The sequence below is a fragment of the Buteo buteo genome, chromosome 12 (genome assembly GCF_964188355.1).
Source record: "Buteo buteo chromosome 12, bButBut1.hap1.1, whole genome shotgun sequence".
Classification (NCBI taxonomy): Eukaryota; Metazoa; Chordata; class Aves; order Accipitriformes; family Accipitridae; genus Buteo; species Buteo buteo.
In genome coordinates this window covers 20119595-20180542 of record NC_134182.1, presented here as the reverse complement: position 1 = coordinate 20180542, position 60948 = coordinate 20119595, and the positions used below count along the sequence as shown (strand labels likewise).

The window sequence follows — 60948 nt, the reverse complement described above, 5'->3', positions numbered from 1 at the left end:
TGTGTAAATCAGTTAACTTAGCAGGTTACACATGTGCTTACTTTTCCTGACAATTTGTTTCCATGCTGAGCTAGGGAAACTTTTGCACTATGGACACAGCAGCTCCACAGATGAACATGGTCTCTTGTATTTGCAGGGTCGGGGGGCATTGTTGGTGCTCAGTATGACAGTGCTAGGTACACTCTTGGGAAGGAGCAGGAGTGCCCTTACTATTAACTTAAAGACAGATCAGTAATATCAAGGGAATAAGGACTAGAACACTGAATGTAGGGGTACAAATGTTTATGGAGTTTGGGCACCAAGCTTTCTAGAGTCCTTCCTCCTTTCAGTTTGTCCTGGGTTCAGCTGGGACAGCTGACTTGAACTAGCCAAGGAGCTATTCCATACCATGTGACATCATGCTCAGTATATAAATGGGGAGCAGGCTGGAGGGGGTCTCTCATCTTTTGGTGGGGGAAGTGGCAGAGCATCAGGTACCAGGTGGTGAGCAGTTGCACTGTGCATCACTCGTTTTGTACATTCTTTTATTAGTACTGTTGTTGTTGTTGTAGTAACTTCTCTTTTTGTGTTGTCCTGGTAAATTGTCCTTATCTCAACCCTCGAGGTTCTGTTTTGTTTTTTTTTTTTTCTTTTCTCTTTTCTGATTCTCCTCCCCATCCCACCAGAGGGGGGTGGGAGGAGTGAGTGAGCAGCTGTGTGGTCCCTTGTTACCGGCTGGGCTGAAACCATGACACAGCTGTAGCTGCTAGGTGTGTCATTGCATGTGCTTTTATCTCACAGTGCCAATGAATAAAGAAACAAATTCACCTGCAATGGAAAAAGTGCCTTCTGTGGTAGCTAGTGTATGAGATTCGTAGTAAAATCTATTACCTCCTCATCTTAGGCCTGTGGCTACTTTAAGTGAGCAGGATGTGCATGACAGTGTGGTGTGTACTTTACTGATGCTCACAATAATTTAACCTTATTTCATGAGAAGCAGCTACTTGCAAAGCTTAAGATGCTTTTTGAGTAGCCTCTGACATTATTAGAGCTGTCTTCAACTCTCTGTGCGGATGGAGAGGTAGCACCCCGAATCATATGTAACTTCACATTAGCCATAAGCAGTAGAAAACAAGTAAACCAAAGTTGAAAACACCCTGTTTAGAGCATTTAAATTAACATTTGAAAAGCATCCATCAATATTAACAACGTTGAGTAATTTCTTATCTAGGATAGTCAATTATCAAAGCTATTTAATGCTATGTGACAGTGGCCACTGGAACACTTAAGTGCTCTGAGGCCAGAAGACTTCATGAAAGCAAATTAGAGAAACATGCAGGAAAACACTCTGGCTGATGCAACACAAACTACCTTACTCTTCCAAGTGGCTACTAGTCTAAAAGTTTATTTTATCTGTCAGGACTACGCAGGTTGCTGGTTACTAGGAGCTGCACTGTAGGACTAAAAAATTGGGAGTCTTCTGGGGCTTGGTGTGACATTTCTAAAGTCAGGGAGAGCTGACGCCTATTTCTGTGCATGGCATAATTAAGCCCTTAAGCATGCAGACACAGGGCCTCAGTGTATTTGAGTGCTAAGATCAAGATGCTGGAACATGCTTGTAACATTGTAAAAGGTATCTTTCAGATCAGCAAAATAATTCTTCCAAACCCAGAAACCTTCTGTTTCTACATCATGTTTTACATGACAACTGGTCAGCTGCCATCTTTTTTTTTTTTTTCTTCTGAAACCGAGATGTGTATATTTCCCACTTGCAGGCAAGGGAAGCGGTAGCAATGCAAAGGGATGGGAGCTGCCCCTGTGACCCTGACTGTTTGACAGTTATAATCTCTGCTGTATGGTAAGGTTCCCAAGCTGTATTCTTCTCACTGTCACCTTCTAAATTCAACTAAGGAGGTTGGGAGACAGATGGACAAACACAGTTCTGAAATCTTAATTCTTGGCTTAAAAATAATTGCCAAATAATAGCACTTTGAGCATTTGCTTCATTTCCAGAGCTCACGGTTGCATGGTGTGATGGATGACAGCTGCTGCGAATATTTCACAGCAAGAAGGAAAACAACCCCAAACCCAACACCTCTATGGTATACCTAGGAATCTTTGCTCAAGCTCATGGTGAGGACATTGAAAGGAAGGTACTGGCAGAGTGGAGAAGTCTGTCTTCTAAAAAAACACACATGGTTATCAACAGGGATAAGTGGCTCCACTGTTCACCCAGCAGTAAACTGACACGGTAAGGCAAAACTGGAGTTGTAGGGTTGTTAGATGGTATACCTGCTGAGGTTTCCAAGCCTACCAGCTGAGCAAAAATAGTTCTGTAAGAGGCTGCACATGAACAGTGGTCAGCTGGAGGGCTAGAGGTGTCTGGATATGATCTAGACCCTTGAGAAGTCTCCCCTCTGCCCACCTGTCTTACTAAGCAACTTCACCTCTTCGATCACAATTTCATGAGTAACTGCTTTGCACATGTCATACACAGTCAGGGCAGCCAGGCTGGCAGCTGTTAGAGCTTCCATCTCCACACCTGTCCTCCCCCAGGTCTGACAGGAGCTTCGAATCACCACTGCATATCTGGACTCATCCAGACTCAAGGACACCTCAACATGGTTTAGGGGGATGTTGTGACACAATGGGATCAACTGGCTGGTCAGTTTGGCTCCCTGAATTCCTGCAATCTGGGCTACTGCCAGCACATCCCCTTTCTTCACCTGGTTCTGCCTCACCATCCCAAATGCCTTCTGCCCCAGGCAGACCACAGCACCAGCAACAGCACTTCTTCTTGAATCTGGCTTCCCTCCAACATCAACCATTGTGGCCCGTCCTTCCTCATCAGTGTGAGTCAAGCTGTGAGAGGCACGAGGTACCTTGGTGCAAGATCCCAAATCCCTGGTACAGAATTCAGATCCTGGACTTGCCTCTTTGGACTGATAGTCCACAGAAACTTGGCCAACAGAAGAAGCCTCAAGGCACTTTGTGTCAAACGTGGAGCTTGGGTCCGTCTGGAAGACACAGCAGCCTCTGAGCTGGGTTTGTAGAATTCCTGTCATTATATGCCACTGTTGCTCTGGGTGAGATCCTAGTAGGAAAGGTTGTCCTGTAAGCTTATTTTTCATAAACGCTTTTCCCATTTGTTTGGGTAAACTTGTTCTCAAAGTCAGCCAATGGCTAAATGTGTGGCCCCACTGTTTTGAATTTGCCGGAAACTGTAGGGCATCTTGGCATAGTGGGAATGACATCAATGCAGGCTCTAGGGAAAAAAAATGAAAAAGTAATATGAGAATACATATTACTAACTGGAAAGCTAAGCTAAGTCTGCAGTAGCTCAGAACCCTGTCACAGCACTGCTTGGGACTTTCTGTATTGCAAAAACCTCAATAAGCCTGCAAACATCCACTTTTCTCCTCAAGCTCTTTCTCTTCTCTCTCATCAGTTCCCTGCATTTGCTGGTTTGTTATTACAAACCCCAAGACTCAAAACACTTATTTCAAGGTCCCTGACAAGAAGAAACAACTTGCTTTCAAAAAGTATCCACGCTTACTGAGAAACAGCAGCCAAGAAAGCTTATAGGAACATCAGTTCTGAAGAAAAGCAAGTCACAGCATCTCAGCATCCATTTGAGACTGTCCCAGCACTAGTTTTCTTTTGAAAGCCTGGCCACGATTAATAGGAAATTCTTGCACTCAGATTCTCAACTCTGCCTTTCCAAGCACCTTCCTCCCAGCACATTTCATCTCCTTCTTCAGGGAAGCCAGCACTTGAGGACAGTGGAGACCAGAAGCACTGCAACTGCACTGTCTACAAGCTCAGAGGGTGGCTCTGTGATGGGAACCTCACTTATTACTACCAGCTCTTACCATGTTAATGACAGCTGAAGTTTAAGCACTGGAAAAACCACGCTCCCCTCATTCATTGACAGATTTTAAATCTACTCAGAAGTATGTTCCAAGTCGAGCTGGCAGGGGTCCCGGCTGGCAGAGAGGTAGTAAGCCCTCCTTGCCCCTTTTCACCATTTAATCCCTTGGTTTTGGCATTTGCTCTGGACTAAATGCCAAGTGTCAAGACAGAAGGAGTCTTTTTCACATAAAAGAAGTGATTTCTTTTGTAAGTAAAGAGAAAGCAGTATAGTGGTAAGTGGCTAAGCCCTAATTTAATAGCCTCATTGATAAGCATGTTTCTCTTTTTCTGGAGCTCCTGCTCCTTTGCTCTGAGAAACTTGGAATTGGGTTTTGCTCAATAACCTCCTTTGGCAGCTCCCTTACTCCTGAGTTTTCAGACTGCTCGCAGGTGAATCAAAGCAGCTTCCTGGCCCCTCTGCACCTTGCTGAGCTACCTCTGCTGGCCTGACCTACAGGTATCACCTTGGACTGTCCACATGACAATAACAGACACAGTGTGGACAACCCATTGGTTGTGGCCCCCACCCTATTTTTTTTAGAAACAAACCAACCAATCTCTTCCTTGTTAGTCCCAGCCTCTGCTACAACAAAACCAATGCACCTAACGCCTTTTTTATTTAGCATATCCTCCAAACATTGATCTGAAAGTGCCTGTTACTGAAGCTTAAATGAACCATAGATTTAATTATTTTTTTAATCACTGCAATAATCTAAATTCAGGCAAAGGCCCTTTTTGATCTACAGCTGATGGCCTATCTGCTAAAATTAAGATTCCTGCAAGTTAGTGGTAATGTGTTTACTGTCAGAGGAATGGCATTACATGGACATAAATGTTTTGAGTGCAACAGTGCTCTGCTTTAGAAGAGCAGAGAAAATTGTGCTTATTCTTCCTTTCTTTCCCTCTTTCTTTATACATCAGGGCCTAACCTAAATATTCTTTTTAAAATCAAAGAACTCAAAAGTACTCTGTTCTTCTGGATTCCTTGTTTAGTTTTAAAGCTGAACCTAAACCCCTGGCAAGGTGTCTTGTCTTCAGGAGAAGCTGGACTGCAAAGGCAGACAAGTACTTCTGCAGGATAAACCCACATGGTTAGGAGCAGGGAAGAGAAGTAGTGTTTGCTCAAGTGGAGTGGTAAGTAAAAAGACAACAATAGATAGTAATGCATGCAAAGCATCTTTGCTTTTCCTAACAACCTACATTTTCTTCAAGTTGTACCTAGTCATCTCTACCTTCACCCAAATTGCTCACATACCTAAAAAAAAAATAGATAATGGTTTTCTACAGCACTATATATAGCACAACTGAAACCATCTGACAAACTGCATCTCCTTATATTCTATTACTGCACCTGAAGTTTAACTGTGTTGGCTTTCAACTAGCACAGTCTCAGGGTGGGGTGGGGGGAAATAAGCCAGGAGATAGATACTTAAATTAAGGAGGAAGTTCCCACAACTGCAGTGAACCCATAAGAAGAACAACCTGCCAAAATGAATATTTTGATTAAGGGAAATAGGCTACAAATCATATAGCAAAGGATCAGATAACAGCAGTGCAGGGAAGAAGCCAGGTTTGGCTTACTGGGACTAGCAAAACCAATTAGTGATTTCCACAGGATTCATTAAGTTTCATTAAATTAATTCCATACACACACACACACCCCCCCCTCACTGCTTGCACGCCAGCATTATTTGAAGTTTGTGAGTAATTCAAAACACAATTAGGAAATCTCCTAATGATTGCCCATGTCTCACAGTGGAATACTCTCCAGTCTCTCCACTGATGCAGTGACTGCCAGCAGTTAGTCTCAAAGGGACATGGAACAGCTGGGGGAGGACCTGGACAGGCTACCTCTTTTACTGTATGTATGTCAGACAATGTTAAAGCACTTTACAAAAGGAAATTGGATGGATCTGATCTGTAGACATCCAAACATTTCTATGAATGCTAACTTTGGAGTGTGGGGTTCTTTCAAAAGGCATCTTGAAAAATTATGTCATGAGTTTAATATAGTATTTTTCATGTTAAAAAAAAAACCCAACAAAAAAAACCCCAAATTTTTCCTCACACAGCAAGTCAATACACACTTTAAACAAAGGGTCCTCTTTCCCCTTTTCCTGGAACACAATGCAGCAGTGGTCAAATACAAAACAGCAAAAGCAATCTGAGAGAGACAATCTTGTGCCACTGAATCCATTCACTTTAAAACTCAACATGGAAAATTATGGCCCTTTAAAGAGGGGCATAAAGTGAAAAATATTCCCCATGAAAACCTATGTTAAAAGAACTCTGTAGATCCTATTTCCTAATAAAGGCAACAGAAGTACAAGCACTAGGGTCTTGGTTTAAAAAAAAAGAGCAGTTATTATATCACCTGTAGCAAAGACCAGCAAATTAATGCATGTTACCCTCCTCTCTCCAAGAGTACCTGTTTTAAGAGCTGTGTTTTAAACTGCACAGCAGCTAACCTCCAATGGGAGGATGAGAGTTTGGGTATGAAAAGTAATGTTCATCTCTTCCACCCTTGCTGCACTTTTTTCCTCCCCTTGTTGATAAGAAACAACAGAACAACTTCCACTTAATCTCACAATGCTAACACTTGTAAACATTTTTTAAGTAGATGATAGCTAATCTTACAAAACAGGCATGGAGGAGGTAAAAAACCACACTGAAGGAGATGATGTAAAAAATCAGTAAGAGAATCCTAGTAATGCCATATCACTCATGAACAGCTTCAAGCAGAAGGGAGAGTTAGTAAACATATTCAATAGACACAAGGAGAAGAAAGGCTCTTGGTCCATAGGGCTGGTCAGATACCACCAGTTTTCATTGTTATGTTCTGAGGCTTTGCAGCAATAAGAGGACATTTCAAAAGAATAAAGCCCCAAGGTTCAGATTCTGAAGTAAAGAAGTAGTGAGGTAGGAAAACTTGCATTTCTGTCAGGTTACTGGCTTTATATATTAGAAGTGAAGTTGAATTTCTTAATCCAGGGATAAAAGTCCATTCTGCATCCTTTATGTTTATATGGCAATCTGGTCAATTTCATAAAACTCACCCCAAACTGCCTTATAAGTTACTATACTATTCTTGTTAAGTACAAAGGGAGCAGATAGATAGGAAATAAGATGATAAAGCTTGTGATCCATTTGGAAAATGTAATGAACTTTCAAAATTAGAAAAAACAAACAGTGCTCTCAATCAGAAGACTGGATAAGGCTTGGTGGGGCATTAAACCTTTCCTTCCTCTTCCACTTCAGCATGTTAACCACAACTGCCTTTTAAGAAACCCATTTCTTTGCCTAAACCTAAGCCAGAACCAAACACAATTTAGATTTAAAAGCCCAATCCATTCTGCTCCCCCAAAGACAAAAAACCAAACAAAATCATTGTATGTTTAATTACGTACTGATTTGTCACCCACCAATCAGGATCATTGGCCGGTTTTTCATCTGGGAAATGTTAAACATGCCTAGAAATAAAATAAGGAACACATAAAAATCCTAGCTTTTTAGGTTTTAAGTCATGCATCTGGTTTATATATTTGGTTTTCTGCTCTTCACAGTGCAACCTGCATACTAGGAAAACCAAAGCTCAATAAAGACCAAGGGAGCTGAAGGAAGGGGATTCTAACATGGTATTATTTAAAACCATAGCTGCCACAGTCTCCAAGCATCCAGCTGCTACTGATCTATCACACTGTAGAACCCTTTCTCAGAAAGCTTTCCATAATCTGAATTATGGTCTACCTACTACAGAACTCAAACAACTGGGGACTATCTTGTTTCTTAACAATAGCATATAACTGTATTAGTTCTATGGATAAGCTGTTAACAGTGTTCCAGTTCAAAGAAGTCCAGTCACAGAAGGCCCCAAGGACAACACTGGGATTAACACAAATTGGAACAAGACAGACAATGTCAGGTAAATGCTGCTGATGCAAAATGCCTTTACTAGGGGGAAAAACACTATTCTCCCCACCCCCCCCAGCCCCTTACCCCCCCTGCTGCTTTCCCAAATCAGAAATTCAGAAGTGAATGGTTTAAAAAAAAGAAAAAAAAAAAAAAAGGAATCAGTCCCTCTACAATCCCACCACCCCTTCTCTTATGTTTACAAGGCACTATTTTATCTGGGTCAGACCAATGTACTTTTGCATCTGTACACTCAGATTTAAAAGCTTCCTTTAAATTTGTTAGTAATCTGGAAGAATCTGCAAGAGAACAAAAGGGCCAAAGTATATTTTTAGCGTAAAGGGACTATTCCATGATCATAAAGCTAGTTCCTATACAAGAGGTCAGCATTCCCAGCTGAAGCCAGATTACAAAAATATGTTTAGGTTCAGATGTGACAAATACAGTTTATATCAATATAAATTCAGAAAAGACTAATACAGCCCAAGGATGTGACTGCATCATCATGGACCTTGTGTCATGACCTTATGCAGAGCACTAGATGAGTGGCTACAAATTTCTTCATACTCAAAAAGAGATTTGTCACTTCTAGAAATGTGTTAATGCAGTAGTTGGAATGACAGCTCAATTTAGCTTTTGTACTTATTTTACAGCAAACTAATTTTAGGAAAAAAAAGGGATCCAGTACAACTCCACCAGTTTTTGCTTAGCTTTAAACTTTGCTGTTGTTATCGTGAGCAGTGGTATTTGCATCTCTTTGAAGACAAAAGTCAGTCTGAAGGACTTTTAGACAGTCTGGATTCTAGCTCACATGGAAGGTTAGAAGACTCAAATGTGACATCCAGATTTTGGAGTAACTGCAGGACTGGTATCTTACCAGCTTTCTATCAGACAATACTCTTATCAGATAAGAAAACTCCTTCCTTAGTGCAGCTTCATTCAAGAAGCTTTTCCTTCTTTCTTTCTCCTTGCAAGTCAATGCATCCCACAGCAGTACCAGGACATTGTTTTCCCTAGTCACTGCTGTTATTTCTCAGGTACCATAAACATACCAGCATGCTGTTTCTTTTTTCTGCCCACTGCTGCTCCAATGATTTGAACCAACTCTTCCTCTGAGGCACCTGACCGTAGGTGATCTCTCAAGGACACTTCTGAATTCCCAAAAAGGCACACCTGCAGCCAACCCAAGGAAACAAAAGAAGAGAAAAGAGAAAGAATAAAATAAATAGCTTTTACAAATATTTCGTACTAACCTCAGAGTAAAAAGTTTTGAAGAGGCTTATCCTATTGAAGAGAGAGAATGTTTATGGAGATTGTTTTCTCTATCTCTCTTCATGTACACACACAGACAGCCTGGGATGTTTATGTAACCTGAGCCCATTGGGCCTTCAGGCTGCCTCGGTCATTCTACATTAGACAGCAGCACAGCTGTTGTCAATATCAGGTGACAATGCATAAGTGCCAATTTTTAATTGAAAACTTTAATTTTCCCCCAGAAACTGCCAGTTTCAAAATGGGAGGAAATGGCTATCCCTCCCCTTTCTACAGCCATTAAGCAAAAATACAGACTGCTCTTGAAGGAGAAGAGTTGCAAGACGTTTGGTGAAACAACACAGGATCCTTGTGAAACCCAAAAGCCAAGCCCTCACAGCTGTTTGGATGCTTTTTAAATGGGAAGCCATCTGCTTGACACATGTTTAAGATGATTTTGAATCAAAGATTAAAATAAATGTTTATATTTACTGGCCTTGCAACCATGTTTTACAACTGAAGTTAACTATGTTAGCAAATAGAGAAACGAAAAAAAGGTGATGTAACATCTCCCCAACAAGCTTGACTAAGAATACATGAAGGAGAGATAAACAGGAGTTAGCTGGTAATAATTATGTCTTTCCATCCTACTTTATATCCCAGCTACTTTTAAGGGAAGAATTTCAACACTACTTTTGCTGCATGAAAGCAAAGAGAATCCTGTTTCACTACCAACCTTTAGGTTCCCATCTGCTGTTATCCTCAGACGATTGCAGGATCCACAGAAGTGCTCTGACATGGAGGTGATAAAGCTAATTTGTCCCTGGAAATGTGGCACCTTATAACTCTAAAGAAATGCAGAGGAGGGAAAAAAAGAAGAGTCAAATATAGACTCCTCATTTTTAAAGCTCCACTTGTCCAAAGACCAGAAGACATTTTAACAGAGATTTTCTTCAGTTCTAAGGTCACACAAGAGGAAAAAAAGCAAAATCAGGTTTGTCAGGGGTTCCAGTCTATTCTGCTCTGTCCCTTGAAATTCACAAACTTATTAAATGTTTGCTCTTGTAGTTTATCAACTGACAGGTGATGCCAGTAGGCATGTTCTTAGGCAGCCATAAGCCATAGATTCATCTAAGCTAGAAATCCCCCATGTGACACTGCACACTCTAAAGCAATACTGTTATTTCACTGAACAACTGTTTCATCAGGCTTGTTAATGTTCAGTGACAGACAGATATAGACTGACAAAAGTTTAAAAACCTGTAAATACAGGATATAAGCCTGGCATTATTTATAACTAAGGCATCTAGTAAACACACTGTATTTAGAATCATTTAGGTTGGAAAAGACCTTCAAGATCATCGAGTCCAACCATCATCCATGCCCACTAAACCATTTTATGGAGTACCTTGTCTACCTGCTTTTTGAATACCTCCAGGGATGGTGACTCAACCACTTCCCTGGGCAGCCTGTTCCAATGACTGACAACCCTCTCAGTAAAGAAATTTTTCCTAATATCTAACCTAAATCTCCTTTGCCGCAACTTGAGGCCATTTCCTCTCATCCTATCTCCAGCCACCTGACAGAAGAGACCAGCACCCACCCCACTACTACCCCCCTTTTCAGGTAGTTGTAGAGAGTGATAAGGTCTCCCCTCAGCCTCCTCTTCTCCAGACTAAACAGCCCCAACTCCCTCAGCCGCTCCTCATAAGACTTGTGCTCCAGGCCCCTCACCAGCTTTGTTGCCCTTCTCTGGACACGCTCCAGCACCTCAATGTCTTTCCTGTAGTGAGGGGCCCAAAACTGAACACAGTACTTGAGGTGCGGCCTCCCCAGTGCCAAGTACAGGGGGACAACCACTTCCCTGCTCCAAATTCTAAAGATTCCAATTCTAAAGATAAAGACTATGACCAGTGTTTAATATGAGTCAAACCACATGCAGGCAGCTTCACCAAAATCCCAGAGTTACTACACTGAGTAATATTTACCTTGCTTGTCAATTATAAACACTGAACTTGGGAGAATTTGGGGATTTAGGACAGAGAAAGAATGGGGGCACATTTCACATGTTCTTTGTCTAACCCCACCTTGGCTGTGCTGGAAGTTTCACAGGTCAATTTCTCCAGTTCAGGCCATTGCTGTTTAATTGTATCAAGCATTTCTTTGTAGCTCACCATCTTCTTGAAGTTCCATTTATTGCCTAGAATTAACAAAACCGGCATAACTTTAGACTGTGGATTTTATTTTTTTAATTAGCAGAGAACCACCTTTACATTCTCCACAAATCTCAGTTTTCCCTGTACATGTCCGAGCCCCAACTAATCCTGCTACTAATCCTACTCCAGCTTATCCAGGGAAGACAGATAAGCTGCAAAAGATACAACACAAAACTTAAGGCAGTCCTTAATTCCCAAAAAAAGCTCACCAAAACTTCCAAAGACAAGCCCACAGGGTGAATAACCACCAATCAATCAGATTCACCTCTATCCAAGGCACACTCCATGCCATGAAGAATCTCAAAGCAAGAGTGCTTACCATCAAAGGGCATGTATTCTATGAACCGCACATCAAGGGGCAGATCCTTTGTGAAATCCACAAAGCCCAGCAGTTCATCCTCATTGAAGCCTCGCATCACCACACAGTTTACCTGCAGGAAAAGCAGACACCTGAAATTAGTGAGCAGAGTATGACTTTCTTCCCACTTACACAAGGTTTCATAGGACTTGCAGAAGGCAATGTAGATAGAACACTTTTTTTGAAAAAAAAGATGATGAGACAAGTTGGCAGAATTGCAATGGTATAGATGATACTCCACTCCCCAGTCCTATGTTGTATGGCTTCTGTAACAGTACCGGCAGGGCACCTTCTACAGCACTCTTTATGGCAGATCACAGACAAATTCCCCAGACCAGGAAGTGTTCACAGTGCACTCCATAACCATAGGCTGCAGGATGACTAGCTGTGCCTTCTTCCAAAAAGAGGTTAAAACTGAGTTTTCTGCACATTCCTCACAAACAATACTTACGTTGGAGCCTCAGGTCCTCTGTGCTTTATCTGAAGAACAACAGATAGCTGTGCAGTTGCTAAAACATTCCCTGTTAGCAAGGCAGACTTGTATGTCCAAGCATCATGCATCACAATTCTTAAGATCTTTCAGGAAAGCCTAAAACCTAGTTTAATTTCAAGTGTTTTTCATAGCTCCATAGCCTAAACCACTTATATATAATAGATCTTCCAAAACACCGGGGAAACTGAAGGGAACCACAGCTGTAGGACTGCAAATGGCTGAGTTACGGTGAAGTTTCAGGTTACAGCTAAGTTAGTCTACCTGCACCCCCAAAATGAGGACTCCCTTTCCCTCTCTCTCACACTAGCACTCATCAGAGTCTGCTGTAAGCAGCTGAAGGCGATAAACCAGGAGAAAATTAACCTCTTTCTGCAGGGTAGTTTTCTGCCTGCTAACTCCCTTGGCCAAGTTCACAGATAGGTCACAGTGCCAAATCAATAGAGTGGGGTATAAAGAGGCAAGTACAGAGCAGGACCACACTGTAGCCTGCAGCTAGGCAATTGATAGGCTATATGGCCATATGAATCTGCACCCTCAGCTGCGCAAGAATATTATATGAATTTCCCCCATTATCACTTGATGTGCTCTTCAGTCTACTAAAATTTTTTCTTCAGTTTTGCCAAAAATTATTCATGGGGTGGAGGGGAGATAATAAATTCCTCATCAGGTAAGCTATATTTTTTATCACAGTTTATGGTAAAACACAACAGTTTCAGACTAAATGAACACTGGCTTTACCTTAACAGGACGGTAGCCAAGTTCAGTGGCTTTGTGGATTCCTTCCATTACCTTGTGAAAGCCTAAGATATAAAAAAATATTAAAATTTCCTTTTCTTTTTTAAAAACAGAATGCAAAACAAGGTTATTAAGTACAAGACAAAAAGATGACAAATAAAAACCAATCTGATTCAGAAGACAGGGCTGCAAGTAAGAAGAGCTGCAAGTAAAGAGACTTCAGTTCTACACACACACACCCCAAACCCCCCAAAGGCTGCCAGCGTTACCGTGGTCAAGTCACTGAGATTAATTTTTTAACTGGTATTTGGGTAGTCAAAAATATTGGTGTGCTTTTCTGCATCTTTGCCTTGTGTTACTTTCTTCTTAAAGGGAGCGGAAAGCATTTGTGAACTGCCTCCAGAAGCAACAAAGAAAGAATAATAAATTAATGTTTTTTTTATAATAATGGCACAGGTGTCTTTGCTAAAATGGCAGAATCTCACTGTTCTGAGTCAGACAACAATATTGCTAGATTAATTTTAAAAGGCTCTTTCTAAAGTGTGTTTGGAGGGGAGTGGGGTTAGGAACAAATAAAAGCCCCTCGATTCCCTGTTCATCCCTGGCTACAAGATGTAATTGGCTTCCTAAAGCTACTGAGTATCCATTAGTTTGAAGATCACAGGCAGCATTTACAGGATCGTAATTTTTATGACTAAACTTGTGAAACTGGTGAGCACAATGTGGGCGGGATTAGAGCATTTATGAAAGCAATTTAGTTGGCCTTTGATCCTTGAAAACAAATCAAAGATGTCAAAAACTGCAGTGACTTCAACGAATGAAGTGTCCAGCTTCACCCTACCATTTAGTGTGTCCTATACTTGTCAGCTGCTCCCAGACACAGAGATACAGTTAATTTAGGGCAAGCATCTTCACTCCTACAGGCACCTCTTAAATTTGGAGGAAAAATAAAGCAAAAATGCAATTTTGAAATTCCAAAGGCCTTTAGGAAAGCCTCTTAATCATCTCATTCAAACTATACCTTCTGTCAACTTTAAACAAAGTTAAAACTTTAATCAAGATATCAATTTTAGATTTGACATATTATTTCTTCCCTGCCACACTCACCAGCTGGCAGAGAAACAAGGTGATAGTAGCAAGAATGAGACAGCAAGCTACCAAGCTCTGGGTATGCATTTCTGGTGAGTGGGCGTACTCAGCTGCTAGCACTGTGTTTGTGAATGCCTCTATTACCCTGTCAGGTACTAGATTAAGTTCCCTTCCTGTTCTGCACACTAAACTCAGATATGAGAGACCAAACACTGCATGAGACTGAGCTCCTTCTTCTGAAGCTGTTGTCTTCAACAGCAAATACTTTACATATGCTAGCAAAAGGGCAACATCTTCCAGAATTTTGTGCTGACAATCCCTGTGCCGTTCCCAGTCACACATTTTTCTGTGTAGGTCCGCCACCCTCCTTTCCTTCTCTCTTATCTACTGGAAGCTCAGATTCTCTAGTGAAGAGATCATACCTTCATTAATCTGTAAGTAAGTGCTTTACCAGAAATAAGCAATAACTCAATAGTATTCTGTGCATACTTAATATTGGATGTGTTCAAGATCAGAAAAAAAACAAGACACAGGAAACTTTCACTTAACTGCTTTCTGGCCAGTAAAGCCATTGACCTCGGTACCAGGGAAGATTATGGTATGGTTTGTCTTGAGACCACTCACATGGCAAGTCCAGGACAAGCAGGGTATCAGGCCCCATCAGCATGGGTTTACGGAAGGCAGGTCCTGCTTGACCAACCTGCTCTCCTTCTATGACCAGGTGACCTGCCTAGTGGATGAGGGAAAGGCTGTGAATGTTATCTACCTTGACTTCAGCAAGGCCTTTGACACTGTCTCTCATGGCATACTCCTTGAGAAGCTGGTGTCTCATGGCTTGGACAAGTGTACTCTTCGCTGGGTGAAAAACTGGCTGGCTGGATGAGCCCAGAGGGTTGTGGTGAATGGGGTGAAATCCAGTTGGCAGCAGGTCACAAGTGGTGTTCCCCAGGGCTCCGTGTTGGGCCCCATTCTGTTTAATATCTTTATCAATGATTTGGATGAGGGGATTGAATGCACCCTCAGCAAGTTTGCAGATGACACCAAGTTGGAAGGGCGGGTTGATCTGCTTGAGGGTAGGGAGGCTCTACAGAGAGATCTGGACAGGCTGGATCAATGGGCTGAGGCCAGTTGTATGAAGTTCAACAAGGCCAAGTGCCAGGTCCTGCACTTTGGTCACAGCAACCCCATGCAGCGCTACAGGCTTGGGGAAGAGTGGCTGGAAAGCTGCCTGGCAGAGAAAGACCTGGGGGTGCTGGTTGGCAGCCGGCTGAATATGAGCCAGCAGTGTTCCCAGGTGGCCAAGAAGGCCAATGGCATCCTGGCCTGTATCAGAAATAGTGTGGCCAGCAGGAACAGGGAGGTGATTGTTCCCCTGTACTCAGCACTGGTGAGGCCGCACCTCGAGTACTGTGTTCAGTTTTGGGCCCCTCACTACAGGAAAGACATTGAGGTGCTGGAGCGTGTCCAGAGAAGGGCAACAAAGCTGGTGAGGGGCCTGGAGCACAAGTCTTATGAGGAGCGGCTGAGGGAGTTGGGGCTGTTTAGTCTGGAGAAGAGGAGGCTGAGGGGAGACCTTATCACTCTCTACAACTACCTGAAAAGGGGGGTAGTAGTGGGGTGGGTGCTGGTCTCTTCTGTCAGGTGGCTGGAGATAGGATGAGAGGAAATGGCCTCAAGTTGCGGCAAAGGAGATTTAGGTTAGATATTAGGAAAAATTTCTTTACTGAGAGGGTTGTCAGTCATTGGAACAGGCTGCCCAGGGAAGTGGTTGAGTCACCATCCCTGGAGGTATTCAAAAAGCAGGTAGACAAGGTACTCCATAAAATGGTTTAGTGGGCATGGATGATGGTTGGACTCGATGATCTTGAAGGTCTTTTCCAACCTAAATGATTCTATGATTCTAAAGCATGGACACAGGAAAGCAGAAAATGCCAACCGTTTTATAAGCCAGTCCTAATACTAGTCTTGGCTGCAAAAAGAGAGGTGAAGAACAAGAAGACAACAGTGAAATAACTCTTGCAAGCAACTGTTTGAAGTTATGACTTGTCACCCTTCTCCTTCACCACCTACTTGTTTTGCATGCGCCCAGTAAGTTTGCAGCACCGGTGGTAAATTTCATTCTAATTAAGCAAGTTCTCAGGCTGACTGTGGCAACAGAGATGATGATACACTGCTGTAAGCACATCCCAGAGCCACAAATGCGATAAAAAAGCTCTGCAACAGCTCAGAGAACCTGCTACTTCAGCATTGCAGAAAGGTGAAGCTGAACTTAACTAAAAAGGCCAGGAAGCAATCACTAGCAAGCAGCAGATCAAAAACTCCGCATGTTTGAATACTCGCATGCTTGGGCTCAGCTTGCTGTAGAGGTATGGAACAGGATTACAGCTCACAATACATATAACTCAATGTCCTTCTCAGTTCTGCCTCTTACCTCCTGCCATGCTAGCACAAGGGTGTGGTTTAGAACAGCTATCAAAAATCTCTACAAAGAAAAATAAAGTAAGCTATTCTGGTTAACAACAACTATGAGCTTGTTTCCACTAAAAGATTTTGGGGGCAGGGTGATTATTTAAAAAAAAAAGTTACAGTAAAAAAAATAAAAATCTGTAACTGCATTTCATATTTTGATGTTAACCGTTTTCTGTTTTTTCTTTACGGAAAGCTGTTAAGAGTTCATTTGTATTTCCATACTTACTAAAACATCTCTTCTAGATCAAAGTCCTTGTGTGGTAATGGAACAACAAAAAGAATAAAACCAAAACATTTCAAAATATTAGAGCAGAAATGAATACTAGATATCATTGTGTCAGGAAATACTGTCAAGGCTCAGAAGTTCTCTAAGTTTTTGTTTGACATTTCAAAATGACAACCCTTCTTCTCTTCCAGCCAATGAAAAATTTAAATATTTTCATCACTTTAGATTTCTTCTGAAATCATAACTTTAGCCAACTTTAAAGCACAGAGAACCATAGACACATCCAGAAAAATCCTATGTGGGACAACACCTCCCAACATTTAATCCTTACAAGAAGAAAGGCTTCAAGCCAATGTTTAATGATTCAATTACAGTACAATATTATCTCTTTTTCCTTGTACTGAACAAAAAAGAAGGGACAGGCTGTGAAACAGGTTAGACTGGCTACCTGCAAGAAAGTACTTTTCATTTGTTCATCCCTTACAATGTGGTAGATGGGGAAAAGTAGAAATATTATGGTCCTCTCACGTGCTTTCATACATCAGTGAAATCTCTGATCATCTCACAGTCATTCCCTCTATCCAGCCATTTGGGAATAAAAGCAGGTGTAATGCAGGTCAGCTGCACCAAAGATATAAAATGCCAGCCTTTTCCTAAAACCCTAGAATGAGTTTCCAGAGGAGCAGAAAAATCGATTCCAAGTTTCTCGAGTTCCTGGTTAGCTCCATAATCAGATGCAAACTTTACTTTCCACAGAAGTTATCGGCCTGGAGGAGTCTAAAACCAGGAATCCCTCTCACCTTAATAGAGCTATATCTTGTTGCCTCTGGAACTGCCACGGGACACAGGGTTGCACAGTAGGGCAGGCACCTTATTCTCTGCTCATTCCATACTTGGAAATCTCCTATTAAATAAAAAACCCTCAAAAACAATAAAAAAGTATTTTTACATAATTTCAGCCCTTAAGAAAAGAAAAAAACCAACTCAGCATTACTATTTTTACCTGATCCCCACTTAAAAAAATGTATCTATGATTTGGAGACTTTATTATCCTCCTTGAAAATATTGAGGCATAGAAACTTCCCTGTTCATTCCCTATGCTATTCAGCTGAGCAACTTCTCTCTTTGTGGTTAAAGACCTTTTTTTATTTAAAGGGGGAAGAGGGGAAGAGAACATTTATATAAATAAAAATTACCTTCACCCCCCCAATAACTTTCAGTTTACTTTTTAAGCAGCACATTCCTAACAGCTTCCAATCAGATATGAAGAGCTGTGGCCATATAATTCAGGAAGCTGAAGGATCAGGTTTGCCCCTTCAGTAGCAAAGGAAGGGCTTGTTTCCAGTGAGTGTTATAAACCAGGTAATATTCAAATGCAGAGAGCAGAAGGAAGAGCACAGTCAACACCTTCTTGTGATTAGATATTCCCAGATGCTTCTCTGGGAGCCAACTGTGCCATGACACAACCATATTAATGCAATAGCCTACGCTGGAAGGATAATGCTCCAGTCAGATTTATGACAGGAACAGATTTCTGCACCATGATGTAAGAAACCTGAAGATGTGCTTCCAGAGAGACTGTAGACAAGGACACCTTTCTGCACCTGCTAGCAGAACTTCAATTTGATAGCAGAATGATTCAAACATAGAAATTATTTCCTACAGCATCCCAGATTTCTACAGCCCTTGCCCTACATTTGTCTTACGTTGTTGCACCATCTAGTGGCTACTTGGAGGTTTTGTCCGAATTAGAAGTTCACAGACTGCCGAAGTTACTGAACAGAAATAGAACGATACAAGATCAAATCAGTTTTAGGTTGGAAGGAAGCCCAACTATGAAGCTGAACTTCATAATGAGCTTTAGGATTCATTTAAACAAGAATCTGTAACACTGGGCACATCCAAGCATTTTTGAAACTTTGTTTGGAATTACTACTTCAATCAGAGAGGTTAGAAAGTTGACACCCCTCCTCAAGTGACCTCAGGCATGGTTTATGTTTATTCCTATCAAAAAGTAGTGGAGGTAGGGAACATCACTAATCACAATTGAGACCACTGCTAGCATGCCCCAAATATAAATTCCAGAAACTGATGCTATTTGTGACAAGAAGTTCAGTTCTTATGGCATCTTAGTCCCTGGCTGCTATTAGCGGGAACATCTCTTTTTTGAATGGTATTAAAGAACAGCAGCACACGAGACCAACACAAGATTTGGAGAGTCCTCTTGATATCCATGACTAATCAGTAGTCAGCCAGTTACTGGCAGCTGTAGTCACAGTCCCACTGATTGTGGTGAGCTGAGCATCTTCTATTCCTCCAACTAAAAGGGCTCTACCTGCCTAAGGGTTGTAGAAAGAAGGAAAAAGAGTCACTACTAAATAAGCTAGTATAGACTATTTTTCCTAGCCTCAGAAGGATAGCAATTCACTCCCCTCTCAAAGTAACTGAGTGTGAAAGACACACCAAACAACTCACAACATTACGGTAAGTATTAACACAGTTGCCTTTGAAGACAAGCATGTACCTTTCCTCCGGACAATGAACTCAAATTTAGCTGGGACCAAAGTATCCAGGCTAATGTTAATGGCATTCAGTCCTGCCTCCTTCAGTCGGGGCAGCAGTCTGGTTAAGTTGATCCCATTGGTTGTGACAGCAATGGTTTTAAGCCCTTCTAGCTTGTACAGTTGACCTAGGAAAATAAGAAGTAAAAAGAACACTTAAAAAGAAGTAATTCAACTGTAAGTTACACAGAAAACCCAAAAGAAGATTTGTGAAACAAAGAAAGAAAATATCACTGAGGGTGTGAGGAAAACATGGACACTTCAGTGCTTCAGCCTGCTTCCAGCTGTATCAGTTTGAGACACCCATTATAGCACAAATCCATTTCAAAAGGTATGAGAGAGTAGTTTATTGCAAGCAAAATTGGTTATAAAGAACACTGAAAGTGCACACTAATTTTGTTCTCATTTCTTAGAATAAATAGCTACTTTATTGTTGGAAGAAGGCCTCTGATTTTGTTTACCTTCTTTTCCTCAATCTAGCTTTGCAAACTGAATACTGTGTTCTGCAATAATAATAAGCAGCAAGCCATCCCTTTCACACGTGACACTTGAACTAGCTGCATTTATCTAGCAACATTTATCCTACTATGCTTTACCAAAAACCAGTTCTAACCCAGAGGTAGCTGCCAGCAGTAGCGACTTTAAACTGCTGAAAGAAATACCACACACACTCCTAACTAAACAGGATAAGGTCAACATATTAGACCATTATAGAGAATCCAAGGCAACAACACCCAAGGGACAGAAAGCTTGCACTTGACAACCGAAATATTTCCGTTACCCACAGTGGTAGCCCAGCCAGTTGAAGAGGGCTTACGCAAGACGCTAAAAAATGGCTAACAAAAGAAAACTACATAAGAAACAGTTAATATGAGATTAAGATTCAGAAAATAGCTGCCTTCTCATAAGCCAAATGCAGAAATCCTCAGCATACCAGATCTCCAGCAGGCAGACTTTCAAACTTCCAGTTATCAGTACAATAACAAATAGGAAAAACCCCTCATAAACCACTTGCAGAAGCAGAGCCATGGCGAAGTATTTTCTTATTTTCCCTCCTCCCTTCTCTCATAGTCTCCACCCTAATTTGCTGAGAAATATTTGAAGAACCCTTACTCTTGATGCAGCTTTATTTACAGCACGAATATTTCACAGTCCCTTCTTCCCTCCCCGTTTTACCTCTGTTTGTTCATGTTGGTAAGGGCTTTACTTCTGCTTTATCTCATTTCCCAGCTATTCTCAAAAACTCTGGAATGGGACAAGCTGGGTCACACCAAAGATTCTGAAATTTAGAGCAGCAGCATTTTGCAACATGCTTAAGAGCCCCATAAAGATATTTGGAACCTGAGGTTATAACAAAAGAGCAATCTTTAATAAGAACTAGATTTTTCTAGCATTCACCTCTCAAAATCCTCCCCACTGACCAGGAATAACCTCCTCCTAGAGGATGGGTGCTATTGGTCCAAGTTTGCAAAAGATTGTTTAACACTAGCTACCACTAGCAGCCTAGTCTTTGTGAGAGCATAGGATAGTGTAGGAACACCACTACTTTTACTTACAGCCTCAACGCACAAAATGGTCAACCTCCTAACAAGAGAAAAAAAGACTAGCTGTCATACAGGTTTCATTGCTAGAAATGTAAAATGCATAAAGGCATTGAATGAAACCAAAGCCATGCTGCAGCCTAAAATGGAAAAATTAAAAAAAAGTAGCACCAGCTGATTGGGTCAGTTAATGCAGGCAGCATTAACAGGCAGCTGTTATCAATGCATCTTCTTCCTCATCAGACAGGAGGAGATACAGATGAGGCACTAGAAATACACTAATATTTGGAACCATCTGTAATAACAAATTGGATAGAAGCCCACTGTGAGAACTTAAGAGATGGAGACTTAACACTAATTAAAAAGGACCAGTTAGTACACTCTGCCTTATTAGTGCAAGCTAAGTAGAACATTTGCAGTTGCTTAGTTTCTTGGCTTGTGGACCTCTAAATTCAAAAGGTATTAAAGAGATTTCATAACTTTGTAACTCACCTTGTACCTGTATTAAGTCTGTTTGCTGACCTTTGGTCACTGCTTTAGCAACAATCAGCACAAGCAAAGGCAACTGATAAAACTATTAAGTAGAAAAGGAAACAGAACAAATACTATCATTCAATAGCATGAAGCTAAAAGCTTCTATGTCAGGTTCAAGCCATCAGGTAAACCCTTTTACATTTACTTTTTCCTTTAGGATCAGGAGCATCTTCTTAAATAGACAACTTGCTTATATATTCTCTTCCAATCATTTCCTCAACTGCGCTTCTGATTGAGTCCAGAAAAGGCATGTGTATCTCTTAATCAAAATGTGTATGTTGCTATAAAAAGGCATCTAGCTGTCTGTCCCCCACCCCATGGAAAATGATTTCGTCAGTGCAGATGTGTACTTCTTAGACTATTAATAATAAACAGCTATCACACAGTTTATATCCGGTGCTATTTTAAACTTTGAGTATCTCAAAGGAGATGGATTCTATATTCCACTATGAGCTGCTTCAGAAAAGTCTCAAACATATGTTTTCAGCAGTTGCCAGGACATGATTCAGCTTTCAGCAAGTGTCGGTGTTGCTGAGTCATAGTTTATGTATGTGCATGCATTAAAAGAACATTTGAAATAAGCTAAAGAACTGTAGCAGGTCTCTGAATAACACAGTCTCCTACAGTAGCTTCAAGTCACATTTGCTCACTGAAAGACTAAAAAAGTCTGAACTTGAATATTAGAAAAATACAGTAATAGTAATACAGCATTAATATTTTTGAGCTTTATTGGTATTTCACAGACCATTTATGATTAAGAGAAAGGTTTGCTGAAAACAAACCTAACTTAAATCTCAACCCTATTCAGCACCTGAGACATTGTAGCCAGCTTCTATAAACCATCTAGAAATCCAGATTAACTCTGTCCCAGCCCAAACCAGTACATTGTGCTAAAATGGCTTCAATAAAGGTGCCTAACTCAAATTCTGCAGAAGACATTTTTGGGCTTGTTTTCCCTCCAAGTGAGTTTTCCTCATAGTTGTTACATGTGATCTATTTAGTTTTGAGACTTTTATCTTGATCCCAAACTTGTGCACCATAAAGTAACACCAAAGTCTGAAAAGACAAAAAGTGTTCATAGGTTTAAATTGCCAATTTTCAACATGCCTTAGAAAAAACCTGTGAGGCTAATACAAATCCCTGACAAAATGAACTACTGCAACAGGACAATCATCTTAACATCCATTACCCTTACCCCAAGATCTCTCTTGTCATCCATTAAAATGATCACTAAGAATCTGTCAAAGTTCAGCTGTGACCATGAACACAGGCAGAATAATGAAAGCCCAGTAGTTCAAAAAGATCTGTCTCCCTCTTTCAGCCACAGAAATAAACCTTTGAGAATTCTATCACTGCTGTAAAACAAAGAAAAAAAAAAAAACTACCCAAACTTTCTATCCTTCCAATATCAATACTTCAGGACTGCAGCAATGTGATAATTATTTTGCAGTGACCTGGCTGCTCAACTTACACTCTTAACATCAGAGTAGCTGATGAGTGTATAAAAAGCCACCAGCTACTGCTGATAAATCAAAAAGGTAAATACACTAGGAAAGTTCTGCACTGAACTGATCTTGTTGTTTTCAACTCATTGTCATGCCAATGCTACATGCTGAACTGTAAAGCTTCATTGTATTTTAAAATACAACTTATTTTGTAACTCTGCCCCCCTTTTGGCTGGCACAAGCCATCTAAAAATAATTATATCTTTTATTAACTAGAAATGGGGAATGCCTTCTTGAAAGAAACAGGTCTCTTGAAAGGCACATAGCTCTCTCAATCCTCAATAAAAAAATAACCTATCATGCATGGGCGAAATGCCCTAGAGAATGGTATTCCAGACTTCCAAAAAGATGAAGTTAGTGCAGTTTCAGGACTCCTCACAATCAAGGTTCAAGGAAACTCAAGCCAGCTCACTGCAGCCATACCTTTTCCAGCTATAAACAGGTCAGTTCTACATACTACACTGCTCTGCTGCTTCCTTTGGAAAAGACCATAAAGGCTGTCCAAATCCTGAACAAAACAGAGCAGGAGCAGAGACCAACTGTTTTCTGCACCAAAGCTCAGTGTATCAGTAGACAGTTACTCTACTTTCAAGACCTTCATCTTCCATATTAACCCTTTCTTATCTTCAGTACTTATAAGAGTATTCACACATGCAGAAACAGACAAGTTCTGTTGCCTACAATACACCAAAGTGCTCCCACCTACATAGCCTTAATCAAATACATTGCCACTACACAAAGCTATTGTAATGTCCATAACATACGAGACTTTGGACAAGGAAAAAAACACCTGGCTCAAGGAAAGAACAGGCACGGTCAGTCAATACAATACCTACTGGGTATTTATAGTCCACTGAAGTAATAGTCTTCATCAATAACTGTAAAAAAATAGGCATTTCCACCATTCCTTATTAAACACAGACAAGCAAGTGACATCTGTTATCAAGGAAACAAAACAAAACCACAAAACACGCCACGACCACTCCCCCCTCCCCCAAATCCAAAAGAAAACCTGTTTTGTTTGTAAGCATGTATCAACTGTTCCTCCCCAGTGAGGACCTGGTCACATTAATACTTGATTTTTCACCCCAAGGCTCCATTATTGCAAGCTGTTCTAGTAGATGCTGAATATGAAGACAATGCTAAGTTCAGCTGTTATAATATGAAGAGATATAAGTTCCATCCAAGCAGGAGAGCAGAAGTGGAAGTTCTCTGAAAGGAGCTACCTTGCATTTCACAATGTTAGGAAAAAGGACTGTCATTTAATGTATAATTATTCCCCACGTTGCTGGACTGTATTAGTAGATAGTTATAAGCGTAGTTCTTGGATCAATATATAGCAAGTCACTTTGAAACACACTGTATTTATTGGGAACTCACCCACAATATCAACCACATCAGGACGGATAAGTGGCTCTCCTCCTGTCAGTCGGATCTTCTCTACACCTTCTTTCACAAACAGTCTGGCTAGGGTGATTATCTCCTGAGCAGTAAGTAGCTCTGATTTAGGGGTCAGCTGAACACCCTCCTCTGGCATACAATACTGACCTGAAACACAGAATACAGAAATACATGGGGGAAAAAATAACCAGCATGTCAAACAACTCTGCTTTTCTGAAATACAGAGAAGATCATACACCAAATCTTACAAGCAATCTCCTACCAATTTCCTGTTTTCCTTCAGAAGACAACCCAAGACTCATTTGATAGGTCTCAAAATTACAATAGATCCAAATTGAAGGAAAAGCTGATCTTATTTCTATCTAACCTGCATTCAGAGACACCAAATTGAACGGGCAAGTACTGGGACATTGCCACAAACTTTGCAGACCTAATTGTGGGAATGCCTAGGTAGGAGCTCATGCTTATCACACACTTTGTGTACAGCATACAAACATCCACAAGTACTATCATCCAAACCACACCAAGTCCAATGAAAGACCTGTCACTTCCACCCATCTCTGGTAGATCCCTAGGCTTGCTCCTGCTTCCCCATCCCACCAGCCACTCAGCCCCAAATCAGTCTCTATTTAACCTTTAACATTACTCTGTGAAGACAAGAAACAGCACAGGGCCAACACAGCAATAAAAGTACCCTAACTCAGGTCTTGGCTTTTGCACAATATGGTGCATAAGAGCTCTGTGCAAGAAAGCAAGCAGACACTTACACCTGAGGTTGCATTTCTCAGTCAAAGAAATTCGCAAGTATTTGTGCTGACGCCCAAAGCTGTCCGTCAAAAAAGCAGAGAAGGGAACAGCATGTTGCAGTAGAAAGCGTCCTCTTTCTGAGCTTTGCAGTTCCTGTAATGAAAACAAGCAAGTGCTAAGTATTTGAATAGTTATCCTATCAACTTGCTGTATAAATATTAACTTTGAACTCAACTGATTATATTATTCCATTTTTCCCCAACAGGGACAGCTGCACAAGAAAAACCCATGACTTGTCTTTATGGTCAAACCTGGTCGTTTATTAAGTTTCACACCGTACTTAACTACATGGAACTGTACTGTAATTTTCCCTGTGCATGTTAAGATACAGGCTCTTTGCCACAGGTGCCTCAGGCTTTTTGTGCAGAATAGGAAGCAGCTTTTTTCAATTGCTTGTCTCTTCACTTTCCAGAATCAATGATCCAGGACCACCCAATCTCACTAGAGCGCTCAGATAAATGAAATCATATAGAAGGGTCCCTCCCTGCATTTCAGTGCAAGAAAGCTAGAAGTTGATGAAACACTGCATCTCTGCATGTGTCCCTACCAACTTTCATGTGTAAGGCATAACATCTTGTTAATAGCAAACCCAAATTATTTCTATGTACAATTATGTTTTGTGATGTCTGGTTCAAGAACATTTCCAACAAGGTCTTCTTGCCCAAATCCATACAACAGAATACTTCCAAAAAGCTTATCTCAGTTAAAAAATAATAAATAATACAGGGACAGTGGGACTAGAATAGACATGTATGATCCTGAACACTCCACCTGTTCAAGCCTGCATAAAAAGATTCAGAATTTTAATAATGTCTTTGTTAGCTTTAATGAAGTGACTATTAATAGTGATTTCTATTTACAATTTGGGTTTTTTTTAAAGCACAATGTAACATATTCTAGAGCAACACAGTTTTCAGGAAGTACTGAATGAGGGCTGATCACTTTAGATATCAAATTAAATATCCCAAATTAGTAGCTGCTACTGGAAATGAATACAGTTCAAGCTTATACCAACCATCTTTAAAACATCACTACCATCAACACCAGAACATCAACATCATCAACACTATAACACTTGGTTATAGCAAGGTCTAAATGCAGGGAGTCCCAATGCCTTTAGCCCATGACTTTCAAATTACCATGTTGTAGTTCTGCTTCTCTGCACCTGTAAAGCACAGCTGAAACCACTCTGCTACCTTTGGAAAATATTTCAATACCTTGAGCGAAACATACACTGACTGAACCAACTCTTATCACAGTACTGCAGAAAAGCAAAAGTTTACCAACATATTTTAATCAGCTGGATACTCGGTTCAGGCACTACACACAAACGTCCACAAACAACATCATCCAAACTCTGCCAAGTCTGGTGTCTTTTCATCTACTGTATCACAGTTAAATTAACATTTTATAGGAGGACAATTTAATAACTCTAACAGAGGCCAGCTGCATAGCCTCACAAAACGAAACAGAGAAAACACAATCAAAATAATTAAAAGGAACTACCTTCACTGTGTCCTAGTTAGTTAACCACACACAGACACTTAATAGCCAGCTAAGAAAACTGGAAGAAAGCTAAAGGATTCCTGTACTTACAGTGAATTTCATCTCCAGTGAAAGAGCACATACAAAATCATTTCTGGATACAACGTGTTCACAAAGTTAAAAAACATGAGGGAGGCAAAAAATCAGCTGCAGAATTGTGCCTCAAGTCAAGATCATGCTGGCTAGTCTTGATAGGCTGCAGCAGGCAAAGGATTAAATAAAGTTTTGACATCAATTTAAGATGTAGAATGAGGAACTGGACAAAATGACACATTAGCTAGTATTCAAACTGCATAACTGAACAAAAGTCATGATTTCCATCTAGTGAAAAACAGACCTATGAAATCTCCAGACATACTAAAATTGGCATGTATGGGATGATGCCAAGGGACTGGGCAGAAACATACATAGCTGTGGCCATCATCTCCCTGTGTCTAGTCATTGCTAGTAACCATAGGAGTTAACCCTGCACAGTATTTTGAAACAGCCCTTGCAAGAACTTTGGAAATGGTCAGCTAAAATGTTGAACCACCCAGGTATACTCCCTCAAAACATTTTATTCTGAAAGCATTTGTAAGAAAGATTTGAGGACACCCTCAGTGACCAGATCAGGCAGACAGCAAAGGTTGTCTGGGGAAGAGGCCCAACTTCAGCCATCAGAAGCTGCAGCAATTTTGATTCCAGCTGTGCTAACACCAGGGCTGCTGCTAAACTTCTAAGCAGGAGCAGTCTTTCTTGGCAGCAAAATCTTTCCACTAGCCTTTAAACAATCCACTACACTTCTTGATCCAAACAGCTTTGTGGTTAGATAAGAAGATCTCCAAGAACTTCCCTGGCAGTGGGGGGGGTTAGAGAAGATAAAGGAGACACAAAGTGGCTGTTTCAAAGCCCAGAAAGCATCTGTTTACCCCTGATAAAACAGCAGTACTAGTTTCCACGTAATTGCTTTTCTGCCAGAACAAAGCAATCTCTTTCAGTTTCCATTTTGTAGCGATGGCCACAAGAGCAGAGGGATAAGGGGTGCAAGGCCAGCCCTCCCCAGGTCTGGCCTTCCCTCCCCGCAGCACCAAAGGGGTCAGTGGCAACCTCTCCAAAGCCACACGTGCTGCTCACACATTCTTACATCTCCCTCTTCTCCAACATGCACAGGCAGAACAAGTCATCTTGTTTTTAATCTCCCCAGGGAAATGCTCCAGCCTGGGCACATCCGGGTTGTTTGTGAGCTCCGCACAGCTTTAGTTTCCCCAAGAAATCCCAATTTGGGAGCTTGGTTTGTTAGAAATGCTGGCTCTGTTGTACTTATTGCGAGAGTTTCTCAGAATACAAGCAGGGTTAAGTTGAAGAGCCCAGCTAAATATCCATACTTCATTTCTGCTTCTTCCCCAGATAGAAAACTCACCCCTGAATAGACTAAATCTAAAGATATTTTAAATACTGCCAAACTCAGAAAAACCACAACACAAAAGTATTTTTTCTTGAAAATTTCACTGCTTTCTTGGCCTGGTTGGATTTCTGATGTTCTCCTTCCTATTATTTTGGAAAGGTGTTCACATTTGAGAGGGAAAGCACTCCCATGCTTATTAAAATTATTTGAGCCTTTCTTGTAGGAACACTCCTCTCCTGTTTCTTTCTCAATAACTCATTTTTGCACCATTTTCACAATCAGGCTTCCTTACCCACTCCACTTGAAGACAGAACAGTATGAACCTCCTGTCTCCCTGTTTTAGAGTGTGCATTACAGGGAGGGGAAAGAAGGGAAAAGTTATCCTCCCTGACAGAAAGCAAGCAAGAGAGGGAGCCTTTAAGGATTGTATGTAATCGATGCCAAAACTACATACTTTCAAGGACAATAATATGCTTAAAGCAATTTCCTATTTTCAGGAAGGAGCCACCACTGGAGTGGGACGTAGGAGACAACAGTTCTGTTTGTGGTTTGCCATCCACCTGGGGGGCTGTTACAGGCAAGGAAGCTAAAGTAAGAGGACTTACTGGAGGAATAATACTGCCCTTCATTAATTACTCTAAAGTGAACGGTAAAGAAACAGCATTAAAAAAACAGGCACTTAGCAGGCAGTTGGTGTCAATATACTTAAAAATTCCTGTTGGAAATAATTAACTTTTGCTTTCTTGCTGCAAAATAGTGGGTGTTGGGGTGGGGAAAAGAAAAAAAGTTTTCCAGAGCTGCTAGAGCTTCTTTCTGTCAACTTCTTGTCATGTACAGACATGGGTTTGTCTGGGAGGAAAGAATGACTGGAGATGGAATTTTTAAGCTGTTTGTTCAGTTTCTGTCCAGTTTGATGTCAGCAAGGAGGAATTAGGAGACACCCATGAGGAGTTCAGTAGCATCAGCTTGAGCTCCAGTGGGAATGGATCCTGTATTACCAAAACTGCTACTGCACCCAGCACTGACTCATATTTTTATCACTTCCACAGGGAAGGCCAAATATCAGAGATGGAAACTCAGCTGCCTTCCTGGTAACTCAGGGCAAGGATGAAGCACTCTCTCAGGTAGTTGTGCAAGTAGGATTTTCCGAAGGGGAAGAACAGGGTGAGGTTGGACCTAGTCACTTGCAGCCTGTGTGAGACCTGTCGGAGCAGGGAGAAAGCAAAAGCTGCCTGCTACAGTTCCCAGGCTACAGAGACAGGGTTATTCAGTTCCCTCCAGTTGGAAAAGATGGGCAATTGTTGGCATTTTAACCTATTAATGCCCAACCACATAACTTTTTCACTCAAAAGCAATGGTTATAATCCCCATGTCCCCACTCCCCTCTCTCTGTAGCTGACAGGAGATACTTCTACACATTGGAGGAGTATGCACTGTTACAGAGTGTGCTTTATCTGATCTGTGCAAAAACAGTTTCACTCTCCGGGCTGTCAATCTCATGTTCTATACTGGTACTGAAAGAATGAGAGCTTAGATGACTGCACCTAGCAGCTATATTTTGACAAGCTGTCAACCCTTCAGATCTGCCAATTCACCTGTGATTTCCAGGAAAACTCTTCTAACAACACAGCACAATTGGAAACTGTCACCAGAGGTATTAATAACCACCAGGAACACCATAAACTGACAAGATACTGGAAAGGCTCAGTTAAACACAAGGGGGAAGAGAACAGAGCTCTCATCTATTTATCAAGCTGAAGATTGAGTACTATACTTGCTCTACCCTTCCACCTTCACCTCATCCCCAGTGATATTTGTGCACTATGGAAAAGTAATGCTTGCAAACACTTCTTCAGCCCAGGTCTCGGGGACCACCACAAGCTGTGTACTTACGACACTGTTATCGCTGCTCCTGCACCCACTGGCTCTTTCAGCTCCTGCAATCCTGTTGGGTTTGTGCATCAGTGCTGCCACCTCACTGTAGTACCTAATGCTGCCACGCTAGCATCATGGACACAACTCAGCAAAAGCTCTTCTGTTTCATGCCTCACCTTTAATATCTTAGTCTGCAGGGAAGCGGTCACATAGTGTCCTTGTTCAACCTGGAAATTAGACAAGCACAGAGGCTGAAATGGGTCTAAGTAGGCCAAGTGCCAGAATGAGGTCTGAGCTGAGAAATCCAAGATAAATGTTTTTCTGAAGGCTCAGCAGCTGCTGCCCAACAGTTGACCCCAAAGAGCAAGCTACAGTTCTGGTTACTGGCACAGAGAGTGCTGCTCAGAGGCTTTGACCAGCTACCCGCAAAATGGAGCTCCAGGACAGAGAAAGCTTTAGACATGACTGGCCAAGAATAAGGGCCATATGAGGTCCCTCTAGACAAGCTGGGCTCTCCCCTTTATCCCAGTAGTGAACACTTCATTGAGGCCACAGAAAATTTCAGGTCGTTATGTTTGAATTACAGGATCTACATGAACAGAGGGAGGAAGCTGAAACGAAACTTTGTATCAGGATGCCAAAGACCTTTACTGGAAATGATACATCTAGAGCAGGATTTAAAAAAAAAAAAAAAACAACCAACCTTATTTCCTTAACATTATTGCTCCCAAGCCTCACTATTTTAAGAGTCCTCTCACCTTTCTTCTTTGTTTCAAAAAGCTGGGGATTTTGCATGTAAACTTCCAGCTTACAATTAAAAAAAAAAAAAAAGTAGTACAAATTACTTTTTCTATTGTACTGGAAAATACAGTTTTGTAGTAGAAATATGTAATCCTATATGATTTTTTTTTATTCAAGAATATAATTTGGACATGTATCATCATGTGTACAAGATGACAGGATGGCATCAGGTTTTCCTTTGTTAACTGTCAATTAGTCAAGAAATGCTTGTACACAACCAAACAACCACGAAAGCACTGCTTTCAGAGTGCCTGTCGCTACCTGCCCTAATCCAGTCTTAGAAAAAGGGATTCCACCCTGTGCACATCTCCAAGACTGACAACTGTATCTTAAATACTAAAATACAAACAGGCTCAAACATGTGGACTAACCAGTCCAATAATAAACTCATCAAGTTCTGGGGTTTATTTGTAAACAATTTAGGATCAGCTTCCTAGGTATATCTGATTTCACCTTCAAAACTGACATAAATTTTCACAGCCTCTGATTTGCCCAGTCAGGTCTTCTAATCAGTATCATTTCACTTTTATAACTACATCAATTTTCACCAAGTATTTCATATAGAGAACATTATAAGGACTTAATGGACATTCAAACCATGAATAAAAGCTATTGTTTCTGCTTGAGGGAGTCACTTAGAAGCATTCATAGAAAGTGTTATGACAGATAGCAAATGCAGGATACAGAATGGATAGCACGTGCGCAGACATTTTCCCACTGTCTCAAAAACCAGCATGTAGGAACAGGCTAAAAAAAGCCATAAGTAGAATGTAAGTTCACCACACAATATCAATACAGCAGCTGTACTGACCCCACTGTCTGTAACCTAACCTAAAGGCTTACAATGGATGGCCTTGGACACAGCCTTTCAGTTGTCTCCTGAAGCTCCTGAGTTACACAGTTCTTCCTTCCACAGCTGGAAGGACCATTTTAAAAGGGGATGAAATACAGAGAGACTAGCGCTCTCTTCTCCCCTTTGCACCCCCTGCACCCAACTGAAATCACATGAAACTAAACAGAACCCATGAACATTTTCAGATCCAACACAAAAGATAGTCAAGCAGTATTCACAATTGTTTTGAACGTTTGAACATCCTGTCATCTGAAAGCGCGTTTCACTGTCACCTATGGCTGTAATGCTAATTGCTCCTCTCTACAGATGAATCCTGGGAGAGACCAAGAACAGAAAGGAGCAATGAATACATTATCACTGTATAGTTGCTAAGTTTGCACTGTCTTTGCTTTTGCATTAGCTTGCTTCTCAGGCCCTGCAGGGTATTAGCCAGTGCCCCAGCACACTTGTCACACTTACTATGCCACAAACACAAATCAGCCATCCCATTCTTCCAACCACTGTGGCTTTTGTCCCCTAAAGCAGTAGGGCTTTCTAAGAAGGATGTTGTAATCAAGCTCTCTCAAAAGTATTCCTGAATGTATGTTAGAACTACTTGATTTATAGAAAGTAGTTAAAAGTAATTCTGATCAGAATTTATAAAGAAGTACATGGTTTAGAAAAAAACCAAAAGAAACTCAATAACCTTTCTAGATTCCTGAGCCAAGTAAGCATTCAATAAAGCAACACACAAATCCATTTGACTTTCTGTAAATAAGTGGTAGTGAATGCATTCAATTCTGGTGACCCAAGACTGTCACTAGTAGTTTTAGCTTATTTTCTGCCTCTTAAAGCCAAGCCATGCAATTGCAAGTAACTCAATAAATCATGTCCCAGCTGAGATTAGTCTGCATGTCATGCCCTATTTCTTCTAGACAGTTGCAGAACTTTTGCCTTTCTGTGCAGCTGCTTCTCCCACATTTGGACACCAAGAGACCAAATCCATCTGGGGGACCAAAAGTTAAACTAGGAGGAGCTAGATCTGGACAACACCTCTATTAATTTCATGCCAGCAACAAACAAACAGCTTCATTGTAAAGCTCGCGTGACCACTGGGAGCACAACCACCAAAAGCTGCAAAACCATTTGATTTTGACCTAGGCAGATCAAATGCCGTTGTGCAACCTCTTCTTTGACTGGGATGGAACACAGAACTGGTTCAGTCCAAGAGACTTAATGTCCTACTTAGTTTCAAAGTCAGGGTGACATTTCAACAAAGTAAGGCCATAGAATTATATATTACTACATGTTTTGTTGACACCCCTTCCCCCCCTCCCATATAATCAAGTCATGTTCACCATACGAATTACCTATCGGTCTGGGACAGGTTGCAAAATTAAGTATTTCTATTAGAACACACGAGGCAGAGTTTCGGTGCCGTCTACCCCAGCAGATTACAGCTGCGGTGCCCTACGCTGCTGGCGGGGGATTATGGATGGGGAACTCTCAAACCCAAGCTCCCCTCGGGAACCCCGCCAGGCGGAGTCCCGATTACCACTAGTACCCCTCCACGAACTACGTTTTCTTAATCTTAAGTGCAAGGCACCGGCCCGGGACTCAAAACCCCAAGCACGACCTCCGGCAGCCGCACGCCTCCCAAGCGCTCCCCCGGCAGCGGCACCCGCCAGTTACCGGCTATAGGCGCCGGCGCCCGCCTTCGGCCCCAAACCCTCCATTTCGCCCCGCGGCGCCGCACCGGCCTCCCCTCACGGCCCGCCCCCACCGGACCCCTCAGCGCCCCGCCTCACCTGAGCCGCGGCAGAGGGAGCCCTCACGGGCGCCCCGGAGCTGCAAGCGCGGCCCGAGGCTGCCCTGAGGATCCCCCGCAAGAGCGCGGGACCGCCGCGCCGCCCCCACACCGCCGCCATGCGGCTCGCCGGCCCCCAACACGCGGGGGGCTGCAGCGCTGCCGCCGCCAGCCTCGGGCCGTCACGCGGGGAAGGGCGGAGGGACAGCCAATCAGAGCGGCCGCAGGTGCGGCGATGCACGCCGGGAGTTGTAGTCGCCGCCCTCGCGCGGGCGGAGGGAGGCGCTGTCAGCGGCGGCCCGCCGGTCGCTCGCCGCTGGTGTGCCCTCCGGGGTCAGGGGCCCCGAGCAGCTCCCGGCAGCCCCGCGTCCCTCAGCAGCAAGGGCAAAACCCGCACTGACAGTCTTTCTTGTCTCCCTTCCCCCGCCCTTGCCTCGGCCCTCCAAAAGGCAGGTGTAGAGCCCGAGGCCTGCGGGCTGGCCCTGCCTGCTGGCTGCCTTCGTGGGAAATGCAGACGTCGAAGGACTCGCACACGGGGTACGTGTCCCAGCAGGGACAGGCAGAGGACCAGGAAACACAGTTATCCTCAGCTGGGGAACATTTCTGGTGCAGACAACGACTTCATCCTCAGTCCTGCCTGAGTCTCAAGTGAAATCTGTAAAACATTGTCAGAAGATGGGCACAGGAACTAAGTGGGGCGTAAGAAAACAATATTTCACTTTTCCAACCTAATTTAGATTCCCCCACACTTCCAATGTTTCACAGACAAGGGGCCATACAGCAAAACGTCTGGTGGCCCATGGTCCACCTTCTCTGGGCAATGGGTCTGCTGAGCATGGTCACCCATTGCTGAGCTGAACTTGAGGCCCTTGTTCTGAACCTGTTTCACACATGAAAGGAGAGCTCAGGTGCCCACAATTTCCCTGGATCCCCTTCCCCGAATCATGTCAGCTACTCTTCCAAAGGACATGTGTTTCCCTAAATGACTTCTGTTGCTCTTAGCTTTAGAACCGTGCAGCTGTTGTATTGCTGGAGCTGTTAAGAGTAAAACTCAGACCTTTATACACCATACTGCTTCTACAGTAACTCCTCTAGTTTAAATAATTTTGTTTTCCCTTACCAAATTGCTGTGTCAGGGGTATTTGCAGTTGCAACAAATGGTTGCAAAAATGTGTCAGGGGTATTTGCATTTGCAACAAACGGTTGCAAAAATGTTAAGGATTCTCTGCAGTCTGTGTGCAGTCTCTGCCTTCAGTGTTTGACCTGTGCAGTACTCGCTGATGTGTGAGTAACTGGGCCTTATAATTGCTCGTGTCAGCTGTTATTTCTAGACATAGTTATATGTGCTGGTACAGATTTAAATGTTTAGAAGGTTATACTTAAATCTTTGCTCTCCAGCAAAACATCTTCTTCCATCCAATTCAGTCTTAAGCATTTAGACTTTAGACTTTATTCAGTCTTTAGGCTGGATAGAAACTAACAGGAAAACTTAACGCAACATTGGTTTGTTTTGTGGGTTGGGGTTTTTTTCCCTCAAAGCTGAAGCCATTTGGAAAGAAACACAGACTTGAATGACCTGTGATATGGCCAAATATCTGTTCTGAAACTATTCTCATTAGTATGATGTCAAGGTAACATAGACACAGATGAAAACAATAGGCAAGATAGCAAGGCAAAATAGTGTTTTTAATTACAGTTTTCAAAGGATGCAGAAGAAAGCTTGATGTTTACATTTACGGTAGCTTTATAAAGCATCACTTCTCCCTGTAGAACTGTAATAACTGTAATGAAAGGATTTCCTGAATTTAATTGAACAGCAAGTGATAATGAGGGCTGAAATACAGAAAGCATTTTAGCTTCATATTAAATGCAGTAATTGTTCAATCAGTGAACCTTTCAAGTTCACTTGAACAAAAAAGTTTAATTAGATGTAAAGTGAATAAAGATCAAAATTTATTACAACCTCAGAAAGAGAAAAAAAATTATAATTTGCTTAACCAGCATTAAAAAAACTTTTGCAGGATCTCTAATATGTTTCTCCAGTAAATGTTCTTACCTACACTGAAGGGTCTGGTTCTGTGGTTCTGTAGTTATTTTATTTCACTTAAAGACTATGTTAAGACTGACTCACATCTGTAATCCAATTGAATATGGTGGGGCTGAGCATATCAGAAAAGTTAAGAAATGAAATATCTTTGCATACTTAAAGCCTTGTATTTTTCCAGTTTTATCAGATTGTACAAATATAGGCATATATATACAAACCAGTATAAAATAAGCTTTTACACCTCCAAAGGCAACCTTGTACTCTCAGAAGTACCTACTGCTGGTTGACAGAAACACTTGCCCAGAATTAAATGAAACCATAAAATAAATGTAAAGGAATAAGAGCATCTGCATAAGAGATGATTTGGACTTTACTGGGATACAGTCATGTCATGTCATAGGTCATGAAGAGTAAGGTTTTTTGCACATCTGAGACAACAGCTGAAGGTTTGATTTCTTTGCTTTTCTCAGCAGCTATCTGAAGAACCAGTACTCAGTAAGGAATTAAAGATTTGAGGTTTGTATATTTAGGCAAAGATGCTGCATGGTGTCATGCCCCTTCATTGTAACCAAAGTTGCATGTGCTATTCTACCATGGCAAAATAAAACCCATCTACATCTAGCTGCAGAGACCACTGTCACTCTAGTGAAGCTCAAGACGGTTACTCAAGGCAATTTTAGGATCCACAGAAACTGTTGCCACTGGTCTTTCAGTTGTCTTCTAGACATTATGGAGACATTCACTTGTGTTTGGCACAGAATAATTCTGTAGTCCAAATTCCAAAGAAAGAAATTCCTTGCCCTCCCTGCTGCTGCCTTCCTTTCTGACTTACAGGGAGCCTAGATCAGCCATGTCTTATTTAGCTGTTCATTTGTTTCAAGATTTTGCTGAATTCACTCTTAACGCTTTACAGGCCTCATTCAGCACTCTTGGACGTACAGAGATTAACTAACTTTCCTGAAGACACTCTGCACTGTGCCACTTGTAAAAGTCTGTGTGCCTGCCAAGGAGCTTTACACCCACATAGGCAATTGAAGGGCAGAGTCCAGTCCATGTACCAGCCGTCATCTCTGAGCCTATCCCAGAACAGTATGAAAATGCAAAGTGCTGGACTACTTCCAGTCCTATTCATGCTTCAAATAAGCACTGAACAAAGTTTTAAAGATATGTTAATAATGAAATAATAATTAAAAAGTCTCAGCAGAGAGCACAGCATGTGAGCTGGATGGATCTGCCACACTGATCACGATTGCCTCATTGTCCAAACTAGGCATCCGTTAAGAGTTTCTCAATATCTTTCTGAAACATTGGGCTACATGCCTGAACAAAAACCAGGGCAAAGTGGAAGACCTGATCCTGTCCTCACGTGGGGATGGAACATAGCCAGGGCTTGTGTTAGGACTGCAGTTATGAAAGACTGCAGGAGTGCTTAGTCTAGTGCAAGCCAAGGGAAAGCCTTTGTGTCCAGCTTCCTGCCAATTGAGCACAACATAACTGTTAGACTTTACAAAGACATGCTGATTGTTTTGTCTCTTTCTTGCAAGAGCAGAACATCGTTCTTCTCTGCATTTGTTACTAGTGAGCAACATAGGCACTCCTCTAAAGAAACTACCACAAGGATAGAGATTCACTGTTAAACTTCAGGGCATATGTGAGGTACGAATGACTAGCTTAAGACATCACACACTTGCTCATGAGCATCATAGCATTTTTCAGTTCAAAGCACACTACTGCATTATTATTCTTATCTACACTTGAGAAATCTGATACAGCAGAGGCTTCTGTTATAGTTTGCTTTCCTCATTAGAAAGAAGCATGAGAGCCTTCTGGTATTTCTTCGTGGTAGCTGGCACAAAATAGCATACACAGGTCTCTAGGACATACTGCTCCCATGCAAATAAAAAGCATGTGTCAAAAAATACACAGTGTTACAAATAGGGATTTTGTAAATACCCATTCCAAGGCTGCCACAAAAACAACAGATGCAGAAGAAATCAGAACAAGACCAGCCTTTCTAATCAAATTGGTCTGAAAATCATTGGCATGGAACCAGCCAGGCTGGTGATATAGAGAACGAACTGCTAATTGCTTAATGATTGTCTCTCTGTAACTTTACATACCAAAGACTGGTGTTCGTCAAGGATTAAGCCTGTCAGAGACTGGTACTTGGGAGTGATGAGCAAGAAGGAACCATGAACAATCACAAAACTTAATTAAATGTTTGATGTATTTACGATCTTGTTAAGAAGGCACAAGTAGAGACCTTGCTTGAATCGATAGGGCCAGAAAAGATAAGAACTCCTGCCTTTGTTCTCATCCTTGTAGATAATTTAGCTTAAACTAACCATATGGTTTTACACCACTAATGAGAACTTAGATAATAAGAGCACTAACAAGCACTGATGTATCAAAATATGTAAAAGACCATACTGCGCAGAATCACCTGAGGAGGGTGAAATAGCGGACAAGTGAGGAAGACTATGGAAGACCACCAGAGGACTCCTGAAGACCACCAGAGACCTTCAATGCGCCTGCGTAAAAGACATTTGCATATGCTAATAGTTTCCCAGAAAACATGAATATGTATAACATTTCTCGGGAATCTAATGAATATGTATGTAGAACATGTACTTAACCTGCACAATTAGGCCCGACTGCACGCACGACTTTGGTGGGACTACCCCCGTGCTGCCCAGCACTGAATAAAGATACCTACTTTACAGTCTCACTGATTGTGGAGTCTGTTTTCTGCACGTCACTGGTTAGAAAATAGGTGTCAATGCTGTCTTCTCCTATCCTTCCTTACCTTCTGTGTGCTGGAGAAACCCTCTCCTCCCTCATCTTATTACCCTCCTCCTTTGCTGTATTTTATTTGATGTCGTCCATTTTTTCTACTCACAACAGTAAGAAAAGAAAAAATGTTCATTTAATGTTACTAAACTCATAGTGATGAAATTTTTGGCATTCTTTGTTTGAGCAGTATCTAGCAGTATCTAGAGTAATGGGCTATACAATACCAAGGAATCTGACTGATCCTACATATCAAAGCTAAGTCTATGTTCACTCTTCCATATTACAGAAAGGGAACTAAGAAATGCATAAAACCCAGAGGCTGGTGTAAGTAGAAAAGAGGAAAAAGAAAGGAGGAAAAGAAAGGAAGGAAGGGGAGGAAAGGAGAAAAGGAGGGAGGGAGGGAGGGAGAAAGGAAGGAAGGAAATAAAGAAGGGAGGAAGGAAGGGAGGGAGGGAGGGAAGGAAGGAAAGAAGGAAGGCAGGCAAGACGGGAGGGAGGGAGGGAGGCAAGAAGGAAGGAAAAGGAAGGAAAGAAGGAAGGAAGGAAGCAAGCAAGCAGGAGAAAGAGTTTTGCTGTGAGGTTGAACTTATCATTTATGTATGACCATAGCCTTCTCTCTTGGCTTCCTTCCTTTACACGAAATATCATAACCATGACTTCAGCATTACACAAATGAGGAACAATAGCACTTTGTGCCTTCCTGTTTTTTATCTAGAAGTTCTGTGCAGGACAGCTGATGAACTTTTTTTCATCTGGAGCAGGATTGCACAGTTCCACCCTTTATGCAACATTCCTGGTAAAAAGGCTGTTTATGGGCTGACCACAACAACTTTGCTGGTCTAACAGGGTGCTTATCATGTTTAGTTCCTGAGAACTGTGAGAAGAATGGCTATAGTGACACAGAAGATCCTCATCTAATAAGGGTGACACAGGCGCAACCAAAGGAAAATTTAGACAAAGTCATACATTGTCTCAGAGTAACTCTCTGTGGGCTTATTCTGCCCCAGGCAGCTCCAGTTGTATGTTTGGGGTTAGCCTGTTAACATGCCTACTTTTTTTCATATTTGACTGAATTCAAGGACATGATAAAAGGAGGTATCTCAGTGTTAGAAAACACCAGGAGACTTCTTTTTCCTTTCCTATAGATGACCTGGACTTCTGATGCCACCCCCTCTCCTCCGATGAGTAACTCTTATTCCTCCTTTCCATGTTAAAAAAATCCTGCTTAACTTTACAGAGTGAAACTAACTGTATTGGTGGTATGTGATGGTGCCTTTGGTATCAGCACCACCAACACACCATGCATAAGACACTGGGTCAGTGCAATGATTCTCAGATCTGAGAATTCAGCTGTATTTTGGACAAAACAAATCATGAACTCTCTTTTTCCTCAAAGTGCAGATCCAGTTCTTTGTCTTCATCTGCTCTAAGAGAAGGAATTATGCCTTCCCTTCTCAAGAGAAATGTATTGGTCTTCAAATGGGGAGAAAAGAGATAAATTCCAAATGGCCTTACACAGGCTTTGTCCTTAAGCATTACAAACAAACAAACAAACAAACACACTCCCCCCCCCCCCCCCCCGCCTCTTTGCCAATACAGGTGCTGTCTTGCTCTCCTGAAATTAGTCCCTGTATTTGGAACAGCAATTAATTTAGTTAAACATCTGGACATATGATCTTATGAAATATGATTAGTATTTCCTATTTAATTTGCTTTGAAGCAAGAAATTTCATCAATAACAACAAAAAAAACCTTTTTCACATCCAACAAAACAACAAGCAAGATCACAGACCTTCAAGACTGTTTTTTGAGCTGGAAGAGTTTGATGTGACTTGGAAGTCGATTAAGTTCTGTCAAGGCTCTTAAGTATACCTGTTTTGTCCCTTTCAAATCTAGGTGGTAGTGTTTATAGCCAGGTTCTTAGTCTACCTAGGATAGGATTTATTTTCTGCTTATTTCTTGGCTTATTTAGCTGAAACAAGCCAAGTTCAAGTCTGTTAAGCATCCATTAAGGTAAGTGAAACTGTAACAAACAGCACTCCAAGAAAGTTAATTTGTATCCAAAGAACTTTGTCAAGTTAGAAAGTCACAGGCAGAAAATGGAAAGAAACAAAATAAAACAGAACAATAAAAACATCAGGGCATCTTTGTGGGCTGTTGGCATTTTTGTTTTGTAGATGCTTGTATCAAAGACTATTTTTTTCAGATACTGTTAAGTCACTTCCAAATTTAGCATCCCACAAATATTTCTTTCTCTGTCACTTCAGATCCTCTGGGCACTTCAGTTCTGTTCAGTTCTTGCAAATCACAATAAAGAATTGTGATTAAACAAATCCAATCTCACTGAATATTTCCCTCTTTCACGTCTTTGGCTATCATCTTGTGAAAGAAAGACAGAAAAGAGTTGTTTGCAGATTCACTCTGTTCTCTCATCTACTCTTCCCAATGTCTTCCGTATTGCCAATTTCTAAGCTGTGTTTCCAAAAGAAGGTGAAAATGTGACAATGCCTTTGAAGAACTTTATCTGAGTTTTAGGACAGAGGATCATTACTTTGTTGTGCATTGTTTAGTCACTTAGGTGATGGAAAAGTGGGCCTGAGATGCTATCTTTAGAGAAGAGAATTCTGCTCTCCTGGTTCCTGCCACTCACCTTCACATCCATGATTACAAATAGCCTGTAAGGTAGCAGAAAATCAAGCCCTTGAGAGGCCGCTGTCTGAACAATGGCACTCACTCTAACCTCAGAGAAGCCATCAGGTTGGAGGTTTCAAACATTATGATAACTATGCCCACTACATTTGAGAGGTCGTAAGCCTTATTTTCTGTAGTAGCTACTCCTCTAAAACTTTCCACTCACTACAGTGGTAATTGCTCAGACCTTGTGACTGGCTAATCACTGGGCCTCTGAAATACTCTGTTGTGGGGAAATGAGATGGGTTATTTATTTCATGGGGAAAAGGCATGTAAGACACTGTATTGGCCTTGTATTTCCTCATGGATAGTGTATTCATTAGGATCCCAGCCTTGCAAATCTGGTCTCCTGACCCAGTTATTTCAACTTCAAATGCTGTGGGTGTAAAGAAAATTAATTATAAAATAAAACACAAAAGTGGAACAGGCTGATTTGATGCTGGCCTGAATGGAATCTTGTTTGCTGGAAAGTCTTTTCATCTTAGCCAGTGGAATGCCTTTACTTTTTTTTTTTTTTTTTTTTTTTTTTTTTAAGCTTGGCAAATATATTCAAAGATTTTTGTGTTGCTGCTGTTTACAACTTTGTTTCTTCCTCTGACAGAAGAAAATAACTTTATGTTGGTGAAATCTTTCTGTTCCAAAAGGTGTCCAACAACATTTGTCAGTACTGGCCTGTCAGTCTTGCTGTTGTGCAAGTCCTTCATCTCCACATGGAGCACTCATGATACCCATGAGGAAGACTGAGCACTTTGGATAAACACAGAATGGCAGAAAATGGAGAGAAAAAGAAGGATGAAACAAGGACATAGAAGAGAAGTTTACCTTAAATTTCAGATACAGCTGAAAATGACACCTACAATCAAGAAGCCTGGAGCCAAACACTTTTAAAACCTGCATGACCTTAAGTTTCTAGAATGATTTTGTACCTTTTCAATTAAACAGTATAATTGTTCCATTAAAATTCCGGCCTGCTTTAACAAGAGATTTTTTCCTCCACATAACTGCAGCTGTCTCTGCAATGCAACATAGTACCTTCTGAAAAACAGTGAGAGTATTTAAGACAGGAAGGGAATAGGTGAAAGACCATCTGTCCCAAGGTAGAGAGAGAAATAGATTAAATTACTGCTGTGTAATTTTGGATGTCCACTGTTGGGAATCAACAACCTGTGGGATAATGGTATTGCCCTTTATTTTCTTTTTGTCCCCCTCCCTCTGCCAAAGTTTAATAACAGAATTATAGAGTATTCTTCTCCACAGCCAATCTCTATGTTAAAGTTGCAAAATCAAGTACTTAAGGGACAAAAAAAAAAAAGCCCTAGTTTTGGCATCTGTCTCTGCGCACCCTTACTTCATTCTCTTACATATGTGTCTTTCTCGGTGTTTATTTGCCTTTTTATCTTTTAGATTCTCTTAGATTCCTCTCTGAACTTCTGCCCACCTGTCCTACTGTCCATCTCCTTCTCTAGCCTCCTTATTTCTAATCCCCTGAGCTTTAAATTCCTTCCCTCCCATCTGCTTGCTTTGCACCTGGGATGGGGTAATGAGAGAAATGTGTTTCCACATAAGAATCTATTAGTGAGCAGGAACAGATACTCACAGTTACAGAAAAAAATAACACCCACCTTGGACAGCTTTGCTTTCTGAAAGATCAGATGTTCATGTATTTCATTGGTTAGGATCTCTGATTGCAATCTTGATACATCCTGCTACTGTCACCTGAACAAGTGATGTCTCTCCTAACTGGATTTTTCCCTTGTGTGCAACTCTGCACCTGGCAAAAGGGATTGTTTATAACCTCATTACCTGTAATTTCAGAAGGCTGCACTTGCAACATTAATTCCAGTCTGGAAATTATTTGACTCTCCCTGTACCTTTCTTTGGCTAGAATATATACACCAGTCCCAATGACAGTTAATAACTCTATGTAGTAACAAGGACTGGTAACTAAACAAAATAACTTCCTTCCTGGTTCCCTTCTTCCCCCTCAGTTTTCTAAGGAACATTGATCTTGTCCTCACATTTCATTATAGTAACCTGATTTATTTTACTTTCACTCACTTGTATGAGCTCTATTATACACTTTTTCTTTGGTCTTTGGCAAAGGTATGGACAACAGGATGATAGCGTATGTCCATACATTTCATGTGGTTTGTTCAAACTTTTATGGCTTTAATATTTTGTACCTTCTATGAAAACTGGTTTGCTGCTAGCTGACTGTGCAAGTGAGATTTGATAAATGATCATATATTAACATTATGGTTGAAACAATAGACAAAGGGTAACTGGGGAGATAATTACCAAGTCTAGTGAAGTGATTAACTAGTAATTATTCATAAGTTTTGCGGTTCTTTGCTCTTATGACTGGATGTTCCTGTATGCTAGATGAGAACAATGTTGAAACTGACCACATGTGATTGAAACTGAGTTAAGCTTCAAGATCATAGAACAAGGACAAGAATAAAGACTTCAAGGACAGCCAACAAGAACTTCAAATGGGTTGGTGGTCGCAAAAGCAGCCCTTTGACTCAAATGGATCCTTCATTGTGCATGATCAGATGTAGGCAGTACTAAGGTAATCAGTTGCAATTATTTTTATGTATATGAATACTAATCTGATTAATATGCAAATAGTTATTCTATATAACCTGTTAGTGCTAAAGCTGTGGTATGCACGCTAGGTGGAATTATCCCCCATGCATCTAGCACTGCAATAAAGAATGCCTGCTTTCTAAAACTCCAAAATGAGTCTTAGAGAGTTTCTTCAACCAGCTTCTTGGTATCAAGGAAACCTACATAGGTCAGATTGCTTCTCCAGTACTGAATTTTGAACTTTGGGATGAATATGAAAGCAAGTCTATGCCTCATTTCTTGGCAGTCCAGAGAAATTCCTTTTTCAGTTTTACACGTCTTAAGAAGGATAACTGGCTTAAAAAGCAGCTTGTGGTGTCAGCAAGGTTTCCAGGGAGTAACTCTACTATTTTCAAGCTGGACAACTATCTATACTGCACAACAAAGAAGGATCAGGACCCTGCTAAGCTGAAGCTAATGGAGCAGATACAATCAGACAGTACACTGCTTGGATCTGCAGAGGTACCAGATCAGATCAAGAGAAACACAGTGCCACAACACCTGCATCCTAACAAAGATAATTTGTGTGCATGCAGCAAAACACTGATTAAATTGTTCTGTTTCTAGAGCTACCACTTGATTGCTAGCACAGGAATCTTTGCACTGTGCTTGTTGTCTGCTGCTGACGTAGTTTTGCAAGGAGTGACAAGATAGCTTTAACATAGACCAGATAGTCCTCATTAAGAAGTGAAATAGGAATACTTGTTTAATTTTACTGTCTGTGCTTGCTTCTGCCTTATCTCATCACTTTAATCTGGTAGATGGGATCCTCCAGCTCCTGGCCCACAGTGCAGCTGCACCATCTGCCCACTTGTTAACTGTGCCAGTGTTTCATTTATTTAGCTCCTAGGGGTGATGAAGAAGTAGTGTTGAAGAGAAACTGCCAAAGCATGGTCACAGACCCAACGTGTATCCTAACGCTTCACTGCTCCAACAGCTAGATGTGCACGAGTCCAGGGTAGGTAACAGAACGCAGATGTCTGAACCCTTCATTTCCTGCATTAGGAAAATGATCTAATCACCTTGCAGTCTAGACCTGCCATGGAACATCAGCCTGCAGGTCCTTAGACTGTGGGTTTGTATTTGCCATCAAGTAGGTATTTGGACATATTCTGGGAAAACAGAAAGAGACTGACCTCCTTGGTTCATGGTTGCAGCACACAGAACTCCCACATGAGCAGAAGGATACAAGCAAGAGTACAAGTCCTACTAAAATCCTGTCACAGGGAAGGTCATACTAAAGTCCTCATGCTAAAGCACTCTATGCCCATAGAGACCTGGGCCTTACACCCATATCAGAGGAGACAGAAGAACATAGTTCTGACTTGGCAAGTTGTATGATGGAAGAATGGCAAGGGAGGTGGTGGGGAAGAGACATAAATGAAAAAAAGGTATGACCCCCAAACCTGCAGGACCTGGTGACAATCCCTGTATTTCCACTCAACTGGAGTGGCTCTACTTTCTGTAAATCACTAATACTGAGTCATGATAAAGAAATGTTCTGGAAACTTCCATGTAGTTTGTTTGTACTGTCAAAACATTTGACTGGCATAGAAAATTGTAATCTAGAACATAGCCATAATAAAGCACTCTGTTTAAGGTGATGAATATGCAAGGAAAATCAAAACCAAATTAAGCCTATTTTACTTTATCAAGACAAAATATAGCTGTAGGATTGAATGAAACATTCTGATCTCTGGCACATTCTAGCCTGTCATCTTCAGACTGTAAACTTGAGTGCCTTTAGAGAGTATTTGTTCTCTTCATTTCTGTATTGACACTTCAAATGTTGAGTGTTTGCAGATTTTTCCTGCCATATATTTCCTCTTTTTTTTTTTTGCATATTTGCAAAAAATATGCAAAATATAACAAAATAACATTAAGCTTTTTCTCAGAAATTTCCCATAAAAATTTAGACTTCAGAAAAATTTTTAATGGAACATGGTCCCCTTGGAAAAAGGCAATTCAGCAGCCAGTTCATCTGCTATTTCAGACAAACTAAGCCATTTAATGACTCACTCTGGTAATACAATTGATGTTTGAGGGGGAACAGAAAGTCCTTTAACTAGAAAATATAATCCAAGCAGTTGGTTCATCATTGACTGCTCCCTTGTACAATAATTTGCAGTCATCTTGCATGGCTAAATGACTGCATGAGAGAACAAGGCTATAGAGTACTGAGCCCTCTGATCCAATTTTGCTCCAGCTCAAATGAAGAAAAAAGTTTGTCCTTGGATTAATAGGAAGGATATGGCCCTAGTCCTCCTAATTTATTTATGATTAGGTTATTAACTCAGCCTCAGGAAGTTTACAAAGACTTTATTCAATTCACATACAGACTGAGAGTCTGGAGAATGAGAATGTGCAGATTTATTGCAACAGAGGTAAGACCAAAACAAAAGCCACCAGGATTTCAGTCTCTGCTTATCTTCCCAAGTGACTCCAGCTTATTGTGATTAGTAGAGTTTTATAATTGTGTTTCACTGCCTGCTAGCACCTCTTTGTCTCCTTTTAAGATTGCTATGACATCCAACAATCACAGGAATACTTGTCAGAGGGAAAAAAACGAAATGGGGAGAGGGAAAGCTGGCTGGAAATTTTCCCTAAGAAATTTAGTAGGATAGGAAGGGACTTGGAGGATTGTTGAGATGAGTCCATTGCTGTTGTAGGTGGTCATGTCACAAACTCACACCTTTACTGTTGCTGAGAAGCCAGTTTAGAGACAAGGAGCTCTGATGGCTATAAACCTTCTAAGTTTTGACCTAAAAAAAAATTGTCAGTAGTTTATGCACAAGTTGGTCTCTGTCTTATATTCTTCTTTTCTTGGCTTTCCGTTCATGTGCACCCCTTCTCAGAGCAGATGAAGAACACCTCTTTGAGATTTCTCTTATTAGATGTGTTGTTGGGGTGAGCAGAGAAATGGAAAACCTTTCTCTGCACTTGTTCTGCTGTAATTCATTTTGTTCTTGGGAAATTAAATCTGTTCTTACTATTCTTTAGGTGCTGTGAGCCAGGTAGGTGCTGCTACTTTTTGGCAAAGTCATTCCTGGAGGCCCTCAGCTACAGAGCAGTGCTATAAACTCCCAATGCCATTAGACATGGCACATATTTTGATGATCTTTCTACATGATCCAACATTCTCCTTGCACTTTTCCACTATTAAGAAAGAAGAAAATCCTTTTCTTCACCTGGGTGACTGGCTAGAGATGCATTCTAATATATATCCTTCCAGCAGCTTAAGTCCAAACTCTACCTTATATATTAAAATCAATCCTTTCTCAAGGAAATATCTTTCCTAATATGGTCCCATGTTGTATTTGTCTTTTTGAAGACCATATCATGTTGGTGGTAATCGACAAGCTATGACTAACTAGTAAATATAGGATATTCTGTCATTTCATTACTAAGGAACGAGCGATAATGAATGACGTAGATGCATGACCTTCTGTTTTGTGTGATTAATTTCACCTCATTTCTATTACTCAGGGCCCCATGGTAATCCAGTTTTTCCTGTCTGACATTCAATACCTCCTCTGATTTGCTAATCACTGCAAAGTGTATGCAACAAATTTCATCACAGCACCATATTTCTGAGCCAACATCATTAGTGAAAATATTTGACAAAAGAAGTCCGAAGACAGATCCTGAAGAGCTCCACTAGCCATCACTTTCTAAGCCTTCTCTTTCAGCAAAATGTTCTTTATCATTTTTAGATAGTGCTTAACCAGCTGAGGTCAAACTAATAGACCAGTTGTTGTCTGAATCACACCACTACTCCTTTCTTAAATAGAAAATATAATATCCTATCATCAAATCTCATGGAACCATTTAAGACCAGAAGGGATAGCTTTTTAAATAACCTTGCCACCAGCTTTGGGTCAGTTATTTCCCTGTTGAATGTGTACTTTCCATATCTATGCACTGATGCATATTGATAGTCTTGCCCTTAATAAGAATGTGTATGTAGAACAGAGAACAAGGTATCATTTACTGTTACTTTATCAGTTACCTTTAGTTCATACCATCTCCATAAAGAGCAGCACCATTTCTTTCATATATTATTTTTTATTTCTACAATAAGCAACATTTTACCATTTATTTTTATAAACACTGCAAGCTCTGACACACATTGATGTTTTCCAACTAGTTTTGTACTTCCACTTTTGGATCTCCAAACCGTAACTTTCTTTTCTGGTCAAGGCTTTCCCCCTTACCCCGTTCTCATTCCCAATATTCTTGTCAAAGTTATTCTTATCTTCAAAGCTCATACTTACAGATCTTTTCCCTTGACTGGGATGTAAATAACAGAGAGGATTTATCTGCCCAGATGCAACTGTGGTCTGGATAAGGGCTATCCCAACTCATCAGAAGCAACTACATCAGGTGAGGTACTGCAGGAATAGTTACAAAAGGGAGATAATAGCTATCTTAATTCCCTCAGTAAATACCATCCTCTTCTTCTTAGAATAGGAAGAAATTCTATTGCTTTTCAGTATTTTATATGCCTGTGCTGCAGCAAATTTCTTTTACCTCTCGAAGTTTGTCCTATTGAACTAAACAACTATGGACTTTGATTTTAATTTAATCCACTAATGATCAGTATATGCAGTTATTGGATTCTTTTGTAATATCTTCTGTCATACCAAAACCAAGTCTGAACAGTAGTGATCGTTATTTGTTTAGGGACTTGTGAAAAAAAAAAAAAAAAGAAGAAAAAAAGAAAAAGAATTTGTTCATTAGATCAAGAAATGTCTAGAACAAACTAATATTTAAGTCCTGTTACTCTTTTCCTTGGGGAGTTTACTCTGAATTTCTGGGCAGTGTCTGCCTCTAGCCAAGATTCAAAATTACAGAACCTCTTCTGGACTCTCATGGCCAAGTATCTTTTTTCTGTTTGGGTTTTTTTTTTTGTTTGGTTTTGTGTTTGTTTGTTTTCTTTTGTTTAATTAATGGAGATGCTGGTAAATCAGTGTGGAGGGAATGAAATTCCAAGTACTTTCTGACAACATAGATTGCAAGGAAAAGGAGGGAGGGTGTCATGGTTTAACCCCAGCCAGCAACTAAGCACCACGCAGCCGCTCACTCACTCCCCCCCATCCAGTAGGATGGGGGAGAAAATTGGGAAAAGAAGTAAAACTCCTGGGTTGAGATAAGAATGGTTTAATAGAACAGAAAAGAAGAAACTAATAATGATAATGATAACACTAATAAAATGACAACAGTAGTAATAAAAGGATTGGAATGTACAAATGATGCGCAGGGCAATTGCTCACCACCCGCCGACCGACACCCACCCAGTCCCCAAGTGGTGATTCCCTGCCCCCACTTCCCAGTTCCTAAACTAGATGGGACGTCACATGGTATGGAATACACCATTGGCCAGTTTGGGTCAGGTGCCCTGGTTGTGTCCTGTGCCAACTTCTTGTGCCCTGGCTGGGCATGAGAAGCTGAAAAATCCTTGACTATAGTGTAAACACTACTGAGCAACAACTGAAAACATCAGTGTTATCAACATTCTTCGCATACTGAACTCAAAACATAGCACTGTACCAGCTACTAGGAAGACAGTTAACTCTATCCCAGCTGAAACCAGGACAGAGGGACATGACACATTTCCCCTTACCCTTCTCTTCAACAATGTACTGTTTTTCAGGGTGCTCTGGCACATTGCTTCTCCTGCCTGAGGAGGCAGGAGTCCACCTCTCTGGCCATGCTCTAGTCAAAATCCTCCTGAGTGGAGCACCATCAGTCCATCTCTATTGAAGATGCTGTGCTTCACATGGAAGAATTAGCTTTAGAGCCAGGGTAAAAAAAAGACTCTTCAGTCTTACAGCTAAGTCATTCCCTTCTGTGAGAAGAAATACAGGACAGCCATTTGGCAACCTAATGAACATTTTATAATTATAATTATTATGTACAGTAGGCAATGACACCTGGGTCCCAAGCAGATGCCCAATGCACAAAACTCATACATAACAAAGTTTTATTTTATGTAGAATTATGTTGAGGATTTCTTGGCTGGGCAAAGGCATGTGAGCAATCCAGCCGCTATGTGGGAACGAAGCATAAGTTTACAAAATACTGGAGCAGACAAGGACGCTGTGTCCTTGTACGCTGGGAAAAAGGAAGATAAGAAGAGCCTGACAAACAACACCTGGATGCTGAAGAATGAGATAAGTAACTGCTGGACGCCTTGTGAAGAAGCTTGCACAGCCAATAGAGATTAAGATAGTGTCGCGTGAAACGGGGTATTGTACCAATTAGAGTATTGTATAGGGTGCGTGGACAAGTCAGTCTTGTATAAATGTCAAGACGTCTGAACAGTAAATGAGCAAGATGTTAACTCATATTGAGTGTGATTCTTGACTACGGCCATTTTTCCCGACATTTGGCGCCCGAACAGGGACCCTCAAATCTGTTAGGCCGAGAAACAGACGGAGGCCTTCTCAAATCTGCTCATAAGACTCGGCGGAGCAGATGGAGACGGGAGGGACGGAGCAGGAAGGCATCTGCGAGAATTTGGGCAGAGAGCTGGATCCAAAGCTGCGTGCACCAGTTTGGACCTGCACTGGTAAGACCGCTTTTATTTATTATGGATCGTGAAGCGGCACTCACACTGTTATAGGATATTCTCGCAAAGCGAGAGGCCAGTGTGAGCACACGGAAGCTCCAAGAGCTCACTCAGTCATTGGGGAAAAGAGAGAGGATGTTTTAAGACTCCTGAGACTATGTTCAGTGCCACAGAGTGGCGTGAACTGGGAGATAAGTTGTGGGACGAGACGATTAAGGGGAGTCGTACCGCAAAAGCTTTTGGACAGACTTGGCGAGAAGTAATGAATCACCTTCTACAAATGATAGCAGAAAAAAAAATGGCCAAGGCTGCCTCTGCAATGTTGGGCACTGAGATTACTACTCCTGAGTCCACAGGTATTTTCGACTCGGAAACCACGAAAACCGCTAGAGGGGTTGTTGCCCCTATGAAAGCGTCAGCTACTGAGCATTTAAATAATTCACCTGGCCACCCAGAAACAGGACAGTGCGGTCCTAAACAAGGGGGTGCCGATTGCCGCCCGAGGGAATCTCAGCCCCAGTCAGTATCGGTAATAGACACTGAGCCTTCCTCCCCTGAGGACGAGGGAAGCCCGGGAAACGATCAAGTACCGCCGCTTTCCCCCCTCCTTTCCGCCCCCCCCCTCCGCCGCCTCGCAGCGGCCCGTGTCAGCCGGCCATGGAGCGGCCGCCGCCTGGCGCGGCCGGCCCCCGGGCAGAACCATCCGCGCACCCGCCACCGTCCTTTCATCCATCCCGCCTCTCGGAACCGGAGACGGTGAAACCGACTGCACCCGCGATAGACGCGGAGTCGCCTGCAGTAGCCGCTGCAGAAGAAAGGCAGAGACATTGGAGGGGAGTAATAAAAGATGCCATTATAGAAGGCACTATGCTCCAAGCATTCCCAGTTATTGCATTAAATGGACAGAAAAAATGGGAAGCGTTTGACTGGAAGGTCATTGAGAAATTAAAGAATGCTGTGAGTCAGTACGGAATCAAATCTGCGTTAGCTCACCAAATACTGCGATTCACTTTTTCTGCTGATACCCTGATACCTCAAGATATTAAACAGATAGCACGGTTAGCTTTAGAGCCCTCCAAAATGCTAGTGTTTTTCCGACAGTGGGAGACGCTCTGTGATCGGGAACAAGCGACACCATGACAACAAACAGATCCCTTATGGGGAGTAACCACACAGATGCTGATGGGTACCGGACCCTTCGCATCAGGGAACGCTCAGTTACACTGTATCACTGAGGTTCATCACCTATCACAGATCTTGGCATATTAAGCTTTTCTTTCCATACCAGACAATATGCAAAGCCATGCTTTTACTCAGGTGAAACAGGAGCCTAACGAACCTTTCACACAGTTTATTAATAGACTGCATAGGACAACCTATGACATGAACGAGGGCATGAAAGAAAACATGCAGCTCCACAAGGAGCTACAAAGAAGCACAAGGCCAGTAAGACACCCTTGGTCAAGTGTTTTAACTGTGGCAAACGTGGACACGTTAAAAGCAAATGTACAGCTTCTGCTGAGAAAGATGACAATACCACCAAGAACACAGGAAGAAGGGAAACTTTACACCGAGCACGAAGGCCCCTTGCGCGATAACACAAACACAAGAAGCTTGGGCTGCCAGCCCTCAGGCAGCCTCACGACCACCAGATCCGCCACTGCAGGGAGCTTCGGAGTGGACGTGGAAACCGCAGTACACATTCAACATAAAAGGACCATTGGGGCTCGGGCTTAGTGCATTTTTGATGGGGTGACCTTCAACAGCTTTAAAAGGAATTTTGGTAGTCCCAGGGCTTATTCATGCAGATTTTTGTGAGACTGTGAAAATGATGATTCATGTTTTAAGTCTTCCTGTTTCTATTCCTAAAGGTACCAGAATAGCACAATTAGTTCCATTCAGGTCATGTGTTCCAAACCCAGGTGAAGTACAACGTGGGGATGGTGGATTCGGCTCCACAGGGAAACCACAGGTATACCTTGCCATGGACATAACAAAAGGTAAACCAGAAAAGGTAGTGCAATTGGAAGGGCCTGACAGAGTTATCGTCAAGAAACTGATGACAATCGATACAGGAGCTGATGTTACAATTATTTCACGATATATTTGGCCTCCATCATGGCCATTGATCAATCCAAATTTTGGCATTGCAGGGATAGGGGGCACACAAGCCACCTTAGTAAGTCAGCTACCAATTACATTTGTGTTCCCCGACGGTGAACACGTTACGACGCGTCCGTATGTCATGACTACCCCAACTGAATTGTTTGGCCTCATAGGCCGTGATTTATCGAGCCAAATGAAGGCAATGTTAGTGACCCATCCTTTTTAGGAGCAGTCACTGAGGGGCAGCCAATCCTGAAAATTAGCTGGAAAACAGATGAGCCTGTTTGGATTGATCAGTAGCCGCTAAATTCTGAAAAGCTGCTAAAAATACAAAAGTTAGTTGAGGACCCAGAGTCCGGGAAATGGTGTGGACCAGCAGAAGTAAAACTTACTGGGAGAGGGTATATGTGTCTGCTTACAGATCGAGGCCTTTGCTGGATCCTGGCTAAGTGGGTCAAGCCATGGCTTTGCAGTGATGCTGGACCTGGAATTGTCCCAGCAGCAACTGGCACGGCACCGGCGGGTGCTGGAGCCACTGATCCGACAGATTCCGACTAAAAGAGTATTACACTTTAGAGGACTAGCGGACATTGAGTCCTTCAGAGAGGTTTTTAGAACAGCGTGCCTTATTGTATATAGAACCTGCTTTAGGTAAAAAGTGTGTTAAGCATAATTTGGTTAAACATAGTGTGATTACAGGAAGACAGTGTGGGGTAAACGTAAAAGTTAGTTAAAGCCAAAATTAGGGGTAAGGTCTATTTCCATCAATAACCTGGGAACGAGGTTGATTGTGTTTCCACAGATACAGGCCCACGATGGACTCCTGTTCGATTTGCACAATCATCATCATCTGGAGCATCATAGATGGTGTGGCAATATGAATACCACCTCAGTCAAAAACTAATGTATAGGTCACCTTGGTTAACATAACAGGTCAAGATTCTCTGCGCACCGCAACCGCATCATAAAGCCCATGAACCAATAGACAAGATGGCTATGACTCGTGCAGCGCACCTGGCCAGCAAGCGCATGCGTCATAGATTGCAACCGAGGCAGACTTTTGGCACCCGCTGGCCACGTGTGCTAAAACCCGTTCCTCCGCAAATGTATAAATACCGGGATTTTCCGAAGAGCATCGGGCTGGTGTACGGTGAGGCCATCGTTGCCTCTGTGGGGATGCCCACGGAAAGCTGGCACCTACCGATTGCTGGGCTGAGTTTGCAGAGCAAGATGGCAAAAGAATGTATGGATGGTTCATCTTTCTCATAGTCCTCATGGTTCGGGTCATTAGGGGTAATGGGTTGGCTCAAAGAATTATGGGCATTGTTGTAGTTATTGCAATTTTAGCTATTGTAATAATTTTACCTTGTTCAGCTTGTTAAGGAAAAATGGCATCCCAAGTTATTAAGCAAGCCTGGATTGCTCAAAAACAAAAAGGGGGAATTGTTGAGGATTTCTTGGCTGGGCAAAGGCATGTGAGCAATCCAGCCGCTATGTGGGAACGAAGCATAAGTTTACAAAATACTGGAGCAGACAAGGACGCTGTGTCCTTGTACGCTGGGAAAAAGGAAGATAAGAAGAGCCTGACAAACAACACCTGGATGCTGAAGAATGAGACAAGTAACTGCTGGACGCCTCGTGAAGAAGCTTGCACAGCCAATAGAGATTAAGATAGTGTCGCGTGAAACGGGGTATTGTACCAATTAGAGTATTGTATAAGGCGCGTGGATAAGTCAGTTTTGTATAAATGTCAGAATGTCTGAACAGTAAACGAGCAAGATGTTAACTCATATTGAGTGTGATTCTTGACTACGGCCATTTTTCCCGACAGAATTATATTAAGACCTGTCCACTGGATGGGGTTGGATGTGAGCTGTGTACATTTACCAGATTTTCCCTGTCTCCTAGTTTTCATTTGGGAAAAGATAGGTATCATTGCATTAAGCTTACTGAATCAGACCCTGGAAGTAAAATTACTATTTCATGAATTCTGTTTCTCTGGTGTGAAATGACAAAACACATCAGAATCATGCAGCAACCTCTAGCTGTACAGCAGAAGCAACCATGTATGTTCCGGACAGTGGGGAGGAGTGTGTATGGAAAGGGAGGTCTGAATGCCAGAAACACCTAAATACCTCTTCAGGCACCTTCACTAAATGTTTAAGGATTTCAATTCCATTTGAGATGCTTTCCCCTTTCAGATTTGGTTGGCTGTAGTTCTTTGTTCATACATCTAAAATTTTACTAAGACTTATGAGAGAAATATCACTGAGGTCCATTAAACGCAGAGTTCCAAGAACTTTTCTCACTCTTATGCAAGGTTGTTTTTAACACAGATCTGTTCTCTAATTCATCTCACTATGTTGTCCACAAACAACCCTGCTGGCACAACCAGGAGACTCATTTCAGAATGAATGAATACAATACTAACAACAAAATTTCCTGGTGCTTTCTAAGTGTCTGTGCCCTGCTCAGTTGTACTGAGTAACAGGTAGTAAAGGGCAGCAAACAACCCAGGGCATAATTTTCTATTTCTCTATAACTGTAAAGGTTTTGCAATAGCTTGTTTAGCAGTTACCCTCACTTGTTTAGTCTGGAATTGTGAGTCATTAAGAACAGTGAATTCAGTCCTGAGCCTTTACTCTGAAATTCATCCAAAACCTTCCTGAAGATCAGGAAGATTTCGCAAGTTATTTGGATGTTTTCTCTTAATTTCTGGGAAACTTCAACAGCAGGGCTTGAGGGACGAGGGCTGTCAGGATTTGACACTGAGAAGGAGGCAATAATTTCACTAAGCTTTGGAAAAGCCTTTGTGTATAGTGCAGTTAAGGGAACTCAGAAATCAGCATCTAAGTTTCCAAGTCAGTGGAAATAGTGAAATGCAGAGTAGCATTACCTCTCTGGTTCAAACAGCTCACCTTGCCATACTGCAAAAACAGCCTTTCAGTGTGCTTAATAAAAATCTTGTAACTCTCTGGTTAATTGCTAATAGAAAGCTTGCTTGGGGAGAAAGTTTGCATCTTTCCTCATGTCTGTGGTAGCATTCTTTGAAGCCTGGAGCATGAGATTTAAGGTGCTGGTACTGTGTTCTCTTTTTTGCCTGCTTTTTCTTTCTTCAGCTTCTAAAATAAATCTTCTGAAGCACCAGCCAGAGGACATGTGTGAAGGAGCTAGTGGCATGCTGAGAAAGCACAGGTCCAAGTGTGCTAAAGCTGTCATTTCAACTTTTCTGCAGGACCTTTGATAATGATACAGAAAAAAAAAAGTCTGTACAGTTTATAAGTCTCTCTAAAGTAATTTTGTGCAATGACATAAATTAATCTTGCATCCATATTGCAAAGAGACAAGGAAGTTGGCATGTCTAAAATGCCACCTCTAAGAAAAAGAAAACCCCCAAACTATTCTCTGTTCTCTAAAGCATGTACTGCATCTTCCTCAGAGACATTTTTCTGAAGTCTGCACGAGATGAACATTGACAAACTTCATCTTTCTGTTCTTTCACCAAATATAACTATTAATTGTATAATGATCACTCAGTCATGAAGATCTTTCCATTACAACTCAAGCATCTTTTCTGACTATAAGTGTATCCAAGGCCACCAAGTTCATAAAAGACCCATTTTGTAAATGTCAAATTCTACTTTCTTATGCCAAGGTTTCTAGGACACATATCAGGAGCAAAGAAGATATTAATACATTTTGATGTGTCTCCAGCCTTCTCTGTGGAGTTGGCTAAATAACAGGGTATTTGATTTTGTTCAATGGCTATAAGAAATGTCCCAGAAAAGGAAGGCACATTGGTTTAGATTAACATAGAAATGAAAATCTGTTTAAAGAAAATAGACAAAATTCCATTTTGTATAGAGCAAGAGTGTTTCTTTTGACGCCCCTCTTCAGGGAACTGTTTCCTTTCTGTGTTTATTTTTTCATTTAAACTTGAAAAATATGGGTGCTTGTTTTTAAACAAAAATATGTTTGTCATGTTTTTGAGAAGTTGTAGAAAAGAAGAGACCATTTGGGAAGCTTGGTATTTCTTACGCCTTTCTGGAAGGTAGAAACTGCCAGATTTGATGCAAAGAAACAAATATTTCTAGTTTCCACAAAACAGCACAGTTTGGTACCCTTATTTGTCAACATTTTTTTTTCCAAATGCAGCTGTAATTCCTACTGTAAAATAAGTATCATTTTTTGTAGTTGGTTTTAGAATTCAAATTCTTTTTTCTGTTTGGAGTGATAACACAATTTTGTGATTTAACAGACAAATAACTTCAGCATGGTTCTGGTTCAGAAGGAAGAAATATGAGTTAGGACCTTGGCTCAGATGAGCAGACTTGTACTTCAAAGTGAGCCCTAGACAGCGGAGTTCTTTCCACCAAGTCAGTGCACATAAGTAGGCACTAGTATGCCATCCTATAACAGATCAGTAAGACAAGCCAGCACATGCAGAAGACTTGGAACAGGTTTGAGGATCCATAGATCAGATGATAAGTAGATTTGTAGTAAATACTTAGCCCACTTCTTAATTCAGTGCTAGCTGAATTGAAAAGGTGTTTTTTGAAGTGAAAAAAACCAAACCAAACCAAACCAGAACAAGTGTTTGCAGCTAGGTGGTGCCATAGGCTTAATGCAATCCCAACCAAATTAGTGATGCCTTCTAAGAGGACCCCCATTCTACAAACCATATTGTATGAAAGCAGGTGGTGATCTGGGAGTCAGAAACTGCTTCAGAGAGTCTGTTTTGCTGTCTCTAGTACTGCAGGGATCATAGTCACTTCAGAATTATTTCTTGTCCCATGACACCCTCCAAATCAAATAGAAATTACAGTAAGACCCCTCTGTGGAGCAGCAGAATTGAGGTAATAACAGGGAACTTCAGTGACAGAGAAAGAGATATGTTTCCTGACAAATACTGAAACTCTGTATGAGCTTTTTATCCAATTCATGCATACAAGTGCTAGACATGAAGTAAGATCTGCCAAAACCACATGGCAGATTGTCTTGCTTGAGCTGGAGTTGAACAACATGAAATCCTAGGAGAAATTACAGACACTGATAATTTGCTTTAATGCTTGGGGTCTTTAGCTAGTTGTGCACGTGGAAGTACATGCTCTAGTGATTTTCTCCTGAATACTATGTTGAAATTTTATTCTTTACCTTTAAAAGTTATCCAGTTCTTTCAGTTACTTTTCCTTGACAATCCTAAACTCCTCAAAAATAACAAGTATTTTGTTAAACTCCCACAGAAATCTCATGTAGCTGGGGCAAACAGCAAGCTAAGTACATTTGTAAGTTTTATTTTCCAGATGGTGTACTTTCATACTGCTCCTGAGGTTCACAGAACTATTTTAGTTGAACCTTTATCTGTGCTTCCTAACAATTTAGATTTTGAGGTCAACTTCTAATTTTTACATTACCATGTAGCACAGTATAAATGATGCTGGGTACAAATGCATCATCACTACATGAATGCATTTGACAGCGCATTCAAACTGTGTGGCTCACCAGCTTGAACCCAATAGCAAAATCTGAAGAGAAGAAACACAATTATTAGAAAGCAGAGTTCAGTTGAACTAGGGAATGTGATTTCCTTGAATCTCTTTCCGTATAACACATGCATCTCTCTAGAAGTCAGGTTAATTTTCTCTGTTGCTATGGAGCTTACTGCAGTTCGTGTGATCACAGTTCCTTTGGAAGTTGTGCATTAACAGACTAGGAATGGGACTCCATCTGAATTGAGACTTGTCTGAAATTTAGGTGCCAAAAGGTTCAATGAGCTATTGAGACCATCTATCTTCAAGTGCTACCTAAAAATTACACCTGTTTTGGGCCACAAGAAGGACCCTTAGTGTCTAACCTTGAAATCACCAAGTGGATTAAAATCTGGGACTTCCCCCTGCACTAGAAGTGTCTCACCACTCAGTTTTTTAGCCAGGGTGTTTTCCCACTAGTTTATGCATTTCATTTTCCTCTTGCGATGGAGAGCTGTGTTCTTTCCTCCTCTTTCTCCTTCTTCTGCCTTCTTCACTCCCTCCACTTGAGTCACCACACCATATGGAACCCTATCATCAGAAGAAAACCAATTTATCTTACTGCAGGTGATCCGTTCCTTAGTGTTCAGTACACTCTTTACACTTCAATAAGTACAAGTTGTATATCTTGCAGTAGGAGGGCTGTGGTGTTTATTCTGTGCTCTTTACTTATTTGTGCCTTGATTATATAGTTCTTTCTTATAGTGACATTTGCAGTGAAAATGCATACAGAGAGATTGTATGGAAAATTGTTACCTACTGTTTATCTGTACTGTGTCTGGTTTATTTTTATGCCTTTACCAGTCAAAACTCCCTGAATGTAAGGGAATGACTAATGCCATTAGAAACTCCATTATTATTGTCACAGGGAACCTGAGGCAGACAGGCTAGTGATAGGAATGAGGAAGGTTTCCATTAGTGCTTCTCCTAGTCACACCTGCAAGATAATGTGTGACAATCAGGTACCTCGATGCCTTACTCAGCAAAGGTCAGATCTAGTGGTTTTTACTCAGCCTCTGGAGATGTGCGTACAAACCCGAGAATGCAGCCCTTTACGTGTCGCAGTAGGATGGGCTATGCATCTGTGGGCTGTGACAGGCTGCCCTGCCTCTCTTCTGTAGTAGCTATGCAAGGATGGCCTCAACTGCAGCCAGAACACACACTTCAGTGGCATGCTAACACTCTGTCAGGCCCACTTATGCAAGCATCCATCTTTGAGGTGGCAGGCTGATGAAGTGTCAAACAGAGCATGTATTGAGCCCTTCTTGGAGCCTCTTTGTCACTGTGTAGCCAGTTATTCATCAGAGGATGATGCTGTGGTTTTCAGCAGAACTGTTTTTCTACTATCTTCATACAGCCAGGTGATGGTCAGATGGCTGGGTCATTCATTGGTTATGCCTAGTCTTCATAATGCAGTGCTTTGCACAGGGTTTTGCCAGCTGGTTTGAAAGAGTTAATTGTACATGTAGAGCTGTCAGAGCAAGACAGTTCAAGGTGCTCAAGAACAAATGGACTATGATGGTTATTATGGGTTTTTTTTGTTTGGTTGGTTTTTTTTAAGAAAAAAAAGAAACGAGAGAAAAAGATCAGTCTGCTGCCAACATGCCCCGTAAATGACCTGCCTTGCTACTTTTAGTATCATATTAGATTAATTTTAACTCTTTTTTACTGGAGCTGGTCAAATGCATTGAGCCATTTCAGCATAAGAGTAGGCAATACTCACCTCCCTGCTGCAGTGCAAATGGTTGAGATATCTGTAAATATTAGGAAGCCTTCAGAGCTAACATGCAGATACCTAACGTGGGATATGCTGCTGCTATAGATAATAATCCAAACAGTAATTGCAAAGTAGATCCCTTAAATAAAACAAGAGCAGTCCATATAACTGAATGCCAGAGATTTGTTTTCCCCAGCATGAGAGCTTCAAGGCGTGACAGATGTAACTTGCCTTGCTCCATCCAGCATTTGGGAGTACCACACAACTGTGCAGCATAAGCAGAATTCAGACTCAACAGTTTCTTTGTATCACATCTTGTCTGCTGCAATACAGAGGCAGCTGTCAAGATGACCAAGAACTGTTACAAAAAGGTAAATATACTGAAGGCAAAACCCCACAGGCTGCATTTCTAGGCTGCAGGAATACAGTAAGAATAGGCAGCATCCAGGTATAGCACAAGATGACATACATGTCTTGTCCTCCTTTGCCTACAGGGGCAAATAATTGAAGTCAGTAGTAATGGAGTCATTGAAAGACTTCAGAGAATGACTGCTAAGCAGATAGACACAGGTGAATCAATTGTGTGTCAATAGTCCTTCAAAAGACCAACAAAACTCTGTAAAAGGCAGTTACTGCTTGAAGGAGGGTGTGCAAACACACAAAAACAAACCAAAAAAACTACCCAAAGAACCAGATATGGAAAGAACTAGAAGTTGCTTGCATGATAGGATTCATAAAAAGTGATAACTGTTTAATTTAAATGGACAGCCTGTTTTTCTGCCTCCTCTAAAATCTTTCTGGAGCAGCAGCAAATGTTATTCTGCCTTTCTGACACACCTTTGGACAGGTTATGAAATTATTTCTCTTCAATATATCTTTTGTATTTTCCCTCCTACTAGAACCCTGGGTTTCCAATGAACTGTGCAAAACCTTCAGGGAATTTTACACACACATTTTGTAAACACACTCAGAAGTTCCCTCCATATATCTTTTATTAATTTAAACTTTCTCTCTACTACCTCAGTCCAAGACTTTTCTCTACCATCATGTGAGAGCTCAAAACTTGTCTGTATCTTTCCATCTCATCAGCTGAAAAAAATTTCCCAATTTCCTTGCATGCCTGGCTTTTAATTTCTCCATCCTTCTACCCAATTTAAATTCATAAAGCACTTTGAGATCACATTGACACCAAAGACGCTCCACAGGATACCTCTGTATTGTGTTTGTGTTCTGTTCATTCATCAAATACTTGCCCACTCCATTTGAAACATACACTATTGAGTTTCTCCTTCCTTTTAAAACACCAGGACTTAAAGAAAGAGAACCTGCTTTTTAAAGCCCAAATATTTATGTGTTTTCAACAAGACACTTCACTTTATTTGGATGGTTTCTCCTTTTCATCAGGAAGGTTTACTTCAACTGGAAAACAATGTCAAGCTCCAAGGGATTGAGATGGTGACAAAAATTGAAAGAGATATAGAAAGCTTTCAAAGACAGTAATAAACAAAGTGACACTTTTATTTCCTATTATTTGAATGACCCTGCTAGAAGTCTAACATATTTTCTATGCCCAAGTCCTAATTAGAATTTTGGTTTAGAGAGAAAAAAAATAGTCAAGTTTTGAATCCTCCTTGGTT

General features: G+C 41.3%; 1 protein-coding gene across 8 annotated transcripts; it reads right to left on the bottom strand.

The window, feature by feature from the left end:
* Positions 1-596: 596 nt before the first annotated feature.
* MOCS1 (molybdenum cofactor synthesis 1) lies at positions 597-33405 on the bottom strand. Of its 8 annotated transcripts, none has more exons than XM_075042918.1 (12): positions 33232-33405; positions 29967-30017; positions 24947-25079; positions 24159-24326; positions 19162-19326; positions 12857-12918; positions 11587-11698; positions 11139-11251; positions 9788-9898; positions 8853-8973; positions 7314-7361; positions 597-3244 (listed from the first exon to the last, which is right to left on the bottom strand). In XM_075042918.1, the coding sequence occupies exons 1-12, from the start codon at positions 33349-33351 to the stop codon at positions 2373-2375; spliced, it is 2076 nt and encodes a 691-aa protein (XP_074899019.1). In that variant the 5' UTR covers positions 33352-33405; the 3' UTR covers positions 597-2372. The 8 variants fall into 8 exon arrangements, with proteins under 8 accessions (XP_074899019.1, XP_074899020.1, XP_074899022.1 ...); XM_075042927.1 differs by having other exon boundaries at positions 3025-3244; positions 7299-7361; XM_075042919.1 differs by lacking the exon at positions 7314-7361.
* Between the last annotated feature and the right edge of the window lie 27543 nt (positions 33406-60948).

What these genes read in the sequence shown, in the direction of transcription:
- MOCS1 (XM_075042918.1), bottom strand. Translation starts at nt 33,351, where the DNA reads ATGGCGGCGGTGTGGGGGCGGCGCGGCGGTCCCGCGCTCTTGCGGGGG. An exon ending in TGATGTGGTTGATATTGTGG is followed by an intron (nt 19,327 to 24,158) that starts GTGAGTTCCCAA and finishes TTATTTTCCTAG; the next exon opens with GTCAACTGTACAAGCTAGAA. An exon ending in CAGCAGATGGGAACCTAAAG is followed by an intron (nt 8,974 to 9,787) that starts GTTGGTAGTGAA and finishes GGTTGGCTGCAG; the next exon opens with GTGTGCCTTTTTGGGAATTC.